We start from the raw sequence: 72,089 nt of genomic DNA, 5'->3' as shown, positions 1-72,089 counted from the left end.
TAGACTAAGAATATTTCTTAAGGCATCATAAATTTTTATTGTCTTGTTGATCATACTTCTCAAAATATTTTTTGATGGTCTAAAGATTATTTTGTAAGCTTTTGCTTATAGTGTAAGTGACAATTATGACAAAACTCAACAAAAGTCTTTGAATCTAGTGTGTTTTATTTAGTTAAACAAGAAAAGCCACTCCAGAATTGCTGAGGGACTGGAGATAAGGAATATAAATAATATTAAGAATTTTATGTCCAATTAACTTTGATAGTTTTAGTCTTCTAACCAAGGTACTATTTTCCCCTTTCCATTAATGTACAAGCTAAATATTTCAGTTTTAGAAAGAGAAGTTTAAATTAAAATAATATTTCCATAGTCAAGGGCTGGGGGAAGGGGGAAGAAATTAAAAGGAAACAGGAATTTAAAAAATCATTCCCCATTTCATAGACAATCTCAAGCAAAATACTGAATAAACTGTACTGAATTGGAAGACTGCTTTTCCCTGATGCTGTTATGCACTTCTACTTGATCTTTTTTTCATAGTTGTTTGCTTCCAGCAATGAACAGAACGATTTGTGGTAAGTGCTGTCAAACTTAGGGACAGAAATGGCATGTTGTTATTTATTCAGTTCAGGTAATTGTGGCTTGGGGTTTTTTGTCATTATCTTTCCTGAGGAAAAGCTTGCCAAAATTAAAAAAAAAAAAAAACAAACAACAACAAAAAAACCCAAACAACAACAACAAAAAAAAACATAAAGGCCCCCTCACCTAGTGTAGTGTAATTTTTTTAACTGTCTGATCATCTCAATAAGCTACTCTTTTGATAATATTTTAGCTAATAGTCTTTTAATATTTCTGATATTTCCTTAGGTAATATTTAGCTCATGAATGCACAGTCTCATAACAAATATGCAGAGCATATGCCAGAAAAGTGTGAATTTTTAATTCATTTTAGTAATTGCACAGACTAGATTTTAAACTAATTTTAATGGTTAGAAACTATTCCGACATTAAATATTAATTCTTTAGTCTTTAGAGACCATTTCCTAGTCTACCCTTTGCTTTCTATCATATTTCAACAGGTATAAAAATCAGTTTCTGAAAAATAAAAATTCTAAAGTTCTCACAGGTTTGTAAATGTTTCGTTTAATAAATCATCAATCCAAAGAGGTATTCAGTTTTCCTTTAATTACTTTTTCTGCAGGAAATATATTTTAGGTCCCATTTTCCTTCCATTGGCTAGGATATTTAAGAACTGCAACTTCCAGAAGCCATATCATCAAAAAAGACATACAGAACAAGAACAATCCCATCAGAATCATGTCCTGTCTGGGTACAGTGAATTAGTTAGCTGCTGATTATGGAGAAAAGCTAATTGAATACTGCACAAATTTTAAATGAATGTTTTGACACAATTTATTAAGCCAAAAGGAATATTCTAAACTATTTTTCCTGTAGAATGGTAAAATACTGCTATATCCAGAGATGCTGAAATTCACGTACCTCCATTCACTTTAGATATTTTGAGGTGTACAGTCTTATCCAGGAGCAAAAGACGGAGGTGAAGTTGTCTATATTATCTCAAAAGTGTTAATAAACTAGTGCTAGAACATACTCCTCTCCAAAACAGAGAATATTTTCTTTAAAAAAAAAAATTTCCTTTGGCGTGTTCTCTGATGATTTTTAGAAGTTCTTGATTTGCCCGGGTTTTCTGTCTGGACACGTTTAGACTGCTTGTAATTAATTACTTTTGTTCTTTAGTCTTTTTAAAAAGTACATTATTAATAAACCTTCGTGTTCTAGATTATAATTTCACATTACATTGGAGTATGGTTTACTCATAGCTGCTTGTTGGATTAGGTGTCCATAATAAAAGCAGTAACCCTGCTTCTTTGTATTTCAAATGCTGCAATTTGGATTGTGTAAGTGTACTTTGTTACTGTTTTGTAAGTTCTGCACAGACACATTTTTGAAGCTGGTTACTGTGTTTTAAAGCTGCTGTTCTTACAAAATGTCAGTTTAAACCTTTCTCTGGAGATAAGTGCATAGTTAAGATCCTGTGCACAGGTATCCTACAAAAGCATCAAACCTATTTTCTACATTCTTTACTGGCTTGCAGCAATATGATTTGGTGAGTTGAGTTTTGCTGGGCAAATGAACCAAGCTGCTTTCTTACTCCCCCTTCTCAGCAGGACAGAAGGAGAAAATGTACTAAAAAGCTCCTAGGTCAAGAAAAGTGCAGGAAAATCAATCGATGAGTACCAGCCTGAGCAAAAAAACCTAGGGAACATTAATTTAATTCATTGGTAATTGAAAAAAGAGTAGGATAGAAATAAGAGAGTGTGAAAAATGAAACAAAACTAAATACTTCTTTACCCCAACACTCCTTCTTCCTATGTGCATCTTCATTTTTAAAACTTCTGCATTCTCCACACCCTGAGGAGCACAGGAGAAAGTGGAATAGGAATTTTGGTCAGTCGTAACAGGTCCTCTCTACCACTTTTTCCCCTCCACATGCTCTAGAATGATCCAGCATGGGATCCCTCTTGTGGGACAAAATCCTTCAAGAACTGGTTCAGTGTGGATCTTTCCTATGGGCTGCAATCTTCAGAAAAAGAGTTATGAAGTGGGACTCCCATGGGCTACAATTCCTGCTCTGACATTGACTCTCCGTGGGCTGCAGTATGAATATCTGCTCCTACACGGTTTTCCATAAACTGCAGGAAAATTTCTGCTCTGGAGATGGAGCAACTCCTTCCCCCTTAATTCAGGAACTTTAATATTGTTTCTTTCACATTTTCCTCATCCTTTTCTCTCACAGATGGTGTGCATTCTTTTTTTACCCTTTATCAAATATTTTATCACAGAGGTGCCACAAACAAGGCTGAATGGCTCAGCTTGAGAAGTACCAGATCCATTTTAGAGCTGTATGAAACTGGTTCTTTCTGACATGAAAACAGCTCCTAATGTCTTCTCACAGAAGCAAGTCCTGCAGATCCTACACTATAGAAATATTCCATGTCACCCAAAACATATTATCGATTCAAAGTCTGTGCTTTCACTTTTTTCCCTTCATTATTTTATAAAAGCATCCAGGATATAAAGTTTAAATGGCAGCTTCACTCTTAGGCACAAAGATTACCAGTATCCTAGGTGTTAAACTCAACTTTGCAATTAGTATAATTTCTTTAAAATTATTTTCAAAATTATTTTTCTCCATAGTAAAAGAAGAAAAAAAAGAAAGAAAAGGTGAAATTTTATACCTTTTGACAGAACCAGATGAATAGGGTTTTTTTTCATGTCTCCTAATGCTGAAAACAGTCTAAAGAAAAAATTAACAAGGGGATACAGTGAGAAAACAGCTAAGAATATAATTTATATACTAATTTCTTGGATACCATTGCAATTACCTGAAGTATTCTGTAGATTTACTATAAAGTCTTGGAATCACTTTAGCATGTAAAACTGATAGTGATATGGAAAAAAAGAAAAATTAGTAAAATTTTCTGAAGTAAATGAAGGGGATGGAGGGGAACTTAATAACTTAAATGGCAAAGACTGAAATACTCTTGCAAGATGCTATTGTGATAAGGAAATAGCCTCACATCATTTCCATTTAGTCTAATCTGGGATTCAGACTATTATTAACTCAAAGAAAATTTTATGTTGACAGGCTCTACAGTGCACACACACACACACACAAATACTGTAAAAATATGTAGCTGCATTTCCCATTTTATGCTAAAAATCAGTGAAAAACAGGTTAAAAGGACTCTCATGTTAGGAAAACATCTCCCAACAAGTACTTTACTTCCAAAAATAGAAAACTTTCCAAATTCCTAGAGCTATGTTGTAATCCTACATATGAGAAGGAATAACAAGCAATTAGAGAGCAACTTGATAGACAAAAGAAGATCCCTTTGAAAATGGGGAAGTAATTTCAATCTGTGTGTTGATCTGAGAAAAACCTGTTAAAACATCAAGCAATCTGTTGAACCAGTGAACAGGCAGAGACACAGAACCATGCATTTAGTCCATCCATATAGTATTTTTCTAGATTAATATATTGTATTTGAGCTAACTAAATGCATCTATTTTTCTTCTCTTGTGCCTGGTGACATTTCTTCAGAAGAGTGATTTCTTCACAGAAACACAAATTTTGAAGTTTTACATTCGTTTGTGTAGAATTTCTCTATATATTGTGATATATTCATACATATAGTCGATCTACTGGGATAAAAAAAAGAACCACTCACATCATTCCTTCATCACTAAAAGAAAATATAATTGGTTGCATGCATTTTTAACTTTCATAGCAGTATTTTTACAATTGGGGTCATCTCTGTTCTTCTGACCCTGTCTTTGGTCTTTAATCACATAACTAGGAGTGCTCACAGTTCTTCACAGCATTCTTAATTTAATTTAAAGATGTAACATCAATATACAGATAAAGAATTTGTGAAGCTGCAATATGATGTACAGTAACTCTGGATGCAAGCAGTATCTGAAGTTTTATTATCTTTTATCCTTGTACTGAAATTCTTAGGGCAAATTGCCAGCTGTTAAAGATTTGGGTATATTGCTCTGGCTTGCAAATTAAGTGTTCTGTCTGATCTTTGGCACAACAGATACCTCTGACACCTTTATTCATTATTTGCTGAGAATGTTTTTTAATCAGCCTTCTTATTTTAAATGGAGACGCTAGTTCAGTGGCTCTGGTTTCCTAGCAACGCAGTGACTTTTGTAATTTCAAAAGATCTGTGTTCAGAATGGTTTTCATGGCTTTTAGTTCTCTGTATAGCCTCACAGACATAATACTTTGATACCCCATATCAGACCTGATTTATTTTACTGTAACCAACAACATATCAAGCACTAGAATAACTTAAAATGACCACCACCTAAATTCATAGCAAACAAAATTCTATGTGGAGAAGAGTTATTTCTTTTTTTTTTTACAGACTGCATTTAAGGTACGTGTTTTGATAAATTTGTGTTCTAAAATTTATCCTTTTGGATAAATAAGATTGGAGAATCATTTGAAAGTCCACTGTGCTTAGCTGTCATCTATTTTCAGAAATTAATCTATCTCACAATATTCTGCAGTTTACGATTTTTAAAGTAAAAGTTACCTTTTTGTATTGCTTATTACATGAAAAGTATCTGCAGTTTTTAGTCATTAGAGATGGTGTGCTAGTTTCATTTAATATTGATTTAGTTTTCTTCACAATGGCTGGTACAGGACTGTGTTTTGGATTCGTGCTGAACACAGGGTTGATAATTCAGATATGTTTTTGTTATTGTTGAGCAGGAATTGCAGAGGCAAGGCCTTTTCTGGTTTTTGTACAGCCATGCTGGTGAGAAAGCTCAGGGTGTGAGGGAGGTTGGGAGGAGACTCAGCTGGGACAGGTTACCCCAGCTGACCACATGGATATTCCAGACTATCTCATCTCATGCTCAGTATATAAAGTGGAAGGAAGGAGGAAGAAATCATTTGGAGTGATGGGGTTTGTCTTCCCAAGTCACCCTTACACGTGATGGGGCCCTGCTCTGCTGGAAATGGCTGAACACTTGCCCAGCTATGGGAAGAAGGGAATTAATTCCTTGTCTTCCTTTGCTTGTGTGCATAGCTATTGCTTTCCCTATTAAATGCCTTGTATCTCAGTCCTGGAGTTCTGTAATTTTCACCCTTCCAGTTCTCTCCCCATCCCTACTGGTGGGGCAGGGAGTGAATGGCCGTGTGGGCTGGCCACTGGCTGGGGTTAAACCACAACAAGTGGGATTAGAATAAGAGTTTGTCAGAAGAGATTTGCTTGAGTTTTCTTCCCCTGGAACTGTCACTACTATAATTGCTGTAGTCATCAAACATGGATTTAACACAAATGCAAATCTTAATGAAATCTGAGCCTTGACCTCCAGTACTTATATTTCTTAAGAAGTTTTTCAAATTATGGAAAAAAAATATTTAAGAGGAAAAACATGTATATTATTAACTTGTTAATTAACTACTTCAGTTATTTTGCAAATGTAGAATTATGTCTCAAGTTAAAAGGGACAGTGTAGTTACAGTTATTTCCACCATTCCACAATTTATGTGAGCTAACCGAACAATACACTCATTTAAATTAAGAAAATGTATGTGAATTAAGTGAAAAATTAATGTGAATAAATAAATTGAGAGTCTTTTCCATAAGGAGACCATAAATAACTTTGGAAAGGGTGGACAATAAACCATAGCTTTTCAAGAAATGATATTATGCTTAAATATAGTTGTAAATCATGTTTCTTGTTCATTCTAAATTATATCATAAAAGACATGCAGAAGGCTTTGGAGCAAATGTAGATTAAAAACATTTAAATGGAGGATCAATGAAATTACTGATTGCATCTTTCCCAAGATTAGGACATACTCTTTTCATATCACAGACAAATCAGAACAGCAGCATTAGAATACCAAACTAGTCAGCAGATGACAGTCTAGAAGAATGCTGCAAAGTGTTGGGGGTTGAATTGTTCCCTTTTCTTTCTGTGGAATTTTTCCCATTGTTATGCTAAGTATTTGTGGCTACACCTTAGTAGCAATAGTTTTCTCTTGCAGGGGGGTGGGGACAGGGGGAGACTGGAAAAGGAAAGGTGGGACAGGGGCCTGGGCTCTCTGGCTCTCTTGCTCGTGGAGTCAGAGGAAGACGGCCAGGGCTCCTACCCAGCGTCTTCCCCGCCATCCCAATGCCAGGAGCCACATTCCCTGCTGTCAGGCATCGCTCTGCTGCCTTCCCACTTCATCCTGCTACCTCCGGACTCTCTGCCGAGCCCCACGACCGACACCGTGAGGGGGAGTCTCTCCTCCATCCCTCTCAGCCCTGGGCCGCCGCCATCACTCCAGCCCTCTGCGACTGCGCGGGCCCTGCCCTGCCCCCAGCACCGGGAACTGAGCGCAGGGAGAGGGAGCCTGTGGCCAAAAGGGACTGGAACTGAGTACACTGCTCTGTTCTGGTGTCAGTTTTATAGCTGTTGTTATTTATTTTGTTTGCCTTGTTAGATATATTAGTCAAGAACTGTTATTCCTACCTCCCATATCTTCTGCCTTAAAGCCCCTAATTTCAAACTATAATAATTAGAAGGGAGGGGGTTGCACTCTGCATCTCAGGGAAGGGGTCCTTGCCTTTTCTTATCAAATATCTGTCTTCCAAACCAAGACACAAAGTTAAAGTTAATCTATCCGGTAGAAAGAGAGAAATAGAAAGGAAATAGTGAAGTACAGAACATTGAATTCAGAGAGATATTCAGATGGCAAGAAAGAATAAGAACCAGCTGAAGTATACTCTAAATGTCCTTCACTACATGTAAGCAAAGAAATTGTATTGAAACTCCTAAAAGAGCAGAGTAATAACTAGGTGGGTGGAAGTTGACACACGGTGAGGGAGGGAAGAAAGGAATGCATACATACACACAGTAAAAATCCCAGGAGCAACAAAACAAGCAATCAAATAAAAAATCAGTAAAACCTCAACAAAGTCCATGATATTTATGGTATCACCTGAGACAAATGTAGCACAATTCAAAGGAAACTGATATTTTTTACTTATTTGCTGTTGGTGGATACAAATCAGAAGTGTAATGATGTACAGGCAAGAATAAACCAGGGACAGCTGTCTGGGCATTAATAGCAGTGACCACCTTAGTGTCTGGCCAGCAAATAGAGATAAGAAATGTAATCTATTATGGCATGTTAACTGCTATATTTACAAAAGTCTGTACAACTGTCGCTAGACAAAAAAAAAAAAAAATACTCACAATGAGTGTTACTGGTTATCTAAAAAAATTAAAATAAGAAAAAGAAACTGGAGGAGGGAATGAAGTTTCTGGACATCACATTTCATAGAGAATTTTCCATATAAATGAAGCTTTAAGCAATAAAAAAATACATTATTTGCAGTAACAAAAAAATTTTGTCATCACTCTCCCAAAAGTAAATAAAATTTACTAGTCTGAGGTATAGATTCAGGGCTCTGTTTTCCTTGTGATATGATGTTATGAATGACATTCTATTTGTCCAATTTATCAAAAAACAAGATTAAAGATAGTAGTAAATTTTTAATATTAAAAAAATTAATACAGTCAAAGTATTAGATACATATATTTGAGAATATACAATATTTGGCAGTAAGTAATTTAGTATAATTGAGGTTCATATAAAACATAAGCAAGACTGACAGTGGAGGGATCCCCCCGGGAAGGGACCCCCTCCCCCAACCAAGGGTATGAGGAGTGGCTCGCCATTCCTCACGTACCAAAGCATCAAAGCTAACAATCTCATTTATATACCACAGAAGTTTCTAGAAAACTCCTCCTAGTTTCTGTTCCTAAAATTTACATCACTATGTGTACAGCACATGCTCTACTAATGGGTGAGGGGGTCTCTCATCCTTTTGAGGGTCTTATTTCCGATGAAGGCTCATCGTCTTCATCAATGACAGAGGTGTGACCTGCAGGTAGAGCAGGAGCACTGTGTGACTGAGCAGATGTTTTCCATAACAAGGCTTTAATTGAGTCCCATGCCTGGAATCATCCCATTTTGGCCCATGTCAAGCTCAAAACTTTCTATTTCTAGATGCTGCTTGTCAGACCTACGTTCTTCTACTATTCCCTTCCAACCTCCTTGTTTGACTCCCAACATCTGGAAGATGTCCTTTGTCCTGTCTCACCCATCTCCCCTCTCACTCTGCAACAATTGTCTTCTATTGATCTAAATACAATTTTGCTAATATAGTTATAATTTAATTAGCATGAATCATATTTATCACAATTACCCTTATTTCTCTTTTAGATCATATTGGTTCGTGCTTTAAAAAGCTTTTCTTGGTATTCTCTATATTCCAAATAATTTTGGTTTTTAGATTCCCTCATACCAGCTTCTAATTTTTCTAACATTTCCTGTGCTGTTTTCAGCTTTTCACACTTTTTCTCAAATTTTATCCACAAATCCAACATTTGGATAATCCCAATTCTATGGCAATTTTTTGTATCAAATCTACAAAAGGGTTTTTATTTGAAGTTGGCAAATCCTAGTCACTATAATGCTGTTTTAATTGTTTATACAGCTCACTCTGCTCCCTTAACTCATTCCCTTTGATCTTTTCCTTATCCCTTTTTGTTTCTTTTTTTATTTTTTATCTATTTTTCTATTGGGCTCCTTTTCATTTTCATCTTTTGCAAAATATAAGAAATTTTTATATCTAGGACAAAGTTGATTGCTGTTAAGATAAGGAGCTCGCCCATTGAATTCTAAATTTTTATTTACTTAATACATATTTTGATTTTTAACACAAATATATAAAAAACTGCTGTGATCATAACAGGCAGCACTAACATGTGGATGTGCCACAGAAACTGATTCCATCTTATCTTTGACCCACAGGGATCAGGAATAGTTTGTTTCTTTACTGCTGGCTCTTGTGCTGCTTGTCTTATGGTAGCTTGCTCGTGCATGGCTTGGTATTTTCTGCTTCATTCAGTTTTAGAGCTTTGGCCAGTTGCCAGGGGAATTATAATAAGCACACCTCAGGAATTTAAACTTTTTACCTTTTTCAAGGCCCCTTGGGTTGCAATCAAGGGCCGAGATGTCCATCTTCTTGGTAGTAAACTTTTTATCCTGGGATTTGTTTCTCTTTGGTTCCCTTGGACTTATAAAGTTAGTATGAGCCATTTAAACTTTTTTGTTCCAAAGATGGCACAAAGTATTTGTAGCTCTGCAGCACTGCTCTATCTCTCTCCCTAGACTGATCAGCTCTTTTTCCATATTTATTAAAGCTCTGGAGATATGCCAACAAGATTTGTTTTCACATGACTTGTCTCAATGGTGTTCTAAAAAAATCACTAACAAATTCTTTTTAAGTTAGCCGTCAACCTAAACAAACCAAACAAATCAATTGTTTCTATTTTTTTTTTCTGCCTTAGTTACTTTCCACCATGAATTAAAACAAGAGGTACAAATAACGCAAATCCATGATCAACACTTTAAACCATGGTTACTATATTCCCAGTGTGTTAATTGTTTGGGACCCTCTCAATAACAGGTGTTATCAGTTTCTTTTTCTGGAGTTGTAGCTCCTCAGATAAATCAGTTAATGTTGACTGCTGGAGGCTCCTGAGAAAATTTTCAGTCCGCCTGAGCTGTTCCCATTGATCCATGAGGTGTCTGATTCTTTCCCATAGGTGTTGTTCTGCCTTCAGGGTTAATGAGGTTGCAGTCGGCAGCCAATCCAGGATGTCTAAATTTCACTATTGCACCTCTCAAAACAACTTCAAACTGGCATTTTAAACAGCAATGCCATAAAATAATGATTTTTATCACACATGCAAAAACCGCATCCCCCCTTGGTCCCAAAGTACAGTGGTTCCATGCCAACTTCATATAGACTGTAGCCTTTTGGCACCTAGTACCCTCCTTAGCTTCACCATGGATTCATTAAAATTCTTCAAAAGGACCTGCCCTTGCTGTATCAGGGTTTATGCCTGAGTAAATTTGCAAATCCTTTCTTAGTCTCTCTAACCATTTTGGCAGGGACTTGTCCTTTCCTTGGTGCTCACTCAGAGCTTTTTCTATATTTTGTCCCCTGGGCACTGCTCCCCGAATTCCTTGGATAATCATCTACTTGAAATCTTTCATATTCTGCCTATGTTCCACCTCCTGATTATTCCAATTTGGATCTGCCGTAGGCCATTTCTGATCTCCCTGGTCTGGCTCTTGATGATTTTTATTTCAAACCCTTATTCCTGACTGTCTAATAATTTCTCTTTCTTCCACTGTAAACAAGATTCCTAAAATAGACTGCAAATTCCACCCAAGTGTAAATATTCAGTCCCAAAACCTGATCTAGTCTCTCTGTTACTCCAATAGGATCTTCTAGCATCCTGCCCATTTCTTTCTTAAATTCCCTAATGTCCCCACTGTTCAGGGGAACACTCATGTATCCAATAGGTCTCTGTCCTGGGGCCAGATTTGCCATTGGAAACTCTCTAAGAGGGTATAATCTATTTTCCCTTCCTACTTCTTCATCCTCTTTGTCACTTTCTTCCCCCGTCCCCTTCTGCCTCTAGTTCTGTGTGCTACTGGCTCGTCCTGAATAGGGGGTGCATTGGGGACCAGGGGCTGAACAGGCTGGACAGGCTGGCCAGGCTGTCTGTATGGGGGTGGGAGGTGATCTAACGGGTCCCATGGCTTTAGCCGGTCCCTTCTTGCTGCCTGTCCTATAGTTTGCAAAGGGTATAACAAATAACCTTCCTTTTCCTGCCTTTGAACTATAAATTCACCCCCCACTTTTGGAAGCTACAAGACAGAATATTAATTTTCCTCCTGGTTAAAAGATTCTTTTGAATCAACCAATAGATTTAAAGCCTGACAAATTCAATCCTCAAATGATTCAGACTTTGGCCAGTATAAATTGTCTGTATGGTTCTTTTCTTTTGTCCACTCAAACATACAGTACTGTATCAATTTTTGTTTACTTTTTTCTCTTCAGGATTCCCTTGTATCCCAGTATTTTAACATGGTCCCCAGGGGGCTGTCCTGAGGAATATCACTCGCCTTCTGGGAAACCCTCTCTCGGTTCCCAGGCACACCGTGTTCTACCCCTGGGTCAGATGTTTCACTTTTCCTCTGACCCATTTCTGGCGGCAGCAGCTCCCTTGCTCTCACTCACTCGTTTCATGGTTCAACTCCTTCGCTTAATATACACTATCTCACTTCTTTTCCAACTACTTGTTTCCCACCTAATTCCTTCTTTTCCATTTATTCTTTCCTCCTTAACTTCTCTTTCTGGCCACTCTCCACAATCCTTCTTAATCACGTACTAAAATTTCCATCTATTATCCTCCAAACAGATAGTTGAACTTGACTCATTCACTCCCTTCTTAAATTACTACTTTGAGCGTCAGTTCCCTTCTCAAAGACTTTTCCCATGAGTTCTCAAGCTGGGAGTTTCCCTCCTGGTCCCTCTCAGGGTCTTCACTTGCTGTCCCCTTTTGCTTCCCTCCTTTTCTGGTTGGGTTTCTCGTGGAGAACTGAAAACGCAGTACTAGGAGGTCCCACTCACTTCGGCTATCCAGCTGTCTCAGACATTCCTCACTCACACACAAGCACACAGCTGCCCCCTTTACCCAACCCCGTGGTACTCACACAGGCCATTTTTGCACAGGCTTCTTGTGCACAAGACGTTTTACAGGTACCTTCCCCTTTCTGCCGACATTCCCACAGGATCCTTCTTCTGGCGTGCCTCCTTGTAGCTAGCTTCTTTTGCTTATGCTTTGTTTTAATTAGTAAATCCTTCTTCAAGAGAGCTTGGTCTAGCCTCAGGACCACCTTAACAACTGGGAGCTCCTTCCCAAAACTAGCCACTCTTCACTAGGACTGGAGTTCCCAGGTTTTTGCACTAAAATGCTATGAGTGATGTTCTATTTGTCCAATTTGTCAAACAGCAAGATTAAATTTCGTAGTAAATTTTTAATAGTAACAAAATTAATACAATCAAAGTATTAGATACATATATTTGAGAATATACAATATTTGGCAGTAAGTAATTTAGTATAATTGAGGTTCGTATAGAGCATAAGCAAGACTGACTGGGGAAGGCCACCCTCAACCAGGGATATGAGGAGGAGCTTGCCCTTCCTCTTGTACCAAAGCATCAAAGCTAACAATCCCACTTATATACTGTAGGCTACAGAAGTTTCTAGAAAACTCCTCCTAGTTTCTGTTCCTAAAATTTACATCACTATGTGTACAGCACATGCTCTACTAATGGGTGAGGGGGTCTCTCATCCTTTTGAGGGTCTTATTTCCGATGAAGGCTCATCGTCTTCATCAATGACCGAGGTGTGACCTGCAGGTAGAGCAGGAGCACTGTGTGACTGAGCAGATGTTTTCCATAACAAGGCTTTAATTGAGTCCCATGCCTGGAATCATCCCATTTTGGCCCATGTCAAGCTCAAAACTTTCTATTTCTAGATGCTGCTTGTCAGACCTATGTTCTTCTACTATTCCCTTCCAATATCTTTTTTTTGACTCCCAACATCAGAAAGATGTCCTTTGTCCTGTCTCACCCATCTCCCCTCTCACTCTGTAACAGTTGTCTTCTATTGATCTAAATACAATTTTGCTAATATAGTTATAATTTAATTAGCATGACTCATATTTATCACATGAGACAAAACCAAATTAGGTATCTGAAATGTAGCTTTTCCAGTCCTGAGTTAGTGTCAGATTTCAAGCATGAAAATTAACTTCTTTTCTGAGACTGAAAAAATTTTGGGGCAAGTTTGTCTTTTCAAATAGGATTCTGAAAAATTTGTCTTTTCTGTCTTCTGACTCCGGTGTGAAAAGACTGATTTCAGTATCTGCTACGCTTCATGAATTAGAATTTTTGACTCCAGGGAATCAACTAACTTCAAATGGTTTAATGTCAAATCAGAATTTATGCAATAAATGATGCAATATCAACAAGTGGGAGCAATAAGCTTCAACCCACACAGTAAGAAACTGTTGGGGGTTGTTTTTTTCTTTTTTTTTTCCCTCTCCTCTCTGTCTGGAATTTTTTCCCATTGACATGCTAAAATGGCTAGTGATGGTGGGGGGGGTTGGTGAGGCTCCCTGTCCCTTTTTTGGGTTTCTCTCACAGCATGGGGGGGAAGAAGGGGAACACCACGAGATCAGGGGCAAGTAAAAAAGAGGTGTAGGCAGTTAATTTCTCTCTCTCTCATTTGGCTTGGAGAAGGACAGCCACTGGAAAACTTCATCCTGTCATCCCAACACCGAGAGCTGCCTTTCCTCAGATGTGGGACCCCGCATCCCCTGCTTGGATGCTATCTTGCTTCAGCCTGTCATCTCCAAGAATCCTGTTGGAGCACCAGAACCAACACTTCCCTCAAGATCCATGCGCAGCGTCTCTCCTCCACCCTTCCCATCGGGGACACAGCTACCATCATCCCCAGCGCCCCTCCATCCATGTGGGATCACCCCATCTCCCCCTGAAAACCGGGAGCTGGCCCGCACTGCCTGCCAGCTAGAACAGTAATTGCACCATAGGGGCAGGGTGTCCACAACCAAAAGAACTGTTACTGGGTTCCTGTTCTGTTTGTTGTTAATTTCATTATTTCTGTTGTTTTGTTTATCCTGGTATTTTTGTGTATAGATATATATATATATATTGGTAAAGAACTGTTATTCCTATCCCCATATCTTTGCCTGAAAGCCCCCTTAATTCCAAAATTATACTAATTCAGAGGAAGGGATTTATTGGCTCCATTTCAAGGGAAGGCCCTGCTCTTTCCTAGCACACATATGTCTTTTCAAAACCAAGGCAGAAACAAAAACGTATGGATGTGTTAGGATAACTAATGGCTTTAGTAAGACCACATTTACTATTGGTGTTATGAAAGTTGTAACCTATTTATAAACGAATGCCATTACTCCTTATTCCATATAGGCTGGTGTACTAATTTTGCCTGGGGCAGAGTTAAATTTCTTCATAATAGCTTCTATGGTGCTAATTCTTATATTTGTAATGAGAACAGTGGTGTTAACAGAACAGTGGTTTAGGAGCTGCTCAACAGTGCTTACATAGCTGTCTTGGTTTGAAAGAGAGGTATTTGCTAAGGAAAGGCGAGAACCCCTTCCCTGAGATGCAGAGTGCAACCCCCTCCCTTCTAATTATTATAGTTTGAAATTAGGGGCTTTAAGGCAGAAGATATGGGGATAGGAATAACAGTTCTTTACTGATATATCTAACAAGGCAAACAAAATAAATAACAACAGCTATAAAAATTGACAACAGAGCAGTGTATCTCAGTTCCAGTCCCTTTTGGCCACAGGCTCCCTCTCCCTGCGCTCAGTTCCCGGTGCTGGGGGCAGGGCAGGGCCCGCGCAGTCGCAGAGGGCTGGAGTGATGGCGGCGGCCCAGGGCTGAGAGGGATGGAGGAGAGACTCCCCCCTCACGGTGTCGGTCGTGGGGCTCGGCAGAGTGCCCGGAGGTAGCAGGGTGAGGTGGGAAGGCAGCAGAGCAATGTCTGACAGCAGGGAATGTGGCTCCTGGCATTGGGATGGCGGGGAAGACGCTGGGCAGGAGCCCTGGCCGTCTTCCTCCAATTCCACAAGCAAGAGAGAGAGTGAGAGAGAGAGCCCAGGCCCCTGTCCCACCTTTTGTTTTCCAGTATCCCCCTATCCCCCACCCCCCTGCAAGAGAAAACTATTGCTACTAAGGTGTAGCCACAAATACTTAGCATACCAATGGGAAAAATTCCACAGAAAGAAAATGGAACCATTCAACCCCCAACAATAGCACAAAGCCTTTTCTGCTTCTCAGCCTGCCCAACCAGCAAGACTGGGAGAGGCAACAAGTGGGACAAATTGCTCCAACTGTGCAAAGACATATCTCATACCATATGGCATCACACTCAATGGGAAAAGCTGGGGTAATGAGAAACAAATGTGTAAATTGAGTTTCCATGCTTGTCTTAGTGTAAGTAGAAATGAGATGAGGAAGACTAAGACTTACCTGGAATTAAATCTTACCAAGGATGTTAAGGACAGCAAAGAAAGACTTCTTCAAATACATAAAAAACAAGAGGTAAACAAAGGATAACATGGGACTATTACCAAATGGGAGGGGGACCTTGGTAACAGAGGATGCAGAGAAGGCAGATTTGAAGGCTTTCTTTGTTTTGGTTTTCACTGTCAAGACTAGCACTCAGAAATCTCTGACCTGGCAGACAAGGGGAAAAGAATGGTGGAAGGAAGACTTTCCCTGCTCAGGAAGGATTGGGTTAGAGAAAACTTGGGGAAACATGGTACCTACAAGTCCATAGGCCTAGATTCTCAGCATCCACAAGGGCTCAGCATCCATGTGGTCACCATGATGAAGCTGCTCATGACCAGCTCTGAAAGGTCGTGGCCATTGAGAGAGGTTCCTGAGGACTACAAGAAATCAAATATCATCCCTGTCTTCAAAAAGGGCAAGGAAGACCCAAGGAACAACTGGCCAGTCAGCCTCACCTCAATCTCTGGCAAGGTGATAGAGTGCCTCATTCTGGAGGCCATCTCATCCATGTGGATGACAAGAAGGTGATCAGGAGTGGTCAGCAACGATCCACTGAAAGTAAATCATGCTCAATCAACCTGATTTCCTTCTAAAATGAGACAACCACCTGGATCGATGAAGGGAGAACAGTGGATATTGTCTACTTCATCTTTAGCAAGGCTTTTGACACTGTCTCACAACCTCCTCATAGGCAAACTCAGGAAGTATGACTGGATGAGTGAACAGTGAGATGGATTGAGAACTGACTGAATGGCAGATTCCAGAAGATTCTAGTAAGTGGCACAGGGTCTGGTTGGAGGCCTGTCAGTAGTGATGTTCCCCGAGGGTCAACTCCGGCCCCAGTATTGTTTAACTTATACATTAATAACTTGGATGAAGGGGCAGGTGCATTTTCAGTCTGTTCACTGATGACACAAAGCTGGGAGGAGTGGCTGATACCCACGAGAGCTGTGCAGCCCTTCAGAAGGATCTCAACAGATTGGAGAGATGGCCAGAGAACAACTAGCTAAATTTTAACAAAGGCAAGTGCAGGGTCCTGCACCTGGGGAAGGACAACCCCAGGTACCAGCACAGGCCAGGGATTGACCTGCTGGAAAGCAGCTCTTCAGAGAAGGACTTGGGAATCCTTGTGGACAACAAGCTATCCATGAGCCAGCAATGCCCTGGGGACCATGAAGATGAAAGAGCTGAGGCTGTTCAGTCTCGAGAAGAGAGGGCTGAGACCAGACTTCATCAATGTACATGATTTTCTGAAGAGGGGGATGTTTTCAGGCTCTTCACAGTGGTGCCCAACAATAGGACAAGAGGCAATGGGCAGAAAACAATGCACAGGAAATTTCACCTGAACATGAGGAAGAACTGTGAGGGTGCCTGAGCACAGGAACAGATTGCCCAGAGAGGGTATGGAGTCTCCCTCACTGGAGTTATTCCAGAACCTAAACACATTCCTGTGCCATGTGTTCTGGGATGACTCTGCTTGAGCAGGGAGGCTGGACCAGATGACCACATTGTGGCTTCTTCCAAATTTATCTATTCTGTCATGCCCTGATTTTGTCATGGACCCTCGCTTTACTGAAGATGGCTTAACTCCTGACTGTTGATCAGAAGAGTTAACAAATTCCTTGTTTGGTTTAAATGCACACACATGTTTTGGATTACTTATTAAAATGTCTTTGTGAACCTACAATTTTTCTCACACTCTTCTGGTCCTTTCTCCAGTTCCTCTAGGGCAAAGTGAGCAATCAGCTTTGTGGGCCTTAGCTGCCTACCAGGGTTAAACCATAATACTTGGTGCTCCATCCTCATCTGATTAATTGGTTTTTACTCTCTTTAAGTCTCCTGAAGATCTTTCTGTGCTGTGGAATTGGTGCTGAATGAAGAGGCAGCCAGTTTTACTGTAGAAGGTAGATAGAATTGAGTCCACTGAAATCAGAAAAGGGTTTTGATATTGATTTTGAGGGGAAGCTGGAATGTCACTCTTCTTAACAAACAGCTTATCACTGTCTTTTCCTTCTAATCACTCGGTTGAAAAGGAAAAAAATAGTCTTTCTTCCAGAATGCTACTTTCTTTGTAGTAAATTCTTTTCATTTTAAGGAAACCATAATAAAAATTTGTACATCCTGATGCCAAGCTGTAAAAAGTATATTCTTAAAGCGTTAATTTGCCACACAAACATGTGGTTTGCTTCTGTGTTAGGTTGTTTTCTTTTTCTTTTCCATTTCAGTGTAACCATGCAGTGTACTCATTCCCCCAAAATTTAAATTATTAAATGCAACTAGATATTGCTTTATAAAATGAAATAATCAGCAATCTATTTGCCATGTTGTCCTGGTTTAGGGAAAATTTGGGAGATAACTTCCAAAGGGCCCTCCAGGAAGCAAACCCAAGCTCCCCTCCCTCAACAGGTTTGGGAAGAACATTTCCTCAGAGAGAAGTAGAAAAAAACCTGTTTATTAACAGGCACAGCACTGCCCAGCACAAAAAAACAAACCAGTACCGAAGAACAGAAGCTGTCAGTGCTCTGCAGAGATGACAAATTCAGAAAGTCTCTCTCCTGTTTGTGCAGCTCGGCTCAGTTTGTTCTCAGTCCCTGCGGCGCTGGAAAATGGCGCTGCCCAGGCCGGGCCCCGGGGGCCGCAGGTGCGAGCTCCTGGTGCTGCCCCGGGCCCCCAGTCCAGAGCAGGGTCAGATAATTCCAGGGAAAAAAAGGAAAAACATTTTCCGGGGAACTTCTCTGCTTCAGTTAGTCAGAAACTAACAAAAAGCAGAGGAGAGCTCTCTGTTGTCCAGCACGGTGACACAGCCCAGGAGGACGAGACGATGGAACTCCTGTCTCTGTGTTTTGAAAACAACCCTCAGACATCCCACTGCTTCTCCTCCCCCCTTCACTCTCAAATCCAGCCTTAAAGGTACAAAACTTATTTCTGGACTAAACAGACAAATGGGGATACAATTCAACATGACAAAGTCACCCCAGGACACATGTATAAAATACTTATTTTAAAATATTCTTTTCAAAAGTTTTTTTTGAGAATTCAGGACAGATGATGTAGGAACTCAGAGTTAAAAAGGCACTCAGAATTTAAGATGTCTAAGTATACTCACAGTTTGAGATTTCTTCCTTTACCATTCCTTAATTTAACTCAGAAACCAAATAAATGATGGCTCTTTTTTTTTAAATGTGTTTGAATTGTAGCTTACTTTTATGTTTTTATGTCACAGAGCCCTGCATATTTTGTTCAAAAAAAGTATTTGCACAAGCTTTGGAATTTTTCTAGAAAGCTATTCTCATATACCAGTCATGATGTAAAACTGTGGAAAAAATCCACTAAAAATCATGACATTACTCACCCACTTAAAAGAAAGTTAAATTCTGTTTCTTCATGAATTAGAAAATTAACCTTAAGGGTTAATATTTAATGTTATTTAAATATATGTGATAAAGGCTCTATAGTGTATGTGGTTAGAGTGTGAAGTTCTGTTTAAGCACATTATGATAAAACCCAGTTTCTTTGCCCACAAAATGTTTTCTCTTTCTTGCTTTGCTTTTTTTTAATAGCTATTATACAGCAATGAGTCTTACCCATCATGCTATTATTATATGCTAATTGCAATCAAGCTTTTTGGAGCTGTGTGGAGATGAGGGTGTATTTGCATTAAAAAAAATATTTTGTGATAAATTGCTTTTGAATATTGTACATTGTCATATGACACATCCTCCAAGTACCTACTAAAAGAGCAATGTGAACTTCATAGTTACATTGTTGAAAAAAGCTAAACAGCATAACAACTTAATGTAAAATAGCTTGGAGAGTATTTTTAATCACACCTTTAAAATTGAATCAATAGTATGCAAATAAGCAGATGATCAAGAAGTAAAAGTAGCATAACAAGATTTTTTTTCTGTTAATATATTTAACATTTTCTACTCTGTGACCCCTACCTGATGTGATTCATTGTGAATCCATTTGTAATTTCAGTCTGTTACTTTTATAAATATGTTACTGACAAAGGAAGATTGGCAAGAGTGCATTAAAGTGATATTTCAGAAACTGAAGAAAAATAACTTGCCTGAAAATGATTCTAAGATAAAGTGATCAGAATCATGGTAATGAGGCAATTTCCAGTGTAACAGAGGAAGGAAAATATGTTTATCTTAAAGGTTGGTTGTTAGCTGTCAAATTCTTTCTGCCTAAAATTCATTTTAAATACTAAGCATTCTAAAATGTCATTTGCTTTAGCACATGAGGAGCTGTGAAAGAACAATAATATTGGCTTTCACAATCACAGCTGGGGGCACTACATCTAACTAATTTTTATGCTTTCAAATGTACATGTCAGTAAACATGAAGTGAAAGTTATTAGAAGCAACATTTTATCTTCAGTAGTGGCCATAACAACTGGAAAAGTGAAGGGTAATAAGTGGTGGTTTCTGCAATTAACCCATGAGAATCATTACAGAAAAAAGTTCTTTCCTTTTCACTTTTTGTTTTCATTTGTTTGTTTACTATCATTTCTGCCTGGTTACTGCCAAGAACATCTGCTTCCTAATCAGGTGGGGTAGAAGAGGTGGTTTTTTCTCTCCAAATCCCTTGACATTATCTAGATTACCTGATTGATGTGGCTTATAGTAAAAATAATAATGAAGTAATTTACCTTGGCTAGTTGGACAAGAAAATAAACTCAGTTTATTAAAGCAGAGAACATAAACAAGATCCTTGTCAGTTCTCAAGATCTGACAGCAAGGCTCTTTTAATCAAGGCACTTCTCTTGTATTAACGTGGGGAAGATAAAAAGGAGTTTTGTGTTTGTCATATTTGCAGAAAGACCAAGAAATCATAAGCCTTAAGAAAGGACTGTGAATACACAGTTGTTCTTATACAAAGGCAACTAATTTAAAACCTACATTTTTAAACTTTTTTTTCTGTTGTGGTTGAGCTTTGAGTTTTGTCTGACATTGTTATTCTAAGACAACTTTTTTTAATCTCATTTCCTACCTCCAAGAGTTACCACGAGAAGAAACTGCTCAGTACATGTAGGTTGAACCAAGTCAGGATCAGATGTCTTTATTGATTTATTAATGACAGGCAATTAAATGGCAATAACTGAACTATGCATTCAGGATCAATATCAATCATGCAACAGGTGTGCCACAACACTAGACTGTAACAAACCATATAAAAATTTCTGCACACCTTTTTGTAACTAATCCTCAAATGATCCAATCACACGTGTATTCACACACACAATTGATCATGGAGGCTTCCTTCCCAATTTCACCCCTTCCCACCAAAATGCATGCATTCCTAGAAGCATTACACCGTGTGCAGCTACAGGTATTTTCAAGCCAACATTATCCTTCTCTCTCAACAATTTTCTCTTTTCTTTCATCCACCTTCACAGGCTAAATTTGGTGTGTAAATCCTCACTTTTTACTCTGACTGATGGCCTAGTTACTCTCTACTATGACCTGTTCAAGAAAAATCTTCTATCAGGCAATTTCGAGCTTTTCATCTTGTTTGTTTTGTCAGCTTGCAGTCTTAGTGCCAGATGTGCACAAAACGAAAATACTGAAAACAGTGAATAAACCATACTCAAACTGTAAAGCATTAAAGTAAAATAAAATAAAATAAAATAAAATAAAATAAAATAAAATAAAAATTCGGTTTTTTTATTTTGTAAGGACATTATTAGTTTTTGAACAAGTTAGCATGAAAATTAATACTATTTTTTTCATTTTTGCAATGTCTTTACAGGTTTTGGAGTGTAAAATTGATTTTAAACAGGTGAATTTGAAATGTTCTTATTTAAATTTATGTTTTTATAGAGACAGAAAATCTGTCTTTGGGACTATGAAGGACTTTTATGAATATCAGGTACTGACAAAGAAGCAGAATGACTTTATGTCTGGCCCATTTTAGCAGCATGGTTGCATAAAATTGCATGGGGGATGGAATTTGATATGCATGATTATAGCAATAGTAGATATTGTTGCTGTTTAATGTAGACATTTGAATTATAAATCAAAGGAATAAATGCAACTGTTATTCATAATATATAGAGTTCTACAGCAATAAATTGTAGGCCTTGTTTTCATTGTTTGCATCTTGTCTTTGTAAACATATGACCTAAATCTGAACGTTTTTTAAAAATGCAAAGAAAGCATTTATTTATTTGGAAAAGTCAAATATTGTTTTTGAAAGATGCATCTATAAAATATGCATTTTCTATAATACAATTTTTTAAAATCTATGTGCATGAAAAAGGTCATATTTAGAAATATGTTCTATATAGGAAAAAAATGCTTAAGGCACGAATAAAAATCTTATCTCAACAAATTGACAGAAATTAGACAGTTTGTATTTGTAAGAAAATCCAATTCTATTCACACAATGGAAATGTCATTATTATATACATAGTGGACTAAACTATAACTGAAGATTTTAAAAATGAAGTTATATATTTTCCGGCCCTTTTTCTGTCTCACTCTATTGAGAAACTTCATAAAGCAATGTTTTTTATAATTTACTATAGAAATGTTTTGTTGTTGTTGTTCTTAAATCTCCCTTTTTATGCTAAGTTTTTTGGTAAAAACTATTTTTATATACAATAAATAACAAATTAAAATTGATTTGTCTTTCATGTGTTGCTGAAATTGAATTTGAAGGATGTATTTGAATGGGGTCCAAAATCATAAATTTGAGAAATTCAAATGTCAGTTTTACCTTTATTCTTAGTGCTTTACACCACTGCTGCTATGGCCAATATAATGTTCTTCCACATGTGCTGTCAAAGTCTTTCATCCTACTTCCTTTTCTCACAGGCATCTTTCCTCGCAGATCAATATTTTTCATTTTTTCCTGGTTTCTAAATGTCTTTTTGCCTTGCCTATGTGTAGAAGCTGAATCAAAAGTGTATTTTCTGACTACCTCATGTAGAGTAATAAAAGACTGTTTACTGTTACTTATTACTGTTTACTTATACATGTAGGAATTTCCAAGTTTTATTGTATTTTGTTGTGTGAAAAATTCATGCTATCCCAAGCACAGAATAGGAGGACCAAAAAGTAAAGTTGTAACAGTTTAAATTCCAGTTTCACTCATTTAGGTTTAGAAGATCCATTGCAATCAGTTGTCTGTCCAAATATTTTTATTTTCTTCACTTTGTCTTCCACTTTATTAAAAGTTGCATGGTAAGGGAATTGGCATTGCTTCTTTTTTCTGTCAAGGACTAAAAATGAAAAGATTACTTGAGGGTCTGTTCATCAAAATCTAATTTATCAAGGGGTGTAAAACAAACCTTTTTCTGGATACATAACTCCTTCATTACCAACATAAAAATTAATGTAGACAAATAATCTAGATGCTGCCAGGAAAACAAAACAAAACTTCTACATACAAACTCAAAAATGGGGGGAAATACAGTTCCTAATCCTGAACATCATGACATCAATGCTTACCCAAGTATTCTAATTTTGCTTGTTCATATTCATCGTTCAGGCACAAGAATTTACTCCAGCAGATGACAATCCCTCTTCCATAAAGTCCCTTCTTAAATCAAAGAAACCCTTCAAACTTCACTCAGTCACAACCCATATTGATCTCTACACTTTTCACATACTAAAGATTTTATAGTTGAACCCAGACATGAAGACTGAGGTAGGAAAATTTTGTGGTTTAATTAATAACTGCTTAAACAGAGCTTCTGGGAAATGGCTGGCAAAAAGCTACCCTCAGCCTTTATCACACATGGGAAAGACAGTTACTGCTGCTACTATTTCCATTGCTGACCCATTAATTGCTGTGCCTAATTAGTGGTTTAAGCCCTGGACCCCACCCCTGGCACACACTGGTACATTGCACATGCTCATATAGAGACAACTGCACAAACACCTGTCTATCTGCTGGCTGTCTGAATCCAAAAAATAACTGGAACCTTAGGGTAAAATGCTTCACTAGAGCCATCTAGACAAAGCTCAATATATAGAGGACAATTAATTGAGGTGTGTTTTGAATTAATTCTTAATTTATGGAAATAAATCTATTATTCTGAAGTGCTAATTTGTTTGACTTGATTTTCAAGGAGATTTGTCACCTCAGCTGGCCTGGATGAGGATCACATATTTTTGCAAAGTCTACCAGAAGTGCAGCAATGGGTGTTCTTCTCTCCACAGTGAGTGATGAATCCCCCTGGCCTCCTGGTGATGGTATGGAACCTCAGAGCACAACTTCACAGCAGCACTTCAGGCAATCAATAAGATTGCTGCCACTCGAAGCCAAAAAATGCAAAGAGTGTTTTCTCTCCTCCATTCAGAAAAAAATTAAATTGTTGATCTTGCTCGGGTGGGCACGCCTAATCGTTTTCCCTTTCAATGTCGTTCATTATTAAGCTTTAAGGGTTAAGCAGTAATTCTCAATGAACACATGCTTTCTTTTCATTTCACTTTCCTTCCTTTCTTGGAAAGTAAAGTCATCAAAATGGTAGTACTTCACTCAAGTCCACATCCAAGGCAAACCAGAAACCAAAAAAAATGTATGGATTTTAATGAAAGTGTATTATTTTTTTACAATAAAATAGAGAGGTATTTTCCAAAAATTAGAGCTAATTCTATTAAAGAACTCTTTCTATGCCTGAATTACTTGCTTTCATGATTCTTAGGAAATATACCACTTTATTCTTTTTAAGAATTAAGAATGTTACTAATATTCTTCAGAAATAGAACATTGGAAGATGGGAATTTGTGGCATTTGGCAATGAATGATAAAGCCTGTATGTTCTTGTTTCTGAGAACACAAAACAAACTCCATCATTCATTTAGGGCACAGCAAGGAACACAATTCAAAAAGAAAGAGGCAAAGGGCCTGCAACAGTAATATTGGTCTTGCCATTTCTTTTTTCAGCAAAAAATAGCAATAATTTATAAGGATGGGCTGTATATGAACATAAGAAATGCCATATCACAGCAAATAAATGTTCTATCCAGGACAATAATATTCTCTCAATGACAGTAGATGCCAGATGTTTCAGAAAAAGGAGCAAAGCCCCTACAAGGCAACTCATTCTGAAAAATGATTTTTTGATTTATGTAGTCTGAAAATGTATATTGCTTTCAGTATACTCCATCTTAAATTTTGCTGTTGTGCCGAGCCAGCAGCATACTGTTCTGAATATTGCTGTAGTTTGTTACAGAATATGCATATTTTGATCCTGCTAATTCTTGCTGTTTTCTTTATTATGATAGCATATTGTTGAAATTCAAAATAAATCTTTTGATATATGTATATGACACAGCATTGTCATAGAAATGTCTGCCAGATTTTTGAAGACTCCAATATTGAAAACATGGTGATTGATATAATCTGAAAAGGATCTGAAAAAATTTTTGTCCCTCAGAATTGCTAACAGTATTTAGGAGAGAAAAAAGCTATACAAAAGTAATACAAAACGAAGGTTTAATTTGACAGAAGATAGAATTTTACATTTTTTAAATAAAGATTCTATACAGTTGGATTTTAAGCCAAAAACACAAACATCTTTAGTTCAAGATGCATGTGGGGGAATACAAGATGATAAGATGAAATTTTTTCTTAAACATGACTAATTAATATTCCACAAATTTTGTACTAGTATAAAGTATAATAAATATAAGCTACAAATGATAAATATAACTATAAATTTTGGTGGAACTACAGATTAATTTTTAAATAAATGTTATGCTGTATTTTCATGCAGCTCAGATTCTCAAATTTCTGCATCTCAAATCCTCAAGTAGTTTTCTTCCACTGGGAAAAACCCAACTCTGTTCTGTTTGCATATAAGGAAGTATTCTTAAATTACCTGCAGGATTTTGTGAATATCAGTCCTATTGAGATTTCAAAATATCATTCTGATATACTCTTCTGTTACTTGTACCACATTCCTAGGCCAGTTCATTGGGAATTCCTTTAAGCTTGGAGCAGTTGGAAAGTATAATGCATTGGATTTAACTGCAAGACATAAATTACTATAAATTATCTAAACAAGAACTGGCAATTCTTTAGAAACTTGATAGCTTAAGTAGAGAGCCAGATGGATTATATTAATTAATCCATACATAAATACATTTTTTGACTGTTAGTTGGTTGGTTGATTGGTTGGGCGTTTTTTAATGCAACCTGTTACAAAAGCCAACCAATACAAGACTGACTAGCAAAAAAATGAGCTTACAGTCCTGCCCCTTCCAGAACTACAAGTTTAGACTTTCTATAAAGGCCATTTCCCCATTGTTACTTCAGTTCACTGGTGTTAGCTTTCTACCATTCTGCATAAAAGCAGAATATAAAAATTCCAAAATACATGAATTGTCTTTGAAAGCTTCTTGAAAGCTTTCAAAGCACTGGTTGAAGTCATGTAATTGTAAAGTGTTACCAAAAGCAGTAGCAAAATTCTGACTGTTTGACACATCAGCCAGTCTATTTCTGAAAATGGAAGCACTTCTTTTTGTGTGATGATGATACTGTGATTATGTTTAGTTAATAAGTTAATAAGACATCCTATATGATTCACTGTATATACTTTATAAATCTCATTTTCCTGGGCTGAATTTTATTGTGATTTGGGTTTTTTTTTCTCAGTAGGAAATACATTGAGGTGAATTGAAATAACAGTCTTCAAGGAGGTTGTCATTGAAGTTCTTGCAGTAAGGAAGGAATACAATATTTTCTTGTTTTTCTGTTGTTCATGGGATGACAATTATGACCTTAAATGGCAGCAAAGGAGATAATGAAAAAATTTCTAATGACCAGAAAGTTAAACACTGGACTAGGTCACCTGGGAAGAGTGTGAACAATCTACTAGTGGAAAATCTTAAGGCTTGAGGCAAAGGTCTCAGGAATTTTTTCATTTTTTCACAGTCCAAGGTCACTATTCTGTTCCATTGTCCTCTTACATAACTTCTCAAACTATTTTTGGGTTAGTCTTTCTAACATCTATTTCAAACAGTGATTTTAAGGTTTGAAATAAATATGGTGTTTTGGTCTTTTTGGTTTTTGTTTTTTTAAATAAAGATACAAAATTTAAAAGAATAGAGAGCATCCAATTTACTTACAAGAAATTGTTTAGGTAAGCACTGTGTGCATCATTGAATAATATCAGTAGTTACAACCATTTTTACAAGAAATTGTATTTATATATAGTTCCATTAAGAGTCTCATATTAATTGTGAGATTATTAGAGCAAAAGTTATTTGGTCATAATTTTGAATTCTGTGTTTTGCACAGAATAGTGTGTTGAGACTGGAATTACATGAAAAGTTTAGAAGAACTTAAGTTTTTTTCTGAGTGCTAATCACTCTTCTCAAGATGTTAATGAGTCACATGACTGATTCATTTTTATAGAGAACCATGGATGTTAATGATTATAAAAAATTAAAAACCAAAGAAAAGCAAACAGGTAAAGAAAGACAGAGATTTTTAAATTTATATAATTGATGCAAAAGATGGAAGGAGGAAATATTAATATCAAACCAGGAAGCAGAAGGCATTATATAATGTGATAAGCTGTCATTCTTCCCTTCATTTCAAATTGTTTTCCAGATCTTGAGATCAAGAGTTTATCCTTCAGAACCTCTGAGAAAATAGAATTGAAGTTTTTATAATGCATTTGATGAGATTTTAAATCATCATTTTCATTTCCCATGTGAGAAATAACACATTACTTTTCCAAGTAGTAAAAAACAGTGAAGCAAAATGAGACAGGAAAACGAGTCATGGCTACCTTTGCTGGGGAAATAGAGAAACTGCATTTGAGACAGAGGAGATGTCAAAATATAATGAGTACAGAAGAAAAGACATGGTCACAATGAAGGAATAATTTACAGTTCTCTAAAATTTTGAAACTGACCATTGTTGTCAACTGTGTCAGATATATACTATTTTCTAGGTTATTTTTGTCTGATTGAAAAAATAGTATTTGGGAGTAAAATAAAAAAATGCACCAGAGGAAAAAATGGAAAAACAAAATATAAAGTTTAAAAATATCATACTTTTTTTATTACAAATTATTCTTATAACATGTAGGCCATAGATGCATGTATCTCCATTTCAGTTCCAGTTGTGATTCTCTCTTGCAGGTCAGATGGTATTTGAATCAAGTACTTATGTTACAAGTAAACTAAATTAGCAAGTTTTGCCTTTTTAACTTTATAATCCCTTAAGTTTGAGGAGCAACAAACACATCATCAATTTAAATTCAGCCCTGAATCTTGTCTTTGCTGTAGCTGGCCTTCAAGGGACAGAGCAGAAATCGGGTGTGGGGGCATTATTTTTATTTATTGAATCTATTTTCTTGGTATTGCTATATAAATCACCCCCACCCCTGCAATTATGAAATACAGAAGTGATTTGTGGAAAACATATAGATATACAAATACACACAGGAATGCAAAACATATGCATATAAATATCTACCTCTGTCTCCATAAATAATCTGCAACAAGAAATAACACATTTTCCCAGTGGAATCTGAGGAATTAAAGGAAAAGTATTTAATTATTTTCTTAGATATAGCCAAGCTTCAACTCTGGTCCTGTCCACGTAGCAAATGCCACAGTTTGGCATATATAATTTGTGCCTCAACGCTATGCCTTAGATGACACAATCTTTTAAAATATATATTTTAAGTAACAATAATGAGCAACCGTTTTTCTGTAAGAGCTCTAGATTTCACAAGGAAATTGTAATATGTTCGTGACTTTCTCAGTCCCCTGATGTAACAATCCATCCAACTTGCTCACACTCCACTACCCTCCAGACAGGTTCGTATTAACAAGCTTGTCTATTGATCTTTTGAATGCAAAAGTACTACTGATGATATTGCTCAGGTTCCCTTATGCAACATTCTAACATTGTATCCTACATTCTAATGTTGAATTTCTGAACCTAAGCTTATAACCTATCTGATAGTGATTTTCATTGATTGTATTCCAAGAACAGACAAGACCTCAACTCCAAAAGACTGGAAAACAAAGTCAGAGTGGGGATATAATTACTTGCTATAAATAAACTAGGGGGTAAAACACTGGGGAAAGACAAAAACTAATTAAGCTGAAGGACAATGCTGGCACAAGAGTGCATGGGTATAAAACTGTCATGAAATAGATTTAGAATTGAAATTAGTTTAAAGTTGCTAACCATTAAATGACTAAGACTAAGAACCAGCCTTTCAATTAGAATAATAGAGAAAAAAAGTCTAGCTAGTTTTAAAATGGTGCTAAGGGGGAAAAACACTGTCTAGTTGTCTGCATTAACAGGAATCTAAATCCAATATCCAAACAACTTTCTCTCAGTTATTTGCCTCTAAATTCTCTGATTTTATACATCAATACACAATCTGTTCATGAGTTTGTGACAGTTTCAAAGTTTCACTTAAAGTTAGGCAGTCAACTAAATTCTGTTTCTTAGAATTTCATGTTATGTTTTTCTTGAAATCATAATAAATTGTCAACTGAATTCATTAATGCAGAGGTAAGCATGAAATGCTAATCATCTTTCATCATATATATTCAATCTTGCTTACAAAAGGATGGCCTTTGAAGAAAAAGGTTAGTTTTACTTCCTGTATTAATACTGATTGCCACTCTGAAATATTACTGCTATTGCAATATTCAAACAACTAGAAAAATATACTGGTTTTGTTGATTTTTTTTATTGTTGGAGTAATCTAGTGATAATGACTATCTGAAATTTAATCTAGACACAATTTCTTAAGTGTTTGGCAAGTAATTCTTAGAAAGGAGGGCAGCTATACTATTGAAAGGGTATATTGCATTGCACAACTTCCAGAAATCAACAGCAAGATAAACAGGTGAGAAGAAAAAATCAGAAATAATTGGACATATACAAGCTACCCTAGTGCCATTCTTATTATTGAAAAGTTGTATTCTGTAAAGTCTGATACAGATTACTAAAGCCTGCATTTTCCTGTATCTAGCAGAACTCTGAAACATGGACCAGACCTGCATAAATAAGTCAATTACCTGATAATTCATACTTTTAATTAGCTTATTTTGCATATATTTATATCTCTTTATATCCTGCTTTCTAAGACCATTTTAATTACAATTATTAATCAGTTAAATGCAAATTGACAAATATATTTACTATAATTGTTTGATGTCCCTGTTCCAAATTCAGTGAATTTTCTGGAAAAATCCAATGTTTTCCAAAACAGGTTTCACAAAATCAGAATTTTGAACACTCATGGGAGCAGAGTCTTAAACAATTTACCCAGAAGTCTTCATATCCATCTACACAAGTCATTTCATCCAACCAATCAGCAAAAATAATAGGAAGGATTCGATTTAATCAGCCATAATTAAATAAGGCAATTTGCAATTAGTCTGAAGAATTGAAATCATGAGTCACAGGTAGCACCTTTTTAAGGAGCATTAAATCTCCTTAACAAGGACTGAGAGCACTCAGCCTGCATTCCTTGTAAAAATAAACCCCTGCACTTTCTTTCATGTGCATCTTTCTGTCAACTGTTGCCAGAATGATTTTTGCTTTCATATGTTCTTATATTCTTTTCGTATATATTTGCTGCTCTGTAACCTATTACTGTACTTGTAGCTAGTCCCAGCACTTTTCCTTACCTTTTCCCTAAGCAGAAAGACAAAACACATTCCAGAGCTCTAGGCCCTGGGGGGTACAAGGTCCTTATCCTTTCTTGGTTCTTCCTGGGAGCCAAGGTTGAAACTACCTCTTCAAGACACATATTCACGAAGTTTAGTTCCTATCTGAGGGGCAGGATTTAGAAAGGGATTGAACCTCACCACATATATCTCCAACTGGGGACTTTTGTTAACAAGTTATGCTTATTTGCAAAACTTATAAAACTGTACTCACCCTATGTGGGGATGCACATTTGGGCATTTTCCCCATCTGCCCCTTGAAGGTGTCCAATAAAGACCAGCCTTTATATCACCGTCTATAATAATATTATCTCAAAAGAGTGTTGTTTTATTTCTGGGTTCTTTAAGGCATCACAAGCTACAGAGATCTATCTGTCTGTTCATAGAACAGAGCAGGTACACACTGGTAAGCAAGAGTACAAAACTCTGATTATACAGCCCTTCATTGACCAAGGCCCAGGGCTTATCAGATTCCATCAAAGCAGTTGGTATCCTCTCGAGATTATGCCATAAGAAGCTCCCATCACCTCAGCAACTTTCACATATGATGCCATAAAAAATATGACCTAGGCACAAGTCAAAAGCTAAGCAGAGACTTCTGAGGCTTTAGACCTATATTTATCACCAGCCCTTATCACAAGCTTTTTTGTTTACCATAACAGCTAGACTAGCTTTCTCAAACTTTCAGGTCTTTCATAAGCTATAGGCATCTAAATTTTTCTTCAGACTCCACTTGGGAAACTTTTTACTGTTTAGTAAAGGGTCAGAGAGTAGGAGCAGTTTTTGTAACCACCACTTTTCTTTAAAATCCTGAACAGAAAAATATCAATGAAGTCATCATTTATACTGTGTGGAAAGAAGATGCAAAACAGAGAGACAAACAATTTGAACTGCGGTTCCATTAGATTTGTGTGTCACAGAGACCAAGAAAAATGAAACAAGCTCCCAGCTGGGAAAACTTGTAATTGCAACCAGCCAGAACATTGAAACTGAGATAGCAAAACCACTAACAAGGGAAAAAGAAAATTTAAGTGACAAATAAAGGAAGTATTCTCATATGTACAACACGAGCTCCAGTAAATATAACAAAAATGTTAATCAGTAGCAGAATGTTAAACTGGCACTAAGAAAACATAAAAGTGATTATTACAATGACAAGTAAAACAGATAACGTAACAGAACAGAAATCTGCTTAGGTGAAAAAAAAGGAAAAGAATGAAAAGAAAAGAAAAAACAGAAGGAAAGACACAAGGGCAAAATTAAGAATGAAAATGTAAATCAATAACAAAAATGCTCAAAGCAACCTGTTCCTCAAATTTCACCCTCAGTAAATGCAATCAAGACTGATGGTAACCACATAACAGAAGAATTCATACTGCACCAGGGATTCCATCAATATGCCTATCTATGCCCTCAGCATGTGTGACATTAAGATAATGCAATCTAAAAAAATAATACCCATTAAAGGAGAATAAAAACAAAGCTATGCAGTAATTTCGAACTGAGTCTGATTTGTGTCTTAGGACATTCTGTGTATTTTATCAAACAATGCTGTGCACCCTGACATGAGTTTCCCATATTCCATTGCAGTCACTCATTAATGCTATTAATTTATGCTTTTGTTAAAGCTAGGCAAGTAAAATGTTAATGAAAATTCTATCACTAGAAGTGCAACAGGCATATGACATTTCTGAAAAAATCAGAATGTATTTTCTCAACAAGGGGCTCAGTCAGACCAAAGGATTTGTAACTTAACAATATTATTGGATGACTTAAAAATAGTTTAGACTTTCAGTATAAACTCACTAGACTTGGAGCAATTACTTAATCTCTCAGTTATCTGCTCTGCCAGATTATACATAACGGGCTCAGGAGCATCATGAAGGTCAACAGTTCAACAGTTCTATTTTTTTCTTTTTTTTTTTTTTATTAGGTGTTTATTGATTTAATAAGCATAAAAAATTCACACTTGCATAGTTCATCTACTAATTCTAGTTACACTGCTGAATTGCATAGTCTGGTAAAGAAATGCAGTCATAAAGTTTAAAAAACAATTGCAACCATTATTTCATTTTGGTCAAATGTTCATGTGGCCACTGACAGGCTGCTTCTCCTGTGATAGAAGGAACTGCCTCGTAGATAATCCAAGATTTTCTTTAGCATTTCGAGTGCTTTTCCAATGAGTGAGAAACTGCACTGTCAAACCACAAGACACTTGTCCATGCAAAGGTTACTTGAGGCCAGGAATTACACATATGGTCAGTGGAAATTAAGAACTTGAGACAAGACTGTGGTAAGGGACAGAAGCACAGAAGTGTCCTAGACTATAGGTGTAGATGATATCTTGAACTAAAAAGATGAGTTTCTAGGTGAAGAGACAATAGACTGAGGAGCTTTTTTTTTCACAGAATACTGTACACTGAAGAAAAAATCCTGAAGAAAACGTCAAAAAAAAGAGGATGTAAATGAGGGAACAGGAAGCTTGAATTCTCTCATCTAGAGTTCTCACACTGCAACAAGCAAATTAGTAATTTTGCAGACTGTGTGATGGAATAGGAAAAGACAATCAGACTCTCAATGGTCCCTATACAGTGTTTACCGGGGTTTTAAAACTCACAGATCCACAGGCCTTGTGATGTACAAAAGCTGAAAAATACATTTATATTCAAACGGAGGTGTTCAAACATTAGATCCCTTTTCACTGGATGTCCTCTCTTAAATATATCTTGTAAAGTTGCTATATCCAGTCATCATTAACTGCAAGCAAACAGATATATATTTGTCTTAGAAGAGCTAATTTTTTTAAAAGCATACCTTTTTTTTTTTCCTTAAAAGTATTAGAAAAAGTGACCAGTACCTTGGTATCCAAATATAATGTATATGTTTTGCAATACAAAAAAAACAATTTCTAGATACAGATTTAGAGTTAGTTAAACAGCAACTTCTCTGTAAAACTTAAGACTCTCTTGCTTTTAATTTCTGTATTGCAAAAGTAAAAATAAAGACATGAAAACTGGTAAAAAATACGGCTCCACAAAATGGAGTTAATTACTGAAACGGTAGAAAAACAAAGAGTTGAAATTCCCTTTTAATCTCTGCGTTACAGCAATAAAATAATTGAAAACCCTTTATTTTTGGGTGGAGGAAGTGGTGGTAGGAATGACATCCCATGGGAACCCAAAAGTAGGAAATGAAATCTTCATGCCTAAATATAACTATCATTGCTATGATAAATAATTAACAGGAAATTATGCAAGTTTACAATTACTTAGGATTTGTTTGTATAAATACACAGGTAATAAACCTGGGCAAAAAACAAGTGAAGTGACTTAGGTCATTATTATTTGAAGCTATGCAATAACAACTGTGAAAGTGAGTCTGTTGGTTAGAATTGAACAAAGTCTACTTACTTAATAACTGTTTTCTATTTCATCAATCTAATTTTTATAGTTTATCTAATATTCTTATATATATAGAATTACATGTACTTCCTCATAAGGATCTCTCTGATAGATATATTTTCAATCTTCCAGGTGCCAATGGGGCATGTTAGGGCTAAGCAGGAAGGAAAATGAGTAACAAGTCTATCCATGTCTGAAAAATAAAAAAAAAACCCATAAAACAAAGATGAAAATCTTTGACTAGACTCATCAAATATTTAAAGGGTGGATATGCAAAAAATAGGTTTGAGTCAATGAATATTTTCAATCACAATTCTTTAAATTATATGGATAATAACCCAATGTCAATTTTTATGAAAAACAACTGAAATAGGATAATAAAACTTCTCTCTCAGTTGCAGTTCTCTCTGAAGTTGTAGTTCTCTAACTAATGATTTTTTTCTGTGATTAGAAGACATTTAAAATGTGTCTATGTTGTTTCAAGTGACTCTCTCTTCAAAAACTGATAATTTCTGAAAGATGGGAGCTGAAAAATTTGCCAGGATAATATTCCTATTTTTCTTTGCATCTAGAAAAATTGTCTCATTTTGCTTTTAAAGTATTTCACCTCATAAACCAGCCTCTTATCCTCAGACAATAATGAAAAAGTACCTCTTTGCTGGCTGCCATAATAACTGGCTCTCTGGAGGACTCTATGTGCACTACCTCATCCAAGAGGAATTTCTGCTGCAATGATGACTTGAAACAAGGGAGCTCTATAGAATGGATTAATAGGAGAAACAACAAAAATGCATCTTTCTGTTAGACTCAGGTTTTCCCATAGTTTGTTGGAGCCCTATCCTGTCCTTTAAATATCTTTAAATAATACAATGGAATATTTCTATATTATACATTCATATTGCTGATTGTGATTTGGGACCAGCTCAGAAGATCACTGAAGGTGTTCTGTGTCTGCTTTATTTTGAAATGATATTGTTCATAATGATTTATAATAATAAAAATCCTTATTCACTTGCACGTTCTGCATCTCTCTGTTTTGTGCTGATGCTTTCTGAAAAGCCAGAGCAAAAAGAAAATAAAAATTATCCATGAAATAAGAATCCATTTTAAGAAATCAAACAACCATGAAAATGACAGAACACTTGTCTTTGAGAAGAATAAAAATAGACTTTAGCAAAATAAACAACAATTTGGAAAATCTGCAGTGTGAATGGAGGCACTTGAAAAACATGAATTTATTTATTGTATATGCTATTCTATATGTATATTATATATATATTCTATAAGCACTACCTAAAAAATTGCATTTTGTACATTCTACAGATGCTAGTTTTATAGCAGTTTTATAGCATATATATGTGATATCAGACTAGAAAATAAAGAAAATACTTAGAGGCTATGTTCAGTGACTGCTATGGGGGAAGTTTGGGATACCAGGCTAGATACCACACTAGTTACAGTATAAATATGGAAGTACTTATATTTCCTTTCCCGATATGGCTGCAACTATATTGAATTTTACTGCAACCTAATTGAATCAAAGTACATGGTGCTGTTTCCCCATTCATAATTGTATTTAAGATAGGTAATAGCTCCTGCCTTTTCACTCCATTAAAAACACGTTGTGTTTTGAAACAATACATACTGAGGCTAAGTCTCTCAAGAAGGCCATTATGCGAATTTTCCGGATATATGCATACAGCCTCAGTAGAACAAAAATAAAATTTTATGCAGATGTTTGCCTTTTGTTTTCCTTGTATGTGCGTGGCTGTCTTACATACACTGTGTAAGTGACTTGGCAGATGTAGGCAGATTTTTTTTTAATGGGAACAGTTGTGTTGCAATGCTTCCTGCCTGTAGCTATTTACAACAAAACCTACCAGCCCTCAATAATGTGAAAATCTTCTTGAGAGGAGCAATGCCATAGTGGTCACTGAACCAGAGAAATTCAATTTGCCTACTGTAAAGTCTGTTTTGTCTGTCACAGAAACTAATTCAATCCAAAATTACTTACTAGATTCAGCCACACTAGTCAGGGAAGGGTGTCCAGTGCCCATCAGCAGAGTGGGGCTGAGAGGTGGGAGCTGCCAGAAGCACTCTGTGTTGTTACTCTATCCAGAGCCTAGATCTGCTCTTTTCGTCAGAGTTGAAGTTCACATTTAAGACTCAATTCCAGCAATTTTCCCCCTCACACTGCAAGATTGAGTTCTGTCAAAGCAGCATAACCTCTAAGTTATTTTTGGTTCTAAAACTGATTTTCCAGTAATATACAAGGAGGAAAAGGGTAAATGAAGAAGAAAGATTAGACATAGTAATGTGTAGGTGTGGAGTAAGACATTTCTGCATTCAGCAGGGCTAAATTTGCAGACAAAAATAAACAAGTGAACAGCAATATGTTCATATGTTTTGAATAGTTTTCCTGGATAAGTCTGACAGAGACATGATAATAAATTTCACCTTTGGACTGTTTTTCCCCCTTCACAGTCTGGACTTAAGAAGATCCAGTTCTTAATTTTTGAGCAGACTCTTCATTTAAAAACTGAGACTATAGACCCGTATTATTCTTCAGTCTTGTCCACATCAGATTAAAGTAAATAATGACACGAGTTTCTTCTGAAACTTAAACTCATTTCAAAGGGTTGTAACTCACCTTTCCCCACTTCTGCAAAACAGGGGGGGAAGAAAATAAGATGGAAAGATTGTGGGCTGAAATGAGGTCAAGGTGAGATCATTCACATTGTCACAGCCAAACCAAACTTAGGGAAAATCAGATAATATATCACCAATTAAAATAGAGAAGGATTGTGAGAAAAAAAAAAAAAAAAAAAAAGACAAAGCTGAAACACTTTCTTTCTACCACATCCAATTTCATTTCTTTATTCCCAAGTCCTCTACCTCCAGCCCCTCACAGGAACAGTTCAGGGGCATGGGAAATGAGGGAGTGGTCAGTCCATAGCAGCTCCTCTCTGCTGTTCCTTCTCCTCACAATATTTCTCTGCTGCTTCATAAATATTTCGCATGGACAGTAGTCTTTCAAGATAAAACTGTTCCAGCATGGGCTTTCCATGGGCTGCAGCACCTTCGGGAAATATTCCCATGCTCTAACATTGAGTCCTGCATGGGGTTCGATGTGGATGTGAAAATCAATTTTGGCTCTGAAGTTGCAGTGATTTACTATCACAGGAGTTTATTTTGCTGTTTAAGTCAGCTGGGATTTATTTTCTCCTGTGCAGATGACACATGCAATATCACAGCCTCACCTGTCAGTCTTCAATTTAATATCAAGTATATGTTTCAGGTGGCTATTTTGTGGTAATAAGTTAACAATGTATACATATAAATCATTCTTTTGCTAGTGTAACAAATGAATAGAGTTTTGAATTACAGAGTTAATTTAAAATTTGAAAACAGAGTTTGTTTGTGTGGTTTTAATATATTTGCCATAGACTATTTCAACAATTAACCTTTTTCAACTTCTTATCAAAGTGGCTTTGAAATTTCAGAGGTCCTAGACCTCATGCTGAACTTGCAGAATTAAATACATAAAACACTTCATGCTGCCATCTTGCTGATTGCCCATTTCCACTTAACCTTAAAATGTGTTTATAGTGATTCCTTTGAAAAAGTCTTGATATTGTTTTAGTCATTAAAGCATTTTATGCTTTACCATTTCAGAAAGGGCAACTGAGATGAGGGGTACAAACCTATTTTTCCTTATTTTATTTTCTGGCTTATTACATTATTTATTTTATTTTTCCTTTGTGACTTTATTAATTTTATTTGGTTACATTTTTGGGGGGTCTTTTTTGACTAAGTACAACTGCACAGAAGAATTAGACCAGCTTTAGCATATGGGAGAAACTATATTCAAAATACTATATTTCCTTTAAGAAATGAAGATACTTGTCTAGTTTTATGGTGAATACTTTTTGCTGATCTTAGCTATAAATGTGAGAATGTTTTCACAGCAAATGTATTTATCAAGGAGATGTCATTTAGTCTTTCCATACCTTCCTCCTTTAACGATGCAAAAAGAGTATATTTCCCAAGAACATCTTCCAATTACTTCTTTTCTGTGAATACTCTTAAACATGATAAAATATTTATCATCTTGATACTATATGCTCAGTTTAATATACAGGTTTAATGTCAGAGAATGTGATATATAACCTTAACAATTAATTTCAGCCTGAAATGCTAATATTTCTTCTAAATTCATGAAGTATAATTCCAACAGGTTGTAGGAAAGACAAGAAAGTCCCATGAATTTGTAGGAAAGAATGCTATCAAAGAGAAGACAGAGTGTGACACTAGGATTTTAACTGATAAGATCTCCACAAAAACGTATGATACTATCAAACTTCATAATAAAAAAAGAGAATGCTGTAACTTTTTTCTTTAAATTAGAACTTAAAAAGATCACCAACCATATCTGTCTATCATTGAAATAGATATTTTTAAAAAATTGGTGGCACACCCTTGAGCTGGTGTCAGTTGAGGCATTGATAAGAACATTTCTAGAAAGCAATGAAAACATGAAATTATTCTGCTTTTTGAAGCTGTCATGTCACCTTATATAGGGTCTTACCCAAGGTCTCCTATTCCTCTTCAGATTTCATCTCAGCTGAGTCTCGAAGTGTTCATTCTCGAAGAATGAACTTCCAGACAGGAAAAGGGAGATCTGGAGCATTTTTCACCCAGCAAAATTAGAAGAGTCTTAGGAAAACATTTCTCTGAGACTGGGGTTAAGAGGCTGCTTTATGAGACCTTTCTACATCGTCACTGGACCTTGGGAGGAAAACTGCACCCCTCTACAGGAGCACTGCTTCAACTGAACCACATCTGTCATCCAGGAGAACTGCAGCCACCATTTAATGGGACTGCTACCAACACCCTGACTGATGGGGTACCAGGTCATATTCTGACTCTGTCTGTGGTTTTGGGTTTTCGTATTACTGCATTTTTATTTTAATTTTCCTAGTAAAGAACTGTTATTCCTATTCCCATATCTTTGCCTAAAATCCCCCTAATTTCAAAGTTGTAATAATTTGGAGGGCGGGGTTTTACATTCTCCATTTCAAGGGAGGCTCCTGCCTTCCTTAGCAGACACCTGTCTTTCAAACCAAGGCAGAGTGGTGGCAGCTTCTGCTGGTAGCAGTTAGGAATGTAATCTGACTTTGCATTTGATGGATGGTGATTTGCTTCCCTTGTGGACTAGGGACTGTCACCAATTTAAAGTGTGTCTAACAAGGTAGAAAACATTAAGGACAGTGTAGAGAAACTATCTCTTTTTCTCCACCTTCTCTCAGATCTAATGTGTATTGGCTTCCATTCTTCAGACTATTAGGAGAAAGAAAGAAAAAGAATGGCTGAATCCCTGAGGAAAGTTCCCTGTTTCTCCCCGTGTTTGGCATTCATTTGAGCACAAGGATTTGACAATGAACTTTGCCCCATGTGTCAATTCAAGGCCAGCTTAGTTATGGGAAGCAATATTTTCCTTCTCATAACAAATAAAGAAAATAAAATTAAGAGTAAAGGAATGGAATGGAATGTGAAAGGAATGTGTAAGTTTTTGCTACTTCAAAAGAACACACTCAAGATGTTACTTTAGGAAGGAATTGTCATTCCTATCTAAAACACCCTGTATCATTTAATTCTGCTAAGTTTATTAAGATATATTATTCTAGATGAACTTTGAACTAAATTCCCGGCTAATACCTTTTTTTCATTATGTGGGTTAGTCATAAAGTTTTGTGGACATCATATAAATAATGTTACTTTAATTCTTTTTGCTTCCATTATATTTAGTATCAGGTTTCACATAAATGCACCCATACATGAAATATGTTATTAAAAACATGCACCATGAGGAAAAGTAGTTATTATAAGAGAAATGCATTGACTCTTTCTGTTCCAATGTATTCTATTCTATTCTATTCTATTCTATTCTAGTCTAGTCTAGTCTAGTCTAGTCTAGTCTAGTCTAGTCTAGACTAGTCTAGTCTAGTTTAATCTAGTCTACTCAGGATCACATATTTATGTAATTTTGCTCTCTGCTTTTGATAGTGATAATAGAAATAGTTATGTCTTGCACATAGTGTTTTTAATTATTTTTCAACTATTTTCTCTGTACTTGTACTAAACAGAGTTCTCTCAGTTTTTTAATCTATTATTCAGAACATTATATGTATCATGTTACCTTAATACTGGAGCATAAGTATACATTGTACAACATAGGACAGGATCTATTCAAAAGGTTTTTGGTTTTTTCATTAAAAATGGCAGGAATAAAGAAAAGTGTTTGTATAAGAGCAACCGAGAAAGAAGAGGCCATGTAGAGTTTTTCTGCTTTTTGAGCAAAACTTGTATACGAGTAAGCATCTAATAATTGCAGTGCTAAGGGTTTCGGTTTGATTTTGCTTGTTTGTCTGGGTGTTTTTATTTTATTTTATTTTATTTTATTTTATTTTATTTTATTTTATTTTATTTTATTTTATTTTATTTTATTTTATTTTATTTTATTTTATTTGTTTTACTTATTTGTTGGTTATCTTTCCTTTTTTGGGGGGAGGATGGGGGAATTAATAAGTGGTTTGCCTCCTTAAAAAACGTTTTCATTCCTATCTCAATAAAAATTTGCTATTCTTTGGCACAAGGAACAGCAATGGGGTTTATAAAGGTCTTTATTGTTATACAGTAACTAAAGGCTACAAATGCAGAAAAATCCTATGTAAAAGTCCCTCCTAAAGTATAAGAATCTCATTTTAAGAAGGATGATTTCTATTCATTGTATTTTCTATTGATCCTTGTCAATCCACTTAAAAAATGTTACTGCATTTCTTTAAGCATATGCAGCACACTTTCTTCATGTGAATCTATGAAGCTGTCCTTTCTGTGTATGTATTCCAAAGTATAAAAAAGAAACACAGGGTAGTATAGATTTCTTTTAATTGTGCCAAAATTATTTATACAGGTTATCTGGTATTTCCAATAGATATTATGGTGCAGGTCTTTAAAAAAAAAAAGGCTATCACAAACCATCTAGTCTCTGCTACCCTTCCTAGATTCTCTAGGGTCTATGGCGAAATGAATATAAAGAACACCAACATAGTTTCAGGATTTTCAGGGAAGGGCCTTCCCTGACCAAAATTCCAACTCTGTATACTGGGAAATTATGTATTTGTCTTGTGAACTTGCCATAGGTGGAAGCCAGGAAACAGCTGGCTTTCAGCTCCTGCCTCTCCATGAATGTTATTGTAGTTCTCTTGGCAGCTTCCCTTTCCTTCCCAGAGTCTCTTCCCTTTGTTGGTTGAAGTCTTGGCTACCAAAGCCCACCCGAGAAATTACCTGTCTCTAAGATTTCCTTTGGGCTATGAAAGAATAACAAAGCTACTAGTCATATGGACTATTTATATACAGAACGAAACAGGTGCTCATATGTACTAAAAAAAAATCCTTAAAAATGCGTGGTTGCTTTCCTGCAGTTCTATAACATTATTTCAGATGGGAGTTTTCTCATTTCCATACTAGTACCTGCCATTTTATATATACTTGTATGAATACTGCTTTCTTTAATTGTTGTGTAACTCACTTACTGCACAGCTACTAATAAAATAATGGTAAATTGCCCACATATTTACGAAAGCCAGTGTTAAGTGTGAAGAAGTTTTGTTTTTTGAATAACTGAGGGCTCTTGGCTTTTGGTTGCTCTCCAGGTGCCACATAGTCCAAGCTGTAATACAGATGTACTGCTCACTTGTATTAGTTCAGACAAGTGCAATCCTTCTTTACCAAGACAACCTCGAAACTGCCATGACATGAATTTTTCTTTCTCAGGTGACACACTTTTCATACAGAAGGAACATTGATGACAGCTGCATTGACATAGAACTGTGTAGGACCGTCTGCCTCAGAAATCTTAGTTTCTTCCTGTGTAATAATTCACAGCAATCATTTCTGAACTATTTTTTTCTGTTTGTTTGGACATTTTGAGAGCCAAGGTATTATTCATTCTGTCTCCCTCTCCCTGTCTCCTTTTCTGTGCAAAATTTTAAGTAATATATGTCATGCCGTTTTAAACTTCTTGTAACAACTGACCCCCTCAAAGCTGAGGCAGGACATTTGTTGGCAACAAATCACTCCACACCTGCATAATCAAGCAAGCATACAAAGTAATCCACAATCAGAGGCAGGCAAGAATCAGGATGCCACAGACAAAGCTAAATCCTGAGCAGGAACTTCAATGTCCTCCTTACTCCCCATATTGTATGTGACTTTAACAACTAATAATTATACCAATAAGACAGTTTTTAATCAGACCTTGTGGTAGTCCTTAACCTATACTTTTCTTGTTAGTTATGAGTAGTGTGAATTCTGTGTTCGTTTCCAGTCCATTTCCCCTTTTCAGTTTCAGCTTTCAGACCACTGCGCAAGGTTGATCAGTCCCACTGAGGCATTCTTTTCTTTTCTTTTTTTTTTTTTCAGAAAGCAATAGTGTATAAAGGAAATTTAAACTTTATTAAATCTCTGTCTTTTAATTTTCCCTTTAATAATGAGACTTAGGAGACTAATAATGAGACTGAGGAAGGAACCGACTGCAAGATATCTGTCTCAAAATTACCTCTATGATGATTTTTAGCTGATTTCTTTAAGCTTAGCTTTGTGTTATGTGAGGGCATATATATCGTCACGCGAGATTCAGGAATTAATATCTGGTTGGTGATCTTGAACTTCCCTGTCCATCAGCTAGCATTCACTCTTGAGAGGGGAGGTGCTTAGTGGCTTGCCTTGCCTCCCAACCTCACCATGAAGTTACATTGACTGAGGTCACTATATTCGCCTTCTCTCTTACAAGAGTCTGAAAAGAACAGTCTGCCCATTCACAGTATTCAGCAGCAGTGCTCAAAAGACTGCACATTTAAGACTGGACATATTATCTACATATCTTAGTGTTATAGTCAACTTATTAAATTATTAGAAATGCCTCTATCCAAATTAAGGTGCAAATGAGACCGTGTGCCAAAGTCAATAGTATGGGTGTTATTTGATAGTAAATATGAGAGAGAGACAGAGAGAGAGAGACAAAGAGGAAGAGAAAGAAATAGACAAGAGGTGGGAGGACAGAAAGAGAGTGACACAGACAACATCCCCATTCTGTGAATCCCACCAGTGTCCAGATGATCTTCTCTCACTAGTCTTCTTGGTGGTGAGGGTCCCCCCAAGAGCACAGAATCTAATGGGTTAATATGGGCTCAGGCCAGGTGGGAATGCCCAGGTAGCTCCCCTGGAGGGGGTGGGCACAGTTTGACCCGGTGTCCTGCAGCAGACTCTGGGTCTGTTGCATTGCTTTGCATCCTGTGCAGTCCTGTGGTGCCTCAGGAGTGAGTCTGGGGAGCACTTTGGGAGTTTTGATGGATTATGACACCCCCTCAGCTGCCTCCCATGTGAATGTCCCTTGGATGTGGCTTTCCCGGGGTTGGGGTTTCACAGCTGGCCTGGTTTGTGTAAGAAGGGAGGATGGGTGTTCAGTGCCTCTGACCAGAAGTTATGCCACACACCTGAAACCTCCTTCTCCTCCCGCCCACATTGTTTTGGGGCAGTCTGTGTAAACCTGGCCTTTGTGGACTGTGGTCTCCTCTACCCCCAAGCCCAGACAGGGGAGGATTTTTTTTGCTGCATTTGGCTTTCTTGTGGATGTATTCTTTTCCCTCAGCTTTGTTTGTTTCTCCCTAGACCTGAGACGGTCAAACATTAGTGTCCCCTTTATCCTATTTGGGTGGCTTAACTCATGGTCCAAAGTTCCAGCTCAGCATCTTCAACAATGGGTAGGCTTCTCTGCTGTAGCTTCGTTATACAGTTTTTGCTATAATGGGCAAATTTTATAACAATGCTTAAGGCATGAACCATCTCAGCTTCTGACACTTAGAAATATCTATTTCATTCCTAGAAATTAGACAGACTGAAGACAGTTGTATAGCCATAAAAAAAAAAGTTTAATTTAGACCGTGGGGAAATCTAGTCTTTTATTCCAGGTGAAGGCTTTGCTTTCCTTGTGAGAGTTAAAACATTCTGATATTCAGGTGTTGGAGTAAATCTTCAGTAATCTGGAGTAAAAACATCAGATTCCAGTTCATGACACCATGGACTGAACTGAAAGTGAGGCCACCAATCCATATAACTATGGATAGGGCAGCACTGATCCAGATAGACAAACTGAAGCTTGATATATGGGAGAGATTTTCTGCCAGCACCTTTTTCAGCTTATTCTTATATTTATTTAACCAGTGTTTTATTTTTACCCCTTCTTGTCCTCTTGAAATGCATTAAGAGAGATAAAGAGAGTGGAGTATTTAAATAATAAACTCTTAAACAAGAGGAACATTATCTAATTAATCAAGTTTCTTCTATGATTGAGTCGTTTTGTCCTGAATTTTGAGGCAGACACTAGGAAGTTTTTCAACAGTATGCACCATAAAGGTGAGAATCTTTCTTAATTACACGAATCACAACTTAGGCTTGATAAAAAAATCAGCTCTGTAAAGTTATCTCAAAATATGCAACTTACAGTAAAAAGACCTACTTTAGGATGAAAAACCTTACTCAAACTAAAATAATGACTATAATGCTGTAAATATTTTAAAACTACTTCACCTATTACAAAAGTTCTCACTGATTTTACAAAACAATTCTAACATCTATAAGGATGGGTCCACATCACAAAAATTTAAACCAAGCATATTACAGTCTGAAAAATGAGGATTTCTGTCCATTGCCAAAACAAATTATTTTGACTTGCTTTAAAAATACATAGGAGCTCCTTCAAGTATTATCATGGATAAGTCATTATAAGACCTGCAGGTTCATACATCACTGCTCTTTGCTGTCAGTATGAAAAATAGGACTTTTTGTTTACTTAAAAAATCGAAATGTCATGATTCTGCTGTTGAAAAATGAGCCTGGAAAAAAGAGTGTCCTCCCATTTTTGAAAAATGTATTTTTTATTGAAGCAAAAGAGATAGGAGAAGAAAGGGATTATGTACACCCAGGGAAGAAGACTGTTCTCTATTGACACAGGATAAAGGGTAGTAATAATTGTAGCTGGGTCATTGAAGACAAAGTGTCCAGAAACAAGTTTGGAGTGGATGAAAACAAGAGTCAAAAATTAAGGTCTCAGCCTAAAGCAGACCTGCCTTTGAATCCCCAATAGATACATAATTAATAAAGGCATGATGAAGAAAGATTCATGTTTCATGAAAGAGTGAGACTCCTTGGTTAGAGTGCATCTGTTAATAATATAAAAATCCCTTCTGGAATGAGAGTTTAATAGTTCTCATTCATGCTTTAAATAGTAGATCACAGCAGTAAATCAGCATTATGATTTTAGAGGGTACAGCTTACGAAATATAATATATGGTTTCTGGCATTTCATTTGTTTTAAAATAATTTTTTAAATATTCTGTAATATTCATTCCCAGGAGGAGATTGATCAAATAATCATGCAAATACCGAAGTACAGCCTTCATTAATCTTAATTTTTTTATTATTATTTAAAAGCCTATGAAAAGTAATTTAGCTGTTGTGATGGGAGGAGGCAGTACTCTGACAGATTCCTGAAATCCATGGAAAAATAAGGTATGAGCATGTGTGTGCATTCATTACATATTCTTTGAGGTCCCACTCTGCAGCTACAAAACTTTGGTAGTTTTTTTTCCTAGACCTATAAGACTAGGTCCATTTCACTGGTACTCAAAAACAATTTACTGCAGAATGAGTTTGCTACGTTGTGTGGTAGTAAGAGTTGAGTTTTGATTCTTCTATTCTTTTGTTTGTTATCAATTTCCTGTAGAAAACAATAATAAATACAGATCTTGAGAAAACCTAATTTTTGTTGCTGAGATAAAACTGCCAATAACACTAAAAAAACCAGAGTTTCACAGTGTCACCGAGTTTTCCAGGTAAGGATATCTTTCTCTGGAAGCCTCAAGTGCAGACAGTAGTGAGAAATGTCTCTATCAGATGATGGGACTCCAACTAAAAGCCTGTAAAACTTTATTTCCTACCTCATGAAGAAAGATAAATTCTGTGCATGCATCTCCTTCAATAAAAAACAACTGTAATTTTAATATCTACTAAGCTCACACCTGTATCATGAATCTAATGATAAGTCAGTTTATGAAGTTACACTATTTATTGTCCTCCAACATCACGATGGAAAGCAAACAAGTCAAAATTATAATCAGGTTCTGAAACAGTGCAAAATAGAAGGAAAGTTCCAGAAAAATTCAGCTCCCAGTTCTAATATAGGTCAAGAGAAAATTATTTCTTCCACCTACGTTCTTCTGTAGTGTTATTCTTCCATTATTTAAAAATTATATTTCTTAAGAAATTTTTTTTACTCTAAACATTTAAAGATAAGTGACATTTACAGAATCCCAACGATCTTTGTAATTAGTCAGAAATATTGACTAAGTTTGTTACAAGTTATATAAATTTTCCTAAAATTAAGTATTATTCCTCCATAGTTGACTTTCTCAATGGGATTAAGTAGATGATGAGGTTAAAGAAACTTATTTTTCTGTTACTCACCTGTTACACAATGAACATGAAATTCAAAAGGGTGCATTAATGAAGACTAAAATAAAAATTAGAAGGTACATCAAAATAGCTTCCCATGCTTTTCTTCTGTTAAACCATGTTGAGGCACTAGTAGGCTGAAAACCTTTGTCCGAAGACATTACAAGAAAAAATGGTTTATAACAAAACTGACCCAAAGTTAAACACACAGAGATATCTCAATTTTTGGCTAAAAAAGTAAGTGTCTAACTGTTCTTAGCAGGTCACTAAGATGATTAAATTCCTTTTTTTTTTTTTTTTTAATATATATTCTGAAGGAGATTCTCCTTGAAATTCTGGCACCTATTTGAAATATATTCGGTGACAGTAGCAAATTGATAAAACCTGGAGCAGTAATGAAAAGTTAAAGGACTTTTCCTTTCACTCTTCCTTGCCTGGCAAGCATTCCACAGTCTACTGAGACCATGTTTGTTTGTGGCAATGCAAGAATTCAGACAGACGATATTAAATTAAACCACATACTCTAGCAGATAGTTGTGGTTAGCTCATAGAGCATATACATTTTGATGTTTACATATTCGGGAAAGTTTAGGGGGGAAAAAAATCTAAAAAATTGAACTACATACTGCTAAACGGACCATTGTCACTCAACAGCATACCATAAACTTTTTTCTACTCAGAGCTTGTGGAAAAGAGCTGAGGCAGAGCAAGGTTTGTGTACCAGGGCTGAGAACAGGTCCTTTAAAGAGAATGGGAGCCTTGGCACTGGAAGATAAACAGGCATGGACATCGAGTTTCAAGTCAGAGGCCAGACTCACATTTGGCAAATTAAAAATTCTCATGGGCTGGAAGAAAGATGTGGAATAGGTTTAAATTTTCTTTCAGATGGAAAGCCTGTATGAAGGAGAGGTACACAAACTACCTGTCAATATAAAATTTGCTGTCCTCAAAAAAAGCAGAAGGAAGATGCTGTCTCCCTTAAGGTGCTTGTGTTGATTTAAGTGAAAGTTTCTTCTTCTGGAGACCTGGTTGTGATTTGGAAAGAAATGCTGTAATGGGCAGGGTTGTGGCCCTGAATGCTCTAACTCACATGTACATGACCATACACCTCAATTTACTACTGTATTTAACAGAAAACTAAGGCTCATGAAAATTCATCTCTGCCTTTTCTTAAAATTCTAGGGATCTGCACAGGTCCAGAAAGCCTCTGATCTACATTAGAATAAAAAATTGACAGCAGTACAAAGTGCTAGCAATGACTGGCAATGACTGTTTGGTATGTGTGCACATATTCCTTAAAAACCATGCCAGCTTCATTTAGGTAATTTCAATAATAATTTCAAGTGAATAGCATTACTTTGGCTCAGACAGAAAGAGTGAAAAAAAACCCAGACAGCATCAAAACTTCAAAACAGACATCTTCTTGTGTTACCAACTTTTCTTTTATAAGGAAAATGAGGCCTACATAATCATTCAAGGAACTATTGTACTTGAACTTTCTCTCCTAATCATTAAAAAATCATATTGAATATGGCATCAAGTATGATGGAAAGGACTTCAAAAAAGGTAGTGTTTCTAAAATACTAGACCAGAGCTGTGCTGGTGGAATTCAGAATAACAATGGTGATCACAAGCAAGCTCTGCAGATTTATCCTTCATGACCACACACTTGCCTAAGTGATAACTTACATATCAAGGGAATGCTAGACCTGGTAAAACTATTCTTTATCCTTCAAGAACAGCAAGAAGTTTTCAATTTATCTACATTATCCGGTTCAATGCTTCTGCACCCAGAACTCCCAGCATCCAAAGGGACATTAAGTTTATTGATGCTATTCTTTTATCCTAGTGTTAGCTCAGTAAACAGTATTTTATATTGTCAAACCAGTTGAACACCATTTTAGATTTTACTTTATGGTGTCCAAGTTTTTTTCTTACTGGGATCATGATGGATCAGAACATCCTAATTTGAGACAGATACTGGGTCAAACTTAATGACAAGTTCTTTTAATTTTCCATTACATAAAAATACTTCATAAACTATAAATATGATGTATCCAAATTCTCGTAAAGGAAATTATAACTAATGGATTATTGAGATGTTACTAGAAAGAGCTAATAAAAAATGGTAAATATAATATATCTGCTTTCCTCCTCAGGATAAGTCTCATTACTGTACAAAATGCTCTCCCCGGACCAGAAATTGTAACAGATGAGCAAAAAACTGTTTTCGTAGGTGTTTTAAGCAATAAACATAATTCATAAAATTCATTTCATGTTCACACATTACTGCTGATGAAGATATTTTTACTGTCACTGTTAGAGCAGAGTAGTACAATTCTTAAGTACCTTTTTCAGCAATTGTAAACAAGTGACACTAAATGTGGTTTTTCTGTGTGCACTATTGTTTGCTCTTCATGGCATCTTCTACTGCACAATAAACCCTATAATTAGCCAGACCTAGTCTTGGCTGTGAGAAATAATTCTGTATATCTATAAACCAGAGCAAATACAAATATGCAATATGCTCTCCATTAAAGGCTGAGGAGAATATCATGTTTAGGAAATAATCATCACAGATCCACCTTCAAAGTCCAGGACTGAATTTCAGTCGATATTAGGTTAAGTTGATAGAACTCAATTCAAAACTAGCAAAAAATGCAATACCAAAAGAGGAAGTCATTAAGACTCAATGCCCAGTGGTTGTACTGCTTTTGAGAAATCACTCAGGTTGTAAGGGGATAAATACCTAGTCTTTTGTCGTTTTTGTTTTGTTGAGTACACAAAAAATGAAACTGCTGAGCTAATCCACAGTATAGCACATATAGACTTAATCACATGCACAAAATACCCTGTCTTTATGTCAGGGCAATATGAACTGACTAAAATACGCAAATTCCTATTGTTTCTGAAAGATTTAAGACCTGATTTGCAGCACAGTATTCCACTATTATTTTACTGTAGTTTTCTAGTCATTAAAATAGTGTCGTCTGTAGCATGTCTTTCTTAAATGTCTTCTTTCTTTGCCTTAAAAACATGGCTACATTTATAAAAATGCATTATTCTGACAGTATCTAGAAAGATGATTTACAACCCAGTGCATTTTCAGATATTTGTGTACCCTACAACTTAGACACTCCCTTACTTTTTCTGCCATTTTGATGCCTGTGGGGTTTAAAGAGGATTAGTAAAGATAATCAATTTATCATCAAAGAAAGGACAATTTTCCGATAGGACTGAACTTGAGGAAAAATTCATTTCGTAGACATTGTTTCGTCTACAATGCAGACCTTTTTTCAGTTCTGAGAATCAGCAGTGCCAAATGGGACAGATCAACATGTTTCTCCTCAGTAATGTCAACAAGTGTTTGACTCCAACCTATAGAAAATTTGGAGGCTGATTTGTTAAACAGAAAACATCTGCTTTTTATAGATTTTTTAGCTTTTCTCTTCAAAATGTATCCTTGTGGAAATGAGAGATATAACTGTTTAGATAAATTTCCTTTAAATAATCATTGACCTCTTGTGAGGCTTAATTTGTGGTCTCCAAGCCTATAAAAAAATCAAAATTATGGTTTCATTGATAAGGATCTTCACATTCTAATACATTTTTTCTTGTGATATTTAAAGAATAAGAAACACAAAGACTTGTCTGCCTGCATTACTGCTTGCATATCCAGTGTTGTGCAACCAGAGAGCTAGAATCCACCATCCTCTTTGCCAAAGGCATTTTACCATGTTTTGAAATTAAACACACATTTCCAAAAGATGGGATCCTGCTGTGCATGTAAATGGCTCTCTTGTACATGTATTAGAATATGTGTATACCTACCTAGCAACCTGCACATATGATTGCCCTGAGATGCTTACAAAGTCATGATGAAGTTGTCCTGAGATGTTTATGTTTTACTAAATTTTGTCACACAGGCATTTTGAAATACAAAATTAAATATAAGAGAAATTAAGTTCTAAGGCTTTGTAGTAAGCTTGGCAAATTATGAAGGACTTTCATATGATAGTGATGATCCTGTGCAATTATTTAAGAACTTGCCTTCAGTTAAATATCAGGGAGTCTGTTAAGCAATTATATAGTGTTTTATTTATCTATACAGAGACCTCAAGCAGTAATAACATAGAATTGCAACACTAAGACTTGACAAAGAAGGATTTTTCTAGATCCTAAACCTTTTATGTTTTACTTTAAATAATTGGCCATTTCATGTCATAGCATTTTAACATGAAACCTGCAAAATATTTGACCAGATGATGAGAGATTATATTTTAGGTTTAGAGGATCCAAGTGAGATTCACTCAGTAGTATACACCTTTCTTTTCCATCTCTCTGAAATGCCAATCTCTGTAAGAAAAGTGATCATCCAAGTTGCAGGATTGAGCAATTATTAAATAATAGGGTTTTAAACTCATTATTAAGGTTTAACTTTTTTTTTTTAATTTGTCACATCTCTAATGTATATTGCAAACCCTAGAAATATATTAATGTTGACTTCTGAACATTATTTTGACATTCAGCTTCTTGAATTTGTCTAATTTAAAAATCAAATTAGAAAAATTATTGTAAAAACTGGATATACATTTTATATTAATTTTTTATCTTATAATCTCAGATAAGTAGAGTGGTCTGATAAAAACTGAAGACAGGACAAGGTTTCAAAAATGTTAGGTCTTTAAAATGTATGGCTTACTTAGTCGTGTGCAACATTCTTTAGACCTTCTGTTATTCTACACCTAGTGATGCTTCTGATTGTTTTGTGGGGAGAGTAGTTTGGTTTTTTCTATGTTTGTTTGCGTTTTTCCTGACGAGGGTCAGTGGTGAGTATTAAAAAGCTCAGACTAAATTTTAAAAAGAAATAGAGAAAGCAGAGAACAGTGTTGACGTGGTTAATAACACAAAAAATTGAACTGCAACACTCCCACACCTACAGATAAATATCCAATGTAAGTTGAATCTACACAGGTATTCTTTATTCCTGATTTGTATGTACCAAGAAACAGAAGATATTTCCATTGTTTCTATTTCTTCCCACACTGATAGAGGCTGTTAATTAGTCCCCATATTTGATATTGTTTTGTTCTTTTCCCATTAAAGACAGGATATTTGTCAATGCTTCTCTTACTTAGCAGAAGTGAAGCAGCTATATATTTTTTATTTTTTAAACTTGGTCGCTGCTACGTTTAACAGAATTATATTATCATCTCAATTTTTTTAAGCTGGCTGAATATCTGGCCTAGGAAACTCAGGGTCTATACATGGCCGTGGACTAAGTCACAGTCATGGAAGATATTGTTGCCCGATGCCCCAAACAGAACACAAACTAACAGAGTGTCAGTTTATGCGGTGCTTTATTCAGGGCCCGGGGAACCTGCGGACTAGCGTCCAAAGTCAGGGTCCCACAGTTCCCTTTTTCGTCAAGTTTTTTATACCTTTTTACAAAGTAGTCCACGTGCAGAGGTACACATTCTTCAAGACAATACAGATACATAAATCTTGTAGATATCATTCCTAAAAGTTATAAATTTTGCATGCTTGTCTATTCAAAACTATAGGCTACCCCCCTTTAATTCCCCCTTGCATGTTTTCCCATCACCAGAACCCTTTATTTATTATTATACTTTAGCCTTATCCTGAAAGTTTCTAGATGTTCTTATATGCTCCACTAAATTCTTTAATTATCTTTAATTATTGTTTCCACAGTCCCCAGCTCATTCCCAGGGCTGGTTCCCAGGGCCTGTCCGAGAACTGCAGTTTTCTAAGCCTTAGCATGACTACTACTATATCTACATTAGTCCTTTTTCTCATTATTTCGGTATCAATATAAAGTGCAAAGGCTGAAGAAGCAGAAGTTTAAATTTACAGAAGCCTGTCATACTTCATGATCTTGATAGCTCAAATTTTAATTTCATTCTTACACTGGGTTGCCACCTGTACATATTGAAGTTGAATCCTTTCAGGTAAAAAGTACTTTAAGATCAAGAAAGTTATCCTATAGAAATGCTTAGGTCTTTTTTCTCTGCAGTGTTGGAGTGTTACAAGTTACAAACATTCAAATACCTGCTCTGTGAAACCATGTCCTGAGCATTGTGTGGCGTGTCATCACTCAGACTTGACACAAGATATATTATGCAATATTTGGTGTATACTTATACTGCAACTTGAGCAAAAACAAGTCTCAAAGTTCTAGTTTGGAAGAAATAACACTGTTCACTTGTGAATAGTCTACAACTATAGTGTCATACATTGAACTAAGGAAAGAAAATTCATTATTTGTTAGCTGGATATGAAATAGTAAGGGAGAATAATAGTTTTTTAGGGATTTTTTTATTGTTTATTTTGGGTTTTTGGGGTTTTTCTTGGATTTCATTTTTTTGTTTTGGGGGGTTTTTTGTTTGGTTTGGTATGGGTTGTTTTTTTGTTGTTGTTGTTTTGGGGTTTTGGGGAGTATTTGGCTGTTTGTTTTGTTTTGTTTAATTGTTTGTTTATGTTTTTAATTATTTGTATGCCCCTGGCGTGTGCTTAATTAGGGAGATAGAAACACAGATGTTGCTCATGACCCAACACTAGTGCCTTACCTCTCAAGGTAATACCCAGTAAGATAAATGTTTTATCTTTCTGTCTTTACCTATTTTCTTTATCACCAGACAGATAATATGAGTTATTGTCAAACTCTTGTCTGTTTTTATTGCTTTTGCTTTCAGTAGTGGTTTTGTTTCATTGTTTGATATTTTTCTTCTTGACCAGACATGTTCCATAAACAACCACAATAATAACACTTCCTGTTGCAACATGTATTGTCTTCAGGTACAAATGAGGAAGATAAAATTTTCCTCCCCAGATTAAGAAATGAAAAGGAAAACGATGGTTAAATTATTATCCTACTTAACATTTTCAACATCAGTTACTAGATACTTGCAGGAAATGGACAGAAACATTTGGAACAAATTTTATAAACTGGCAGCCTTATATAGTATAATAATTAAGGGGTTTGTAGAGCTTGAATTCATACATATTCTTGGTATTTGAATACACAATGATGTTGAATCATTAAAACTGCTGACATTTAAGAAAACAAACTTAAGCAAAATATTGTCTGTCATCATTGGTAATTTTTCCCATAAATCACTTTTAAATAAAATATTCAGCATATGTTGAGCTTAACAGTTTGGCAACTGCTCACAATAAAAACTATGCCAATTTTTTTTTATTTGCTTTAATTAGGAAAGCAATTTGGATTCAATATTTGAAAACTATCACAAACTTACCAAAAGAACAGTGAAATTGTTTTATTGGAAAGTCAATTTTCTGCTATCTCTTTGAGAGTCTTGAAATTTAATATCAAAGTAGAGAGCTTAAATAGCATTATTTCAATATCATTGCTACCAATTGGAGAGCTTAAATATGTCTTAAATTAACTTAAAATAGAGTAATGAATAGAAAATTAAGTTCTCAATTAAGAAACAACAAATTAATTATGCCTTTGAATTAATGCACAACTGTATTATTCTAGTTAGTTTTAACTACATCCTTATTTTTTCTTTTTAAATTACTGTTTTGTCAGATCATAATTCTTAATTTCACCTCATGTGCTAATTAGCTATTGGTTTTATTCACTTAAATCCACATATTCCTCTTTTTAAAGAATTATTGTTGGTTTGATTAAGACAAGTACAAATGGTTATATAATTTTCACCCTTTTTCTCCCACACTATTTAATAATCAGTAATCAGAAAACAGTACAACAGAACAGAATACTGCAGGGTATTGTTCTAATTTAACTAAGTACTGCACATGGTGGCTGAGCCATAAAGAACTATGCAGAGGATGCTGTAGGAATCACATGCCGAGTTTGATAACACATTTGGGTGATAAATGTTGTGATGCTTATTCTTCCATTAAAAATATGTAGAAGCAGATGGCCATTTTGACCTTTTATCAGCAAAGTGTGAAAGTAGTATTTTTAGCCTCTCCAGAGATGCCTTGACTATCATTGAGATTTTATTTTAACATTGTTGTGCTTCTAAGGAAGACTAAGTTATATCAGTTGAGTGACTACAATGGTCTTCTCCTGATACACAACTGAACCATTAGCTCAGGAGCTTAGGTAGACAGTTAAATCAAGTCTATCCAAAATTGATAGTAAAGTCAGAAAATAGCATAGACGCTACAAAACTGTCATGCAGCTAATTGTCTTAAAGCCTTAGCATATGTTATAACCCGAAATTACCATATCTACCACAAAGCAGTTGTATATAAGTATTTGCAACCATATCTTTAAAATTCTATTTTCATATTTTCTCGCAGACCTCAGGAATTACTTCAGGCTAACAAAACCTGCAGGCTAACCTGCTTATTTAGATGGGAGATTATGTGTGCTTTCCCTTCATACCAAGAGTTCAGCTCAAGGTATTGAAAGGGGTAAAGTTTAGCATGTGGGTAAGTGCTCACAAAATGAACCCCGGACAAAGACAATGTATAAAGTATTATACTAATAAATGGAGACATTTTAAACATGTTTTATTATCTATGTGAATGCTTGAATAAATCAAGATGCTATTTTTTTGTAAACCAAACTATTTGTCATAAAGCCAAAACTGAAAATGATGAAAGATGTGGAAACTTTATAGGGTTACCATTATAAGTAAACCTCACACCAACTGGCTACATTTCACTGCAAGACTGTGGAAAATCTATTTTTAAAACTGAATAAACATTATCTGGACTTAAAGGAAAAGAGGGTATTATTACTTTAAATATTTTCACTAATGGAATATCCCATATCAGCATTCTAAGGTGAATTAATTTAGTTCAGTAGTGCAGCATGGAGAATAATGTATCAAACGTTAAACTCTCAAGATTTTGTTTCAAAGACCTCTAGTTAATAAGTCTCTGCTTTCTGCTAAAGTTTATGACACAATTCAGTACAGATATTTTTCTTACCTCTTTCTTCACAAGAAAAGTTTTTTAATGGAAAAATCAAACTGTTAACAACTGGAATGACTAATTTAGGTTGTGCCATAGTATGCAAATAATTTAAAATGTATTACCACTCTATGGAATAAAATGAAGTAAATTTGTCTTTTTACATCTGGAGTACTTTTTTCAAAGTCAACTGAATCAAGACGAAAAACAGAATATATGGAAGAACAATTGTAATTTTGTATAGGACAGTAAGAGACAGAGAAAACAGAGTCTTTCAGGAGTACATCTATGTGTTCTAAGAAGCATATCATAGGAGAATACAGATGTAACCTGGGAATTTTTGTCTCTCTCAGGGAAAGAGAACATAATTATGGCAAAAGTTCAAATATTTGCAGCTTATATTATTTTTCTTTTAATCTCTAAATTTTCTTCATAAAAATGTTTCTTAAATATTTTCAAAGTAATCAATAATATTAGGCATGGGTGAGGGAGAACTTTTTTTCTATTTTGCAGTGTAAGTCTCAGTGAAATCATCCTGCAATTAATGTAACAACTCTTTCTTTTCTTTTTTTTTAATAATTTTGACCATGAAGGTCTCTCATATCTTATTTATGCAGTAGAAAACCATCTCTGGATGTTGTAATATCCACTCCTCTGTTCCTTGATGTTCCTGCTGAGCATTGCACTGTGATTTGCACTTGCCTCCAGCAAAAAGGGACCCTCTGCTGAGGGGACAAGAAAAACATCAATATCCACACACCTCCCCGGAGTGAGAGGGGAAAAAGGACATACCCCAAAGTCACTGAAGCAAGAGCTAAATTTCTTTAGATGGAAGGAGAATGAGAAGATGTTGTGAAGATGGCTGAAAATCCTTTTGTACGTTGTAGGGATGAACTGATGTTACATTGAATATTCCTATAAACCATGGAGAAAGACATGGGGGGTGGAGATGTTCCATTTGATAGATCATTTGACCAAAAGCACCTGTGTTGAGAATCTTTGCCCTGAGGAAAGAAGGGGATCTCGGTTTTCTGAGGATGAGGCATGAACAGACAGAAAAGAGATGAAGAGAACTTTTGCTGTGGAACATTTCATTCTTAAAAGTAATACCCCATGAGACAGACATGGCCCACAAGCACAGCTCTGGGAAGGCTGTGGAGCTGGGAGGAGTGACATGATTGCAGGTTCCTGGGGGTCTGCTATTCGTGAAAGTGAAGCAAAAAGAAAAATGTTTCCTTCCTCCTTTTGGGAAAGAGATTCCTATAGGCAAACAAGAGGAAGCTCCTCTCCCTGAAGTGAACTGAATAAGATTATTTTAGTGGGGAACTGACTGAAGGGTCTTTGCATGTTCTTGTTAATAAGGACTGAGAAGGAGTGGTCTGAAGATCTTATTCTGAATTTGTTTTTTTTTCTTTCTTTGTGTAGTTAATAAATTTCTTTTTATACCCTTTTAAGTTTTAGACCTGAGTTGCTTCTGCTCCTGGTTCTGTCTCACGACAGAAAATGAGTATATTTAAACTGGCAAATCAAAACTACAACATTATTTGGTGCGTTGGCTGAGAAATTAAAATTAAAGCAAGAAAACAAGATAATTATTTTTAATAAAGTACGCTGAATTCAATATTCAAACACTATGAATATTAATTTGGCTTTTAAAAATCATTTAACCACAAAGCATAAAACCTGATCAATATAATAATTTTCCAAAAGGAAGATAGGTATGTTACAAATTTAATCTGCATAATAGATGTGGGTGGAAAAGGCTGTTAATATATATATTAAAAAAAGAGAACTGTGAAAATTCAACCCAAACATAGAATATTGGTTATATACGATGCCAGTATACCTGTAAAAGAAGAGTTGGTACAGGATTATGTTCACATCCATGACACTAGCAAAAAGAAAAAACTAATTAAGTGCAAAGTACCATTCAATTATTCAATTAGCAGAAATGCTAATAAAAGAAATAGCATGGAAGTTCAGTAAATTATGGTACAAAAATAGAAGTATGGAACTAGAATTAATATATATGTAATTTTTAAAGGATAATTTAAGTGTTCTTATATGTTGTAAGTATGTGGCATACTTTTTGTTTTTATGAAGATACATTGATGAATAAAAACCTTTTTTCTGTATATTTATATGTAGATAAGAAAATTTGCAAAGCATTTGCTGGCATATGCAACCCTAGAGAAATCAGATCACTTTGAAATTAACAGAAAATCTTCCATTTGACTTGATCGTCCATATTTTTTTATTCTGCCCTATGCTCAGTTTTGCACCATGGAGGCCTCCCTAATCCTTGATTATTCATTTGAGAGCTCTCAAGGAAAGTGTGGGTTACCTTCAGGCAATGTAGTCTGAGAATGGAAAGTGGCAGAAAGCAGCAATGTTCTTTCAAACCTGTCCTTTGTCTCATCCATTGTTTGCTTCCTCAGTATTGTACACCCTAAAGCTTTAAAATGCAAGTTTATTCGTGGGAACAGTCTCACAGCATCTTTTTGCAGCAGCCTAACCAAACTACTGTCATCCCAAAAAAGTTATGGAAGCAAAAATTTATTCAAGGCAGGCAAAAGACGTATATGTCTAATTCTACATTATGATGAAAAATAAAGCTATAAAGTTCTTCATGTCTCCTTCCACTCACAAATTGTAACTAGAATGGCAGTTAGAGACAAAGATTGGGGTTTTTTTGAAAGACTCAATAATATGACACGCCTTTTCTCTCTTAATACTGCCCTATACTAACAAATGGAATTATGCACAGTAAGCAGGCTAAGAGAGTATTAGTGTCACAGCAGATCTGAAACACTGATGTCAGTCATGGTGAGCTTGTATAAAACTTCAACACTGAAGTATTAATTTTCATATCATTCTATTTCAACAGACAGAGGAATCAGCATTTAAATACAGAGCATCTATGCCTGCAATGTACAATTTCCATTTCTTGAACAATGTACAAAATGGTAGAATTAATCTTGTGTTTGTGGAATTTTGCAAGCAGGTTAGTGATTTACACGTTTTGTGAGAAAAATGAGGGAAATAATAGGATGAAGACATCCTCCATCATTGTTTTTCAGCTATATTTAAATGCTAAAATAGACAACATGTCTCAGTTTACAGAATAGAGGTAGTTGCTTTTGGAAACCTTACCTTAGCAATACAAAGATGATTCAAGAAACAGAGCTAATATTTTGTGCATGGCTCTCCTATTTTAATGTCAAAATGACTAGACATTGGATCATTGTCTTGATCTCTTTTTGAAAGTTGTGAAAATATGACAGCCTGTTTTCTTAAAGTAAATAATAAGACATAAATGCTAGGCGTTTTTATGAACAGGAAAGCTATTTTCTAAAAAGATATCATTTTATATTATGTAGGCTAAAATGAATTTTATTTTTTCAAGAAGGTATATATATGATCTTATGTGGAAAGGGAAAAAGGGAAATTAAGAAATATTATTAGCAAATAGATAGTTCCCAGATAGTTCCTAATTATTTTTAAAACTATAAAAAACAAAAACAAACAAAAAAACCCCCAAAAACAAACAAACAAAAACCAAGACAAATAACCACTAAAAAAGTGAAAACAAAACACTAACAACAAAAAACCCCAAACAAACTAAAAATACTTTAAGTGATTATTTTTATCTCTATGTGCCTTTTATGAACTTCATTTTAGGGTCAACAGTTGAAATTTACACACAGTTTAGGTTCCAATCAGAAAAAAACTTCCAAAATAAAATCACATTTGAGGTAATAGAGTATTTTTAAAGGTCACATCATTAACAAGTACTCCTTTAATGGTATGAAATGTTTCTAGACTTCACCAGAATCTTCTGAAAATTGTACTTTTATGTATCTGTTACACAGAAAGTCTGAGGAATGATGCTGGTAGTAGAGGAAGTGAAATTACTTGAGTAGATTTGCATTAAAACCAACAGTAATTTGGTATTCTTTTAACTTATCAGGCTCTTCTGATGACACTGTAGTGGGGATGGCCAACACTGCCCATGTTCCCATAGCACATACTCATTATCTGAGGGTGTCTCAGAGATTATTAATCTCTCATCTTGCAACTGCCTAGGGCAAAAGTCAGCTCGTTGAAATGCACCCATCACCCAAGGAAGTTACAGAGCTCTTGAGGCTTCAAGGCTGCAAGTCAGCTAAAAAGAGAGAGAAAAAATCTGCAGGAGATATTGTGAGTCTTTTACCGCAGAGCTGCAATGAGTCTTAGAGTGTGTGTCTAGGTCTGGTGGCACATAAAATTTTCCATATTTTTATCACAGGGGAGGTACTGCATTGTGAATGAGCAGTGAACCCAAACAACTTTCTACTCAGGGCCTGAAATGTTCTCAAGCAAGAGTTAAAATAAGTAAATTGATTTTTAAATTTATGCATATAAACATTCACAAATGCCATTATCCAAAATGAGAAACTCAGCATCAAGCTATTCTATTATTTCATAGGTGATTCAAAATTATTTTCACAATTCTTTTCTTGGTGAGACGGAGATCTGTCAGGTCATCATACTCTCCATTACACAGATGGACTAACTAGAATGGTACAATCTTATTTTCACTAGGGCAAATTACATTGGCTCCCTTACCACCAGTAGGCCATGAGTCTCTACATCAGTAAATGTTGCCTTAGCAAAGAAGTCCTAAAGCTACAGCAAGAACTGAATGCAGTTTCTGTGGAGTAGCATCACAAAATGTTTTTTCCAATGATCTTATGTGCTTATCCCTGAACCAATATTTTTAGGTTTCTGGTAGGTTGTCCATTTATGTCTGAAAAATGTAGAGACAAAGAAAGAATAAAAATATAACAAATCAGAAGAATTAGAGAACTTTGGTTTAGGTTCTGCTTAAATTTAGGGACAGATATTGGTAGACTTCTGCTCAACAACAACCAAAGTCATGTTCCTAAAACTGAGATTAAGAAATGCAGATCTATGGCATTATCTTGGTAGCACACTTCTGAGGAAAATGCAATTGATGTTATCATCTGAGAGAAGAGTTCAGTAAAATATGAGGTTTTCTAAACAAGCCTACAGGTGAAGTAATCTGTATAAGAAATTATTCCTTTTGTAAAGGTTCCTTTTTGTGTATTGATTTAGGTTAAAACCAAATCTTAGTCATGAGGTTTAACAGAAATCTATTGATAGTTCAGTGGGGTGAGAAAATTATGCAAAACCTGTAGCTGCAACAAACAAAGTCATTAGATATGAAAATGCAACAGATTATAAGAAGCATCAACATGGACAGGAATTTAAATTAATATTGTGAGAATTAAAGTTTCCCAGATTATTCATACTATATAATTTATTCTATTGCTTTATATATTAATACATTTTTGTAGAAGGCATAAATGGGTTTGCTGCATAACAACTGAAATTTCTTGTAGGGATTACAATTTTAAAAATGGGTTCTAACCTAACAATTTGTGTTTACTACAAATTGTCACATTTATGTGAATAGATTACTCACCAAATAAAGAGTAAGTACATATTTAAAATGAAAAATTGTTCATTTGAGGGGTTTTTGAGTGTAGGGGAAATATAAAATATTTATGGAGCAAAAACCAGGACTGCCTTTAAAGAGAAGAGCTAAACATACAATCAAAAAGCCAATGTGGGATGGTGAATGCACAATCTGAGAACAGCCTGTCAACTCAGGTACAGGCTAAACAGAGCAGCATACCTCTAGTAATACAGGTTTTGTTTTAGAATTAATCATTTTAGAACTGACCAACTTGTCAAGTAGCCTTTCTTAAGATCAAGCTTCTTCACCTCTAATATTATTGGCAGCTACTAAAAAAAAGGCAGCAGAAGAAATCCCTACAAATTATGTTCTGCATAGTATAGCTGACTGCAACAAAGTAGGTGATAATATTGCAATAGTCATCCTTTGTAGAAAAGAAACTCATGCAATATTTTTTTTATTAAAAGGTAAAGAAAAAGAAATTAAATAGAATACTCTCCACCTACACACAAAGACGTATAAAATGTCAACATTTCCTGATGAAATGCATATATTTCCCAATGATATGTATAAATATATCTATTTATACTTTTTAATATTATATTTTTAACAGTACATTGATTTTGGTTACACAAAATGTAAGCAGACATAAGCAAAAGAAAAAAGTTGTATGAGTTGAATAGCGGTAATCCACAAACCACAGAAAAGTTAGTGTCTGTATTAACAAAGACTAGTCTTAGATTTACCAGATGATTCATGCCAGATCATTCTGTGTTTTCACTGTCATTTTAAGGGATCTGGACTGTTAATTGGATCATATACAGTCAGGCATATCAAGTGCATTGGAGCTTCACATATGCTAAGTTATGTTCACATTGGCAATACAGAAAAGGGAGGGTTAAAAAAGGAGAAAAAAAAGTTTGCAAATAGTAAGAAGTTAAACAAAACAAAAAAAGAAAATAAAAGATAATATCTAACAATTCTGTTACAGAAACTGAGAAGCTAAAACTAATGTGCTGGCAAAAAAAGAAATAATCTGATATAGGCCAACATATGGCAGAAATCAGTGAAACCTCTGCCAGAAAGGAAAACATCTTTAAGCCACAGGTTATCAAATAAATGCAGATACAGCAAAATCCAACACCAGACGAAAACAAGAGTGTGACCGAGGCAAAGAAAGTTTAGCCTGTATACACTGAAAGATAAAAGCTATGAAAGAAAACAAAATGAAATTAAATGATCCTCCTCTCTCTCAGACTTGCATGCTCTCTGCCTTGAAGGTATATATCAAAAGTCCATGCTGTCAAGCATGGAGCCACATGTATCCACACAGAGATAATTTTATTTATTTTTTTTTATTTCACATATTAAAAAAGAGGCTAGGGGAACGAAAAACTCAGATCCCAGGTTGTAAGTTGCCTCTGGCAATTTTTGAAACTTTGTATCCAGTACAATAAAGAAAATTATAAATTTGAAGCAAGCATGAAAAAAACTTAGACAAAATATTATGAATAACTAATTTCCCTTCCCTCTTGTTTCAGCCTCACCTCCCCACCAATCTCTACACCAAAAAGATCATGTTATTCCATGTAGCATGGAGAGGATATTTAGTCTTATTTCTTGAAGAACAGAAAGGCAGCAAATTTTCTGCAGTCCCTTAAATATGAAGTAGCTTTTACTATCTTTGCAAGAAAGGATAGTGAACACTCAAATAGACATCTCTCAGGCTATTCTGTTTTCCTTTCTTCTGAAAAAACACCTTATGTTCTAGCTGGAAGACAGATAGCAACGAAAATCACAAAGTATTAATGTTGTGTACTCATGGAGGGAAGTGGCACTTAGCAAGTTGGCTGTTAATTTTCTTTTAGTCTCGGCTTTCAGATGGGCCTGAGAAAATGTGCTCTATATTCCAGGCACTCCCATTATTATTCTCCACAGAAACTTGCCTTATGCAGTAAGTAGTCTTTAGTTCTTGCAAAAAAACAATTTTGTAGAAGAGAATCTTCCTCATGTCTCCTCCTATTGTGCTTTAACAGACTAAGCAAGTAGAATTCTAAAATTAATATGGAAATACATAAGTGTATATCAGCCATGGTTGTATTCAAGACTCTCCTTGAATGCTCTTACAAGTGTTATCCACTATAAAAGCTGAGAGTTTTGTTGCTAGAATTTAGAAATTACTGCACCTAGAATCAAGTCTCAGTTTACTATATTGTCCAAGGTAATAGTTTTCCACTTTCAGTAGATGCTACATTTCTGTCTCTCTGGCACACTTTTCACTCTTCATTCAAACTGAACAAACATAAAAGACTGTACATAATGCAAAGGATTCTAAACATAAAAAGGAATTTATTTCTCATTGTGCAACTCAAACTATTTCTATTCTCAAAATGACAAGGAAGTAAAGCAAAGAAATTAAACCTGACAGAATTGCACGTCTCTCAAGAAATGCTAAGCTATACATCTCATTTCCAGATTTCATTGGGCTGCAGGTTTTCTCTGGCATGAGTTGTAAAATGTTGGTTATCCCTACAGCTTTAGGGAAACATTTGATGGATAATCAAACTCTAGCAAACACACTACTTCAAGCTGATGAGTGAATTAATGTTTGCCCGTTGGAGACATTTGATTAAGTGTAGATGAATATTGCTGCATTGAGCCACCAACCCTCCAGAGGAAATGGGGTTTGAGCATCAGAGAAATGAAAAAGGTATTAAGAGTGACAGAGACCAGGCTTAGTCTCAAAGGATGACTTTGATTTTAAAAGTGTATGATTGTGAAAGTAACTATGGCCTTTAATTACTCAAATAATTAAAAATACAATCAAAAGTTACAAAGTGGTTGATCTTTTTCTAAAAGCAGAGTAGTCAATAGGCAATTTCCCAACGTGTTCACAACCTACACGTGTTTACAACCTATGTATGCTTACTCTCCTTGCAAATACAACCAGTACATTTTGGAATTTATAATTTTCAAAATCTATTAATATTGCTTTAAGCAATTTTCTGCTTAGGGCCACATCAGTAAGAATTTCCAGGTACAAATGTATAAATTTTATATGGATTGCTATTGCAATATATAGAGGTAAATGTCTGAAGGCTAAACAGTTCATTAAAATATACTGGAACTATGTCTACAATACTTAATAGAATAGTTCAATGTCAAAAGTTCCATATTTTTCAAGGGATTCCCACTACACATGAATCATCCTTGATAAAAAGAAGAAATAATTAATGTATTTCAAGTTCAATCTTTGTATTTTGAAGACCAATTTATGAAAACAAGGTACTTCAAATTCTGAAATAAAACCACTAACATACATTGTTAAAATCTATGCTTCTATGCTTGCAAAGTTTTGAGTATGTTAAATGATTTTAGTGATAATATGCACTTCAGTGGTGAAGAATGTGTTGAGACCATTACAAAATTTTTGTGTCTAACTACAAAAAATATTTGCCATTAGAATTAACTTCATGACAATATAATCTTCAGTTCAAAAAATGAGTATGCAGAAAGTATGTATGAGTATGCACCTACCTATTCTTGTAGGTGTTTCAAGACAAATAATTATTTTTGATCAAATCGTATGCTGTTTCTTGTTCAATATAAGACAATAAAATGGAAGATGCACTTAGTATATCATAACATTATCATAACTATTGCGTTTTCAAGCACACTGTGCATATATCATCAGGCAGAATGAGAGAACAAGACAATTATATAAACCCTAGATATCTGAAGCATGTTTTAACACCAAATTTTATGATCTACATTCTCCTGTACTGAAATGTTACTTTTGTGCATACACTTTTTGATAAATTACTTATAGTCATGATCTATGGGCTTTGAGTATTTTCCAAACTAATATTAACCATTATGAATTAATTTTCCCCAAAACTATGGCTACAACTGAAACAATAAGAACAGGAAAAAAGCAGTTTCTACGTTTTCTAGTGCTTCTAAAGTAAAATTTGTTCCTTCTTTTCTTGATCTCTTTTCAGTCCTGGGTACCTATTAAATTCCTTCTCAAGCAAATACTTTCTATTTTTATATCTCTAAGTCCTAAACAGAGTTAGTCATCATCTCTTCTCTTTGAACTTTTGTTTTTGACTCTCTTTTCAGCTTGAAAAACATGTAAAACACTTGCTCATGCAAAGGAATGTGGCCCAGTAAGTACAGTGGAGAGTTGTATTAATTAATAAAGAGAAAGAGGAGCACCTGACATTTTATATCAACAGCAACTTCTGTTTTGAAGTGGAATGCCCAACTATTTCTTTCTTCTTCCTTATATTTGCAGAAGCATTTCACAATTGAAGATGAAGGAGACAGAAATGACACTAAGGATACAATCTGCAAATTATACTTACATGAAAAAAATCTTAAGTTTGGATCAAATTTAGATCAAATTTCATTGTCAAAGAAAAATCAGAGTTATCCAGGAAATGTTACATGAGACATTTCAGTTGGTTTTGAAATAGGTTATCCTATTTTTAATTGGGAAAACTATATAAATATTAAGTAGTTATGAATATGTGAAAAGTATTAGATATTTGCAGATTCTTATTTTTGGGAAGTTGAGAAAAACTAGACAAAGATTTATGGTGATAAGTCTGTGGGGAAAAGTTATCAAGGTAAGAACAGAGGAATTATATTCACAATACCATAAGAGAAGTCAAGGTAACTATGACTGTATTTACAGGTACATCCGTTTCCTATTTGCTCTTCCAAAATGATTCATGTACTCATTCTGCCCTTCACTCTTTTTACTTTTTACTCTTTTGTTTCCTCTTGAAATCAAATGTATTTGATTCTCTTTCTTAAAAAAAAAAATAAAATTAATCCTTAAATTTGCAAGTCCCTTTCACTTTAATTGAACCTCTTTTGTGGAGCTTACCAAGGATGTTGTCTTAGATAAATCTACAAGTCAACGGCTCATCATCTATTTCAGAGCCACCTATAGTTCATTGAGAAGTTTGGGGTTTTCTTATAGAATGTGGAGCTTTCTAAATTTGAGGGTAAAGTAATTCAGCAATGTTTCCCCCATGACTACACAGTTTCTCTTTTCCAAAGGACTTATCAGAATATTTGACTAATTTTATGAAAAAATAATGAAATATTAAGAGCTTGACAGAGCATCTTGCAGGCGTCTCTGATTTATGCAAGAGTGCCACACATATTTTTGACCAGAGACACTCACAGGTATCTCACATCTATGTTAATCAAACTAATTATAAGATGGTAGAAAATGTAACAGGCCAAAGCTCATGAAAAGGTCCCGAGGACAGAAGCAAAATTCAGTCACTAGAATGTGTTTGAAACATAGAGAAATTCTAGGGTATTCACTTAACTGCACTACTTAAAGAAAATTTAAATTAAAAATCCAATAAATTAAATTTTATTTAAAGATGACTGTGAGATTAAGGAAAAATCATTTTGAAATATATGTATAACAAAACCATTTGAGCACAGCAGGAAAGGCCTATCTTAAACATCTGTACTCTGAGAGATTAAATAATTGATCTGACAGCTCTTAATTTTATTTATTTATTTAGGTTTTGATTAAATATGTCAAAATAAGAGGAAGGAAGGAAGGAAGGAAGGAAGGAAGGAAGGAAGGAAGGAAGGAAGGAAGGAAGGAAGGAAGGAAGGAAGGAAGGAAGGAAGGAAGGAAGGAAGGAAGGAAGGAAGGAAGGAAGGAAGGAAGGAAGGAAGGAAGGAAGGAAGGAAGGAAGGAAGGAAGGAAGGAAGGAAGGAAGGAAGGAAATATACATGATTTTTCTTTTATTGGCACTCCAATTAATTGATTTTTTAGAATCTCTCACTAATTCTCTAATAGCCAAAGTGAGTTTTCCATCTCAACCACACTCATCTGGAAAACCAAAACAAATTTTCTTTCAATTTGAAGTTGGCTTGCACACTTTTGATACTTAAAATACATATTTTGTCAAGTGTATACTTTAGTGTTTCTTTAAGGCAAATTTAATTACGTTTCCCAAAATCTGAGTGGTTTAACAATGCCAGAAATTTGGGGAACAATTTTCTGTTAATGCTGCAAACTCTTCTGATAACTGGGCTACCTCAAAGTTTCATATTTTGTATGTGAAACTATGTAATCCTAAAATCCTGAGGTGACATAAACATAATTTTTTTTTCCCCAGGAAGGAATTTTCAATTTAAACAGAAGATCTTCTTCCAAATGAACACAGAATGGAAAGTATTCAGACATATTCCAGTGAATCAGAATGAGGGAAACAATTTTTTCATAAGCAAACAGAGGGGATTTTTATAATTTATTTTCTTCTTTGGTTGTGATGCCTTATAAACAACCAACCATCCAACCAATCAACCAAACAAGGTACTCTTTCAATACTGCAGTTTATTTTATTCTGTATTGTATTATTTTGACTGCCTTTGCTTAGAAAGGTGAGCTGGCAGCTGTGTTTTGACCAGGATGCCCAGGTAGCTGGCTTTGACAGCTTTCTGCAATGGAAAATTTTCTTGGTCTGGATTAGTGTCTGCTCCTGTGAATAGATTGGGTCAAGGAGATCCAGACAGAGAGTAGTAGAGGTATCACACAAATGGCAAACGGAAATTAATAGCAGACAAATGTAAATCACTGGGTACCTAATAAATCTGAATCCTAAAATTCATCATATTTAAAAGAAGAAAGAGAAATCAAGGAAAAGGAGAGGATATGTGGGGTATATAAATCAAGAAGATTGGTGCTATTAAAACCAGTAGATTAAACTCAAGTTTCAAATATTGAAAAATTGGTAAGTATATTGAAAATTAAAGGAAGATTGTGCAAGACAAGAGGACATATAATGAAGGATTTTACAGGCTCATTCAGAAATATAAATCAGAGAACACTGTAAGACCATTAAGGGAGGAAAAGACCTTTATAAAAAAGAATGTGTGCTGCCCTTAGGCACGGTGACGTATTTATTTCAGTTTGAGCCAAAGAGAGAGAGTAACAGATATAAACTATTGCAGCAGCTGCATGATCTGGTCCTATCCCTTTTGCACATTCTTGGTTTCAGCACCATGAAAGTTACAGTGACTGCAGATAAATATCCAGTAATTGAAATCATGTTGGTAACACTGTACTTCTTTTAGCCTCCAAGCTAGTTACACTAAAAATTCATTTATACATGTTGCGTCACATTTTCTTTGGCAGTATAGTCCTACTTATGCAAAACATTCTATGATTCCTGTGTACTAATTTTTACTTAAGCAGATTTAAGCTCAGGCTCCAAAGGACCTTGAATTTTAGGGAAGGGACCTTGTACGCCTTATCTTGCAAACAGAAAAAAAAATATATTTGAAGGAAAATAATTTTCAGAGTGCCCGTGGTTGTAGTCAGTAATGATACACAGTCTACATGAATTAGTCGAATGAGTAGAATACATTCATTAACATAATTTAATAAATTTTAGAAATTTATCATCCTTACCTTTGGGATACTAATCCAGTTTTGTAAAATATTTTTACATTTCAGAAAGAGTGCAGTAGCAGCTCACAGTTTCTCCTTTTCAGAATGTAGACTGGAGTAGAAATCAGTAAATATTTGAAATGAACTACAATGGTTGGCTCAGTACAATGGAAAACATATTTTTAAAAGATACATTTTGACAATTAGAATTTGCTTTAAAACCAAAGTTTTGGCTAACACAAAATATACGAGCATGTGCAGAGGTTCTATTCCTAGCCGAAGTGAACAATGACATGAGAAAAAACATTCTAAGAAAATTGCAGAAGGGGGCTTAAGATCTGAATATTAAACTGAAATCAGATTATAAGTTGATTTCAGTGGACTTGGTCTTTTAAGGTGAATCTTGCTTTTCTAAATTACATGAAATTTAATTTTTAAAAAGCCTCTCCATTACTTTAAGTAAATTTGTTGTAGGTCAGTGTGTTTTAGCTGAGAATCTAGCACATAAATCACAAAAAAAAAAAAAAAAGGCGATTAAAAAAACCAATAAAGATCTTCATTGAATTACATTGGCAAGAACACGATTCAAAAACCACTAAGAAAATATAAATTTCTAATACAGAGCCATTTTTTAAATAAAGTCCATCAAAATTAAAATATTGAGATAGAATTAAAATTTCTCCAGCCTGATGAATACACAATGACTCTTTGGGAAAAATGTCACGACACATTGTTTTAATTAGAGGTCAAGCCCTGATGCACATGGTCAGATCCCAGCATGGAGGCTTAGTAAACAACTTAACTTTATTTGATCACTGTTTTGTCTTTTGCCTTACGAAAGAATGATGTATAAAAGAATGGGAAAAGTTTTGGTGGTTTAAGCCATAACCACAACAGCAGCACTACATAATACATACAATTTGCCTATGGACAAGTGCTTTTAGTATGGATATTGCCTTAGCTGTGCTGGATGAGGTTCTTAGGTATGTAAATTAAAAGCAAGTGTACTATTTTCCTGTAATAGAACAGGAAATGTATCAGCAAATGGGTGAAAAGAGTTAAACACTTAAACTGAAATGCTGCTAGCGCCATGAAGCACTTGCACTGCACTCTGTGGCTGATCATGACTATCAGAAGTTTACAAATGCACCTTGTGGGCAGCCTCTTATAGTTCACAACTGTTTCTTGTTTATATTCCATTAAACAATCTGGACTGTTGAATATACCTTGCACAGAAAAAAATGAATTAAATGTGAGATCTAAAGTAAGTAATGTCTCAACATTGTACCCATGAAGTAATACAGTTGTTGCCAAGATAAATATTGTTTCTCTGTGTAGTTCACCTTGCAGTAACTAACTAGACTATAAAACAACTCTTTCATTAACGCTGGCCAGCAGACAGGCTTACCTCATTAGTTCAGATTTGTTAACCTATTTGTCATAGCACTTCAACACTCAAACTGGACCCCCAGCCTCATTCTGCTCCTCACATTTCCATTCCCAGGATACAGATATTCTATGTTTTTACAATTCATGCTGTTAGTATAGGAAAGCAGTGTCATCACTTCAGTATGTTACAATCTGTTGTGGAATACAATGTGATAATGAGGAGCAGTGAATAAGAAAATTATTAACTCCTTGTTAATCATTTTGTAGAGTCAAATTGACCCAGTTTATTATTTGTCTCCAGAGACACCGAGATTTCATAAAAATACACAATCCTGTCCTGGGAATTGGAAACTAAAACAGTAACAAGAAACTTTAACTTGAAACAACCCCAGAGAAAATTGCATAATCTCAGTCAGCATGTCAGTGCGTCACCTGCTCAATTATGTCTTTGCAATGCTATGTCTACATCTTTTAGAAGAATAAACTTTAAGAAACTTTACATTTTAGGAGGGTGCTGTATTACTATTAAAACATGTCTGTGTATCACATGTAGCAGACTATTTATTCAGACTTATCTGTGTTCTCCCTGATTTGACCTCCCCTCCCATTTTTCACACAATGGAGAGCAGTAGGTATTGTTTCTACTTTTCTCCCATACAGTTCAGGTTCTATTCATAGTTGCACAAAAGTATATTAATCGTTCAATATTCTCCTGCATCCCATTTACTATTTAGCTATTTAGTTACAAGTTTCAGGGCAATATTCAAATCAGGATGGTGTTTCCTGGAATTACTTGTGTCTCCTCTTTTTTTTTTTTTTTTTTTTTTTTTTTTCCCCTGGTGCAAAAGAATAGCTACCCATGACAACAAAATGCCTTTAGGATGGAGGGGACTAACCACACGGTGAAGTCTCAGATTGTGGTGTCTTTCAAGAACTTAACCGGGAAATTCTAAATTCCTGAGGTGAAACTCTCTGCCTGAGGTGATGACAAGTATTGTTTTGCAAGGGTTAAGTTGCACCAGGTAAAGCTGCAATCATTGTCATGCTTTCCTCTTACCAAACCTGAGAGCATTTTCCAAGGGTTTGTTATTTACAAGTTGCCAGATTCTGAGTTATTATGTGTTTATCTTAACCATTTTATTAGCTACCGGGGCTAAAGTAAATGAGCTCAATTACCTAACATGATTACCATGTGAAAATAATTATTAATTAATTATTAATAGAATTAATACAATTAATTATTAATACAGTAATGCATAGTAAAGGATTCCATAGCATTTTAAAACGCTGAAGCTGATTGCATATGAGTTTGCATAGGTGTTTACTGTTTTTGTGTGGGATGATATTATCATGTATTCTTTGGTAATGTGGACTGAAACAGACTTTGAGGGATTATTTGTGCTCCCAAAAAAAGGAGAAATTTTTGCATATATTTCCAGCTGCCCAAACATCACAACCCACTAATATCCAAAGATAATACGCATCAAATGCTTTCTGTTTACAAATGTGTGTCAGACAAGGGAATATGGTACTTATATAAATACCTGTAGTTGTATGACAAAACAGTGAGAACTTTAGAGGCTGACTGAGATCTTTAACCATCATTCATAAACACCAGGCAAGGCGTATTGGAAGGATATCCTCTGCTCTTTTAAGGATTAGAAACATCTTTACTTAGACTTCATATGGACCTATATTCAGAGTGGTCTGAATTCTTCTGATACCTAAATCAGAACTTGCCACTTCTGAATCTGCTAGGCTTTTTTGCCTACAGTAACATTTCCCAAAAGTCTGTGTAAAAATTTTTTAGTAGATTTTGCAAGTTCTCCGATTTCACATTTTGATATACACGAACTAGAATTTCTTTTTTGTTGAAAACTTTGTACATTTTTCCCTCCAACTTTGTCCCCAGCAGATGACTAAGGCTGGTGGCTCATATGATGGTTTTTCATACACAAAGTTTTTCCCTATCAATCTTCTGGTGATATTTCCATCTTCTGTTGTTTCCTCTTGCAGATGTAATGTGATTTAGTAAATGCTTTGTGCTACTGTTTTGCAAATAAAAATAATTCATTGCCTGCCTGGAACACTCCTGAGTCACAGTTTATTTGGCATGGAGGAAAAATGCATCTTCGGTTTATCTCATATCAGCAATAGGCAATTGTTACATTCATATAAGTAGGAACATAGTTATGTCTGGTTGGCATTTTGGCTCAAATGAGAAAACCCTAATTTTTTTTATAAAATCCCAAGTGTCATCCATGTAAAAATCTTAATAACAAGACAATTATTTTTAAGATATTATCCTTAAAACAAAACAAAACAAAACAAAACAAAAACCTAACAAACTCCAAAACCACAACAAACAAACAAAAAAAAAACCCAACAAAACCAACCAAATATTTTCCAGTTACTTACTTGTTTTTCAAAGCACAACTTAATTTTGTAAAGGGTGGTCTGTAATCATTCACACCTTCCAGTTCAGTAAAACAAAGCAAAAATATATTGGCAAACAAATAACACAGCCATGGCAGGACATATTCACCCAGTATTATTCCACATATGGCTTGCTCTTAGTATGCAATTTACCTACATTTTCAGTGATTCTTACTCTGCTTCCAG

Source organism: Sturnus vulgaris, chromosome Z (genome assembly GCF_052056855.1).
Source record: "Sturnus vulgaris isolate bStuVul1 chromosome Z, bStuVul1.hap1, whole genome shotgun sequence".
In the NCBI taxonomy this organism is placed as follows: domain Eukaryota; kingdom Metazoa; phylum Chordata; class Aves; order Passeriformes; family Sturnidae; genus Sturnus; species Sturnus vulgaris.
The sequence above is the reverse complement of the archived record's forward strand: the minus strand, read 5'-3'. Positions refer to the sequence as shown.